The 70,529-nt window shown below is 37.4% G+C and overlaps 1 protein-coding gene across 2 annotated transcripts; it reads right to left on the bottom strand.

The window, feature by feature from the left end:
- Positions 1-16,563: 16,563 nt before the first annotated feature.
- On the bottom strand, positions 16,564-70,249 carry CGNL1 (cingulin like 1). 2 transcript variants are annotated; one of them, XM_030457401.1, is made up of 19 exons: positions 70,093-70,249; positions 53,897-55,487; positions 53,374-53,468; positions 52,396-52,489; positions 51,323-51,424; positions 50,889-51,037; positions 50,233-50,368; positions 48,589-48,801; positions 34,477-34,683; positions 33,503-33,607; positions 28,768-28,920; positions 27,964-28,134; positions 25,566-25,727; positions 24,708-24,797; positions 20,682-20,765; positions 19,341-19,465; positions 18,686-18,794; positions 17,575-17,738; positions 16,564-16,926 (listed from the first exon to the last, which is right to left on the bottom strand). In XM_030457401.1, the coding sequence occupies exons 2-19, from the start codon at positions 55,466-55,468 to the stop codon at positions 16,788-16,790; spliced, it is 3,870 nt and encodes a 1,289-aa protein (XP_030313261.1). In that variant the 5' UTR covers positions 55,469-55,487; positions 70,093-70,249; the 3' UTR covers positions 16,564-16,787. The 2 variants fall into 2 exon arrangements, with proteins under 2 accessions (XP_030313261.1, XP_030313262.1); XM_030457402.1 differs by lacking the exon at positions 70,093-70,249 and adding an exon at positions 69,748-69,839.
- Positions 70,250-70,529: the final 280 nt, after the last annotated feature.

The following is a 70,529-nucleotide window of genomic DNA, read 5'->3' as shown; positions in this document are numbered from 1 at the left end:
GGTGTTGAGGGTGCAGCATAGGGAGGGGGAACTTTGAGAGGAGATCCACAGCCAGGTCCATGCGTCACTCAGCCACCTCGCAGCGGTGGGAATTGCGGGTTAAGGCTCGAAGGAGACCACGTCCACATGGCCATGGAGACCACGTCGCGTTCTACGGGACCCACCTCTGAGTGCTCCAAGCAGAGAGTGCCATGTGAGAGCTGAACAGTCCTCCCCAGCTTCCCACAGCTGCAATTCGCGTGAGCCACTCAGGGCTGTCAGGAAGCCGTGCTCCAGGAATGGGTACCAGACCGATGGGGAAGCACGGAGATGCCAGCCACGGGCGAGAGGCACAAAGCCGGCGCAGCTCCGTGCATGGGTGACAGTGTAAGCCCGAGTGCCAAAGGTCCAACAAGGAGATGATCCTGGTGCGCTGGAATGAGTTGGCCCTGGGCCAGATTGCAGGTGTGGACTTCAGCATTTCAGATGCTCAGCTTTTCCGGGATCTGGGCTCCGGTAACACCGAAACCCAACACCTCTGTCCCTAGGCCTGGGCGCACACATAACTTCAGCTGCAGCTTTGTGCAGCTGTCAGGAGCAGTCTGCTCCTCGGTAATCAAAGGAATTACAACCAGAGGAGATGTTTTGTTTGAAACAAATTGCAGAACAAATACCGATAACAGCATTTTTGTAACATTATCCTCCCTCTCCATGTAATTATCTTGAAAAAATTAAGACCACAAGAAGACATAGTTATGGGGATGCAATGTCCTTGCCCATTAAGATGTTAACGATCATGCTGCTATGGCTATATGGCTATACTGGAGAATGCTGGGGAGGGCAGTAATTTGCATTGGAAAAATAAAAACTGCACTGAATTAGAAGTGCTTTGCTCATGGTGTTCAATATATCTCCTCCATTCTGCCTCAGTTTCCTGTCCCCAGGGCAAGATACTGAACTATCAACATGTCAAGGACCTGATGGGGAGAGAAAGAAAGCATTGCCCAGGCCCAGATGAATCAATGAATGCTCTGCATTTAGCATTCAGCTTCTTCTCTGTTGCTTTCTCAGCTACTATTCTCTTCTCCTCCTGAAGAAGGTAATGCAGCCCAAGGCAAATGAGATGGAACAACGACTTGTACTTGGAATTCTCTCAACTCAGGATAGGCTGCATGTTGCATGATGTCTTTTGTGTGAAGGTATCTTGTGCCTAGAAACAATTGTGTTTCCATATGAATCACCCACTGTCTTAACTCTGGTTGTAATGCTGCTTTCAGAATTAGTTTGCAGGTTTATCTTCAACAAGAGGAACATGTTCCTTCATGTGCGTGTCACCTACTGGCTGGGCTGTCCCTTAGCTGTGATCATTACTTGTTCCTGGTCATTCTGGTGAACAGAAATGTCTCTATTTAAGCTTTGTTATGCATCCAGCTGCTGGCCTTTGTGGCTTCAGCTGGGAAGGAGTTCACATACCTGTGAGATTCTCTGGAAGTGAGAAGTTGTGCCTTCTGGGCTTCATTCCCCTCTGGGAGAAGGTGTGCACAGAAGGCTTTTTATAGTCACTGCAAGGCACTGCTTTTCTAAGAATAGGCACAGAGACTAAACTTCTGCCACACTATAGGAAAAGACATTTCTTCCTACATAATATAGCCTGAGAGCAAGGCAAAATTATCAGTTCTGTGGGAAAATTTGCAAGGTCTGCATCAACTTTGAGAATTTTGGTAATTTTTATGGAAATCTCGTTGCTGCAAATGAGGAAAATACTTCCTCAAGAATAATACAAAGACCGACAATACAGATATATTTTCTCCATTTTGTCTACATTCCCAGCAGCTCTCTTTGAAAATAGCAGCAGGCCACGTCTACCGGATTTACCAGTATCTTTGAACAGGTGTATCTTCAATTTTTGGGCACATTCTCAATGTAAAATCCTCCAAGACAGAAAAACTTGCATGCACAGTAATTTGCTTCATTTTTTGGGAAACTTTATGAATCATTTCCTTCCCTCCAGTCAGCAAGCTGCACAAGTGTAGTGAGGAGCCTAATTTTTTTGCTGCCTTGCTATTTGTCTGTGTATCCCAAGCACCCACCAGCAGTCTCTTTGCAGCCTTGGTGTCCATGTGGTCCTATGTGAACAGTAAACATTTGGAAAGACCTTAAAATGCCTAGTTCTGTCAAGGTTGAAATGAACATGTAGAAGAGGGACTCAAAAAGAAAAAAAGACAAAAACCATCAACAAATAACTCTCTTTGAATTAAAGTAACATTGGGAATCACTTTTTCTCTATCCTTAAAGCTCTGACACACCACAGGGATTACAGAGCCAGTCACTAGCATTGGGAGAACACCTGGTACCCCCCAAGATGGAAAAAGAAAGCTCAAGAGAATATGGGACATACATAGAAGAGATACAAAAACACTCAGTTACAGAATTCTGCTTGGATGCAGACAGGATAAACAGATTTGGAATCTTCAGCTTGGACAAAAGTCAGCAGTGGGAAATGAGCAACAGAGGTGTTTAAGATCATAACAGGTATGCATAAGTGAATGGTGCATAATGGCTATTCATTATTTCCAGCCCTCAGGGAACAACAGATTTGAAGTAAACCAGGCACCACCACATCTTTGTGTGGAATTAAACTATGGCACAGGATACTTTGATCATTAGAAGTATAAATGATCTCAAAAAGCAGTTGGATTTCAACAGTCCATAGAGTCACTCCCTTTTTCATTCCTTCAGAGATCAAGGAGAAATGTCTGCTTGGTTTCAGCTTGTCCCTGCTTGCCACAACCCATGACCTTACCTCCCTGGTCCTGATACAACCTGAAGTAGATTTGCCACAGTTTACAGCTCTTTCTCCCTGCAAGGGTCATAGTATGCTGCTGCAAGAATTCAAATCATGCTTTCTGGGGTTCAAACATGGCACTAGCTTACAGAAAGAGGATGGGGGAGTGGGAAGTAAGTCACTACTTTGGAATTAGCTTGATTTAAACAACAGCATTCTACTGATTTTTACAGTTGGACAGACTGCACAAAAGGTGTACACAGTCATGAGGACTGCTCATAGACAATATATGATGTGGTGGCATAACATGATCTGACCAGGATGCTGAGCTTTCTGTTCAAAACCTGCCAGTGCTTTGTGAATGCAATGATCCAAAGGCACAGCAGGTTAACTACAAGACAACACTACAGTATGAATACCTAGAGCAATTGTGTAATATAATTACACAAAAGCTGCAAGAAATTTAAAGTGTAGTCACCTTCTTCATTTTTTTTGCTGACTACCTTGTTACACACCACCAGCATTAGTGAAATAATTTTTTCCCAGGAGGCCCAAATATCATTATTCTATGGGGAAAATGAAACAGCTTGTCACAGAATCAGCAGGCCTTTCTATGAAACAGCCTTGGTCACTAGATAGGCAACAGAGCATACAATACACAGAGTAGAAAGTAGATCTGTTCTCCCAGAATAGCGTATCATAAAAGGGGTAGCCTGGTCTTACCTGAACAAATTACCTAAATGTGGGTACAATAAAAGGCTGATTTTTTCTGGGATTTTTTCCATCAAAATATGTTTTCAGGGTAACTGCTGTCAGAGTCCAGAGGATGATGAAAAGTTCCAATAACACTGGGAATATTAATCCTGTGGGATTTGGGAATAATTGCAGAGTTACAAATTGAACAAGAACTCACACCTGTGGTCATTAAGGTTATAAAGTCCCATTTGTATTGCTACAAAAATGAGGTGTTATAATTAACTTCTAATAGCCTTCACTTTCCAGGGGGATTAAAGTCTATTCTGTCTTCATCATCCCTAAGGCATGAAACCCATTTACAGCAGACATTATCAAATGGACAGTTACAAATAAAATATTTCGGAACCAGACTCAGAAAGACCCATGGGCCTGATCACCTATTTTTCCTCAGAACTATTTCTTTTTTTCTGCTAGCTTTCACCCTTGTGGTCTAGAGACACACACTTAGCTCAGCATCATAGAACTCATAAGGTCTTTTTGAGCATTATAGTTAGCATGAAAATATTAACCTGCTATACAGTCATAAAACAACTTGTTAGGAGATGCATAACAAAAACCAAACCCCCATATTTCATAGTCATAGGTCTCCTTTCCTACAGCATACAAACCAATATATAATACTGTCCAGTTCTTGTCTTGAGAAATATTTTGTCTTTCACTGGCAAATAGATCTTTGCTGCATTTAGAGCTACTCTGGTTTATAGTTACCCTTTTGAAGCAATGTAACACATACAGATACCTGAATGTCCAGTTAGGTGTAGCTACATGCATCATATCACTGCTCAAACCTATGGCTGTATCTGTTTGCTGCCACTTAACACCTTTAGTATATGGCTAATACAAATTACTACACAAACTCAGAGCCTCACCTGGTGATCTCACATATACAAAGCTATAATTAGGAATTCCTGCACCAGGAGTTTGAAATGCAGAATATAAATTTTATCTTGCAAGGCCATCAGCACCCATTTTATGTGATTATTTCAGTTATAGTTAAATTGAAATTAAAAAAAGAAATTCCTGGAGTCACCTGCCATAACAGCTGGATTCCACCTTCACTGATAACCGAGAGTCACAGACTGTAAGTGCAATAAATGTTTCTTTTAATTGTTTTCTGCTTTTAATTGTTGTCCTAATGTCTACATTAACTCCATCTTCCTGTTGATGTTCTCAAAGTACTGTGTAACTTCAATTAGTCACAAAATACTAGATAGATTAATAAATAATAAAAAGCTATCATTTCCTCTGGAAGAGACAGAAAGGACATAAGAGAATGGGTTAGTCACTTGCAGGTGTATCTGGGCAAGAACATAGAGTAAGTCCATTGAAGCCAAACAGGTTATTATATCAAGATACAGCAACAGGATTCTGCCAGGTACTTTCATCCATATGCATGTAAGTCAGTGCATTTCACAGTTTGTGGACCTAGCAGTAAGAAAAATTAGTATTATACCTGGTAGCTATGATTTATAGATTGTTAAGAAGAAATTAATAGTGAAATTAAAACTACTGTTAAGATTTTTTAGGAGGACTGGAAAGCCCTAGAAGAGCTTTTTTTTCATGAAAGAGATATTTTTAGGTTTATTTGGAATGGCTTTTGATTGAGCATGTCTTGGAGTAATAATATTTACACAGCATTAGTCATGGCTTATATTTTATTAAACAAAAAATAAAAGCTTGAGCTTTATCAATGGATATATAAAATTCATATTAATATTGATATGAAATTCATATTAGTATGACTAGGACATAGGACAGTTTAATTTATCATTAATATGTGGCTGCATATGAATGAAAATATAGCACTGTAATTTTTCAGTCACAAATTCTTAGGGATGTAGATAGCAACTCTTCAGATTTTGCTGAAGCATGTAGGGCATCAATCCAGTTCTGATTCAGCAGAACAAGTACCACCCCCTGATTTATCTTCACCATTTCCTCCTTCATGTAGGTCTCGTACAATTAACAACTGGGTCACAGCACACAGCAATGTGGCCCAAGACAAACGTGCAGTGCCAGAAGCCTGTCATTCTTCCTTCAGCAGTAGCTTTTGGTTTAGTCAGTCCATGAAAGCAGGAGAGTTCAGCATGAATGTCATGTAAAAATAATGCAGCACAGGAGTGGCAGCATTGTTCAGCCAGGGGTGTGACTTGGCCAGGTCACATAATTGAACTGCTTAAGCAGCAGAGTAGAAAACAGGCACACCCCATCATTAGCACCACAGTTATATTGTTAGGTAGCTGCATTTAAAACCATATTCCTCTCCCTGCAGATAGTATCAAAGGATAGATCTCTTCCAAGATACTGATTTCAGTATTGTCTTCATGGCAGGAAATGAAGACAATTTAGAGAAAGAATTAATTTTGGAGTGCAAGTTCTTCTTAAGTGTAAGGAGTGGGAGCATTAAGGACAGGAAATCACTACATGTATTTTCCTGAGTACTTTTAGCTTAGAGAGGGGAAGGTAAGACACATTTTACCTTTATTTCTCCACAAATAGAAGATGAAGAAGGAGAAATAAGATTCTGCTTCATCTCTATTTTATGATGGGAGGCCAGAATAGTAAGTGGTGGACTTCAGCCCTGCTTCTAGGCAGAAGATGATGGAACATTTTCTAACCAACAAAGGAACCAGGTATTTGTCTGGAACATTGCTACACAAGTTCTTTGTTGCCTGGCTTCCCCCTGGGTTTTAAAGCTGGGCCTCCATGTTCCCAGTCTCAGAATGATGCTCAGGGGAATTTAGCATTTCTTAATGATTCTCCCAGCCCAGTGCCTGTTCACACAGATAGCTAGGACAGGAAGCTGTGCATCTAAGTTGTAAAGTACAAGTGGAAGATCTGGTTCTATTTTTTGTTTTCTTTCTACATTCTAGAGAAAAGTTTATTAGAACTTATTTAAAAGGAAAATAAGGTGGAAGGGGAGCTTTTTAAACCTAAAATATCAGGTCATGACTCAGGGGATTTTAATTGGGAAAACGATGGTCCCCCAACTCCAGAAAACATCTTACCTATCTGTATACACAGAATAAGGAAATTTTCTTACCCTGTCCCTATGAATTATATAATTTCATAGAATCATAGAATTGGCTGGGTTGGAAGGGACCTCAGAGATCATTGAGTCCAACCCTTGACCCACCGTTGTGGTTGCTAGACCATGGCACTGAGTGCCACATCCAGTCTCTTTTGAAATATCTCCAGGGACGGAGATATTTCCTCTGTGCATAAATTGTTACAAGAATATAAGAAGCAAAGTAAAAATCGATACAAAAGATACTCTTGGACTAACTGAAGCAAAGTTATCAGGAGGGAGTGTAGGGAGGACTGAATAGTTACAGGTACTTGCAAATAGCTCAGCCATAATGAGTGAGTATTACTGAGGGAAATGCCCCTCTAACAACAGACCCAGTCCCAGGAAGGAAATGGATTCACACACCTAAACACTTATATATTTGGTGACAAGCTATATCTGTGAATCCGGATGGCCACTCCCCAGATTTCCAGTGTCTCACCTTTCAGGCTGCTCAGCTCAGAAGGAGGTGTATGCTTTTCTTTCACCTGCATATGGTGTATCATCCAGTTAGCAACAATGCAGCTGGGAGTAGCAAGGTTCTGGGTCCTGATCACAGAACAAGAGATTTGTACTATTATAGGAAGACACTTTCAAGAAACATTGAAGACTTTGATATAGATCAAACTGGTATCAGACTTGGACCACTAGAACAGGATTTCCTGACATTCTGCCTGCTTGACAGTAATGTGAAATCTAAATACAGCTATGGCTTTTCAGTGACAAAGACTGGTCTAGAAAAGGAAATAAAACACTTTAAGACAACTCAGAATTCAGAAACAAAAGTTTCTGAATTAGAAACTTTGAAACTTTGAAATTAGAAACTTTGAATTAGAAACATTTTCTACTATGAAATTTAATTGTTTCTGCAATGGAACTAATCCCGTCGGGTTTCTCTCTCCAGAGAAAACCACAGCAAAAAGTAGTGAGTACTTAATCAAAAAACCTTTGAAATTATTTGGAAGACCCATCCATTTCTATTAGGCTTTGATTTATTCTGTAAATTTATTCCAATCAGAATATTTGGAGGGCAGAAGTCTCCATAAAATTCTGCTGCCCCTGCATTTCAGAGTGTGCTTAAAATACACTCTGCCTAATGTAACTACTTGAATCTAAAGGAAGTGCAGGAAAAAACCACACGGAAATCCCTGCACAGTGACTGTATTATGACAAATTCTTTGCAGGTTCTGGGGAAGGCCCATCCTCTTTCATATCATTCAACTCCAGTTTATCTTACTCTTTCTATTCAGATGCTGGCACTGTCTCTAGTACTACTGACAAGCATTTGTAAAATTGTTTTATGTGAATGAAGTCTTTATTTGCCAAGCTAATTTTAATAATACATATTTAATTTTGTAGATACAGGTTTCTAATAGGTGTCATTAGCATGAACCTGAAAATTGAACTATTCTGAATAATTAATTGCTCTTCTTTCTCATAAATTTGCTAAGCTTAGGCCTTTTGTTGCACTTCCAGCCCACCCAAATTACTTCTCCAAGAAGTTTATTTATTATAGGTTAACAGAGCACCATTCCCACCTCTGGAAATCTTTGAGAGGAGTTACCTTAAAGCTTGAAACCTACTGGACTGGCTGGACTGAGTAAGTCATGGATTCTATTAGGCCTCCTTCAGCTGGCCTAACAGGACACATATCAGATAGTTTGCTTGGGCAGAATCTGATCTTCCCCTGACAGAAGGAAACCAATGGAATGTCTGATGACACAGATTTAAATTGTTCTCTGTTGCAGGTTTATTTTTTTTCCTACAAGCATTCCAGCAAGGAAAGCAAACACTATAGGACTGCTGTATTCATTCCATGATTCTGCTCCTACATTTTCCCACTAGCTTTGTCTAAGTGTAACTCACAATGCTTTTTTAAATGCACACATGTAGTGTAATGACAGTTAATTAACAATATCTTTTTAGTAAGATATCTTGCTGATTTTTAGAGCTGCAGTATTCTAATCTAAGCAGAGAAAGAAGAGAAGCAGGGTACAGATAGTAAGGAATGCTTAGAACAGACCTGTCTGGAACACCTATTCTCTCTGCTGCAAAACAAGCACACACAACAGAAAAAAAAAAGAAAAAAAAAGACAATTGCCCTACTTTTGCTCTCATTTTTACTAGCATCTGTCTGATAATGACAGAGAAGTGAACATATCCAGTGCTCTGGATATTAATGTGTGTTAATAGAATTAAAGTAGTCCAAGGGAAATATCTTACTTCTTTTTATAATTAACCTGGAGATCCATTGCTTCCACAGGTCACTGAGCAAAGTTACTGGCACTGAAGGAAGAGATACAAACAGATCTGTGAACAGGATCAGGTTTGGGTCAGATAAAATGGGAAGCTAGCATGAGATCATCCAGAACTATCAATCAGGTTTACCAGATGGCAGTGATCAGAGAGAGACTGACAGTGGGGTCCTGGGACACAAGTGACATGGGGGGAAGGAAAGGAGGGGAAATGCCTTCCTATGGGGCCCTGGGAACTGGCCACTGTAGAAAACAGGATGCTGGACCATCAATGCCCCTGGAAATTTCTATATTCCTACCATTTAGATAAATATTTACCAGATTACTTATATAGTAACACAAAGCCCAGCCCTCTTTCCCTCTGAAAACAGTGGATTTCCCAGTTTTTCTACAGATGCTGCAGAGGCAATATCTTAATACATTAACACTATGCACTGGATACCTTGAAAGTGTCTGATGGTTAATTTTCTAGCTTATTTTAACTGAGTAAATCATATGGGGTAGTAGCAAACACTTAAAACACTCCTGTTTCATCAGTTTAAAACACTACGGTCCCCTAATGAAAGCATGAACATACCTGCTTATACTTTCATTACACTGCAAACATCTTCCTATGTCAGTGCCTGAAGTTAGGTGGTAAGAACCCAGGTATAAAGCAATATTGAAAATCATTTGTTTGAGAATACATTTACATTTGAAGCAAAAGACAACTTGGTTTCTGATAAATTGTTTCTGTTGAGTCATTCGTTGTCCAACCATAGTAATGAACTACCTTGTAATGCCTCCCAGATCATCACTCAGTGTTATGCAGTGCAGTGTGCCCAGACTACACCAGGGCTGCTTTCTATCTTGCCTCTCAGCAGCCAGGATTTCCTGTTTCAAAAAGATACACAAGAACTTCACAGAAGATAGATATTAATTATCCTCCCACTCCCTCCAAATATCTCTCTGGATTTCTAATCATCACAGACTGGTCACTTCCTGAGCAGGTGTTTAGTAACACCTGCTGACACATTTTCTTGATTAATGGTTATTCTTACCAGCTATGAACTTCTGTTTCTTGCTAAACTATCACCATCAGCACCAGCATGTCTAATTATGCTATATAAAAAAGAACCAATTTTGATTCTCCTTTCTTCATTCTGATGATCTTCTTGTTACAGTGTTATCTATGCTCTTTCTCTCCTTCATAAATTCATTTTTCCAGGCTCAGGACCACTCAGTTTTCTGTCCTTCTAAGAGTCACAGAGTAGTATCTGAGCACTGCTTACAGCAGCAGCACTTTCATGCTGTAAATGCTTTTTATGGGAAAGCACCACACCCCTTCTCACATTAGTCATTTCATGTACCTTAACATCTTGAATGCTATTTTTACTGTGGTTCTAAACTGAAAAAGATCTTTATTGAGCATCAGGCCACTGCCTTTACCAAATAATTCTTGAATGGCATCCTAGCTGTTCTGTATTGGTTTTTGATTGCTGGAGAACTGATATCCAAGGAGGAATAAATAATTTGTCTCATCTTGCAAAAATCTGTGCTCTGGTGGTAGCTCAGTCTCAAGATTCCAAAGCTCTGATATAGCCTTTAGCTTTCCAATCTCTCTGTTAGGTTGGTTGATACATGAACCCTGTTTGCAGAGAGGGAATTGCAATTGGCTCCACACCAGCTGCTGCCCAAGAAAACACAAAAGACAAAAGCTCCACCATTAGGATGTACCTTACACAAGCCAAGAGGGAGGGTGCAGTACCTCAGCTGCTCAGAATGGCTTGACACCATATAAAACAGATCCAGGCAGGTTCCCTGCCCCACTGAGCTTTTAAGTTTCCGATTCTTTCCTGCCATCTGCAATGCCCTTCAGATGCACCTGCTAATTTGGTGGCACATGGATATGGGTGTTGCAGTTTATAGACAAGGCTCCTGAGGCTTCTGTCATCCCATTTTGCATCATAAGCACCTACCTTTCCTGGAAACAGCACTGTGAAGCTTTGCAGTAAAAACCCTCTGAGTGAATACAAACACATTGCAGCAAGAAGCTAGGTAATTGCACAAGTACAAAAAGCTCATTATTTTTCTCAAATAAGCTGAAAGACAGGTGCTTAATATCATGCTCCCTGTGCGTCATGACATTTCCTGTATTACCAGCCTGGCAATGTCACCATAGCAGACTGCAGACACTGCCTGCCTCTCACTTCACTTGTGGACACAAAGCAAGCTTCAAGCAGAACTAAAATAAAATCCCATAGTCAAGATTTCACCCACAAGAGAGAGAGGGCCCAACAGATATCTAGAAAACAAAACCAGGAAAGAAACCTCTCCAGTTTTTGTTTGTTTTTTTCCTCTCAATAAAACAAGTAAAACAAGACCCTCTGAAACTCCAAATGTAATCAAAACAAGAAAAATGTCCCAACAGCCACCTATGAAAGAGCCAGAACTTTCTGTCATCACCTGGGAATCTGTGTTTGCTGTGAACAACCTAACATTACTGCTACATTTTCCAAACATCTGGTGGCCAAGACTCCTCACTTCCTCTTTGCCCTGGTGCATCTAATGCCATGCCAAGACTCCAAGAGATTCTGCATTTGTCACTGATGAAGGATGGACCATATCTGGGAAGTGCAAGAGAGATAATCAGCCAAGATACCATGTTAGAAAGCACACCATAGCATAACACAAATTGGTACTGAGATACTTACCTGCACCTTTGTAGGTCATGCAAGTACCTGGCCTAGCAGGGATGGTACTGGGTCTTCTTCTCATGGTAGTTGCCATAGGCTGACAGGCCTGATGAAAATCCAATTTTGTCTTGAAAAAATACTTTCATGGGATATACTTGTTAGCATATACTTGTCAACACAAGTTTGCTTTTAAATTGAACCTGTTTTATTTTAAAAACAAATACTCAAGTTTGTGAGCATTTTGAGTTGGTTTGTTTTGTATGTAAAAACTTAGAGCTACCTTTCTCCTGCAGAGAATATGAAGGACTAGCTTACTGATTAGGGGTTTCCCAATAGCACTGTAGCTCAGATGTGTGGCAGGAAAAATGGCTTCCCACTTGGGAAGCATTGCAACATTTCACAGACTGCAGAGCAAAGGGGTAAAACACCTTCAGCAGAGAAAGAAGATATTAAAAAAAACCCAACAAAATCAAACCTACTAAAAAAATCCAATCATTGGCATTTCCTCCTAACATTTTTATCCATGAAGTTCCAGTGCAGACATGGTATCAAATTTTTGAAGTTTTCAAAGCCAGCCAGCTCTGTGGGTGTGAGAGGTGAACTTCTAGTTAACAGCTCAGCTCTTTTATGTGCTGGAACTGCTTTCTAGAAATGTAAATTTCTTTTCTGGCACAGAGTGAGTTTTCCCAGGGACGAGTCCCACAGTCTCATGTCTCTTTCCACTCCAAGGGCAGCAGTGTTTTTTTTCTCTCTCACAAAAATCACAGAAGTAGACACACCTTTGACAAAAAGCCAAACCCAAGGGAAAACACAGAACAAGGGAAAAAAGGTAGGATAAAATATGAGTCATGCAATATAGATGCTTCTGATACTGGCAGGCACTTGGGTGTCCAAGGCTTGAAGATGCTCTAAGTATTTCTGCAAAACAGAACTACATGTGCTACACAAGAGTATGCAGATAATCAATGTTCATTAACAGTGCATCCACAGAAATATCAGAACAATATGCTGCCCCTTTATCAGCCTATCATTTACCACAGCTGGACTCTCTTGAGAATCTTTGCTGCAAATGCATTCAGGAAATAGGCATTTCCTAGCACTACTTCTGTGTGTGTGCTGTGTCCCTACCATCCTAATCTTGAACCTTACAGTCCTTCCCTGGGAATAAAAGCTTACATCTATTCCAGCCCAAGTCAGGTACCCGTAGGTTCAGTCAGTGCCAGGCTCTCTTAAGACGAGTGAAGGTCCAAATAAAAGTAATCACTGTTTTGATCTTTTTTACTGTCCATATTTTCTCCCTCACTTTACATTTCGCTGTCAGTAGGATTCATCCTCGCCAGACTGCATGCAACAAAAGTAAAAGAACAGCTTGAAACTAGTGAAAAAACTTTGTAACATAATATACAAAGCATAGTTCAGAAAGCCCACTATGTTGAAGAGGCAGTGCAGAGAAAGCATAGAAAAGCTGAAGTTACCTGCAATGAGTTCCTACTCTGCACTCACACAGAAGTGTTTCTACAGTTTTCCTACTGGCAACTTGGAGAGCTTAAATTTTCATCAACCACCTGAGCTCAGAATTTAAGATTTTTTTATTGCATGTTCTTCTGCTAATGTCATGATGCCTCAGGTTCTGAATAAGACAGCAAACTGTTATTAGAAGTGGAGAAAAGATCAAATGTTCCCTCTCACACAAATCATCCAGTCTCTGCTGACCTCACGTGAGGTTCACTGGTACATTGAGGTTCACTGGCCATTAAAGGGCTGTCACACTTCAGGTGAGCTCAATTCATTACTGTACTTCACCTCAGCCAATACACTTTATCCCCCTTTCTTACTATTATGTCTTGCATTTTCTCCATGTTAGAAGAAAAACCCGGATAAAACCAAATATAAACGTTTTCTATATTACCTTTTCTCAGTAGTCCCATTCCTGTGAATAAATTTCAAGATAACAATGAAATTTTCCCCACTGTAACACAGTAGGGTCATGGCATTAAATATGTGACCTAATCAGCACATTATGCAAAAAGAACAAGTTATATGTATTTATAAAAGCCCTGTCAATCTTTAAAAATGTTGCTCTTTCAGAAAAGTCTGAATATTTTGCAGTGTTACTTGATTAACTGCAGTTGATAGGAATTGAGCAGCTGAGATGTGTAGCTCTACTCACAGGGCAGGAAGCTTCAGTTAACTAAAAGCATCAACACTTCCTTACTGAAATATGCTGTGTGATCCAGAAAAGAAGTCTCAAACCCAGGAATTACAATGCCCTTTTAAGTCCTTCTAAGGCACGAGTTGTCAGGGATTGAACATGGCAATATGAACCTTGCATAGCTGTTTGAAGAATGTATATTTAGGCAGAATAGAATTTTAATGGGATGAAATACTGGTTTTGTAGAAAAACTCTCATCACATAAAAATGGTCAAAATCTCAGTGAGGCAAATAATCCCAAAGATAATAAAAATTCATTGTTCATCATAGATCACTTACACTGAGAGAAGAATCCACTGTAAAAGTCACCAAGTTAGGTTTATGTCAGAAATTATTTAGCTTGTTTAGCTTGTCTTTTTGTTTATGATACTAAGGTATGGAAAAAAGTGGAAGGTCTCTACAGCTCAGAACTGAAGCTATGTCTCTGCAATACAGAAGAAACTCTGGTGTTTGTACAAACTTCCATGGACAGAATGTCTCACAACCACGTTTCTTCACTCATTCTCCCTCTTGCTTCCTTTTAATGGTCATGAGCTGCTTCTGAAATTCATTAAAAAGGACAGATTACAGGGAGATATCAGGAAAATTTTTCTAACCTAAACTTTGACTTAGAATGAGTTTTGATCAAAAACTGCCATGAGATGGAGTGGACAAATCAGATGTCCTCAACCATTATCAATAGTTTCTTGGGGGGCAGTCAAGATCTAGACCCTACCCCCCACCAAGTACCAGAGCCACAGCCTGTTTTGTGAATGAGTTGAAATACCCTTTTCAACATCTTAAGATCTGCTTTTATTTTAGTCATATCATTTGAGGACTCTAAAGAGGAAATGCCATTTTCAAATCTAAATTAACAAACTAAAGACCAGTTCTTCAGACACTCAGGTGCAAAGGAGGGAGGTCTAATAAGCAGGATCTGTCCCAGTAGGAATCCACAAAAATGCATAACTTTCCTTCTAGCCTACAATAACTTGAATGAGAGAAGAAGTCTTCTAGATGTTACATCTGCCACCTGCTTCAGAAGTAACAAAGAAATAGCTATCCAAAAAGAAGAAAATACATAAAATTTACACTAACATATAACAAGAAAATAAATATCTGGGAAACATATGCATTGTATGTGCATGTAGCTTGATATGACAATTGAATTTCAATGGAAGATGCATATGTTGGAGAACTGAAACAGATGACTGTTTATTTGAAGTGAACTTGTCTTGTACAGTTTAGTGTAACTGGAGGTAGATGCAATATTAAGTTGTTTTCTTCCAGTGGTTTGAAATAACAGTCATCTATGAACATTAGGACAAAGTACTGGAGATTGGAAGCAGTTGTTTAAAGTTAAGCCTACACAAACATGCAAATGAAACAACAAAAAAGTAGTTCTCCACAGGTTATATGATGATTGTCAGCACAGTATAATGCAGACTTTGGAGGAAAGGCTTTTTTCTGTGTTGTCAAAATAGTTAAGCCAGTACTGCAATAAAATCATAACGTATGGTAACTGAAAGGATACAAGATAGACAAGATTCAGAGTATTACAACTGCGTTGTTCATATTATTTTCCATTTATCTCAAACCATCAAAATCAATTGGAATTCCATGCCAAAAGAGTCAGTAATGTACTATGCATGAACCACTCCTGCAGGCCAGAATTTCATTTCATAGAACCATATGAAAATGGATGCTGCTGTTGCTAAGACTTCTGCCTTAACTAACTATATCAGCCTCACTTTCAGAACTGATGAATTTGTCCTCTTCATTATATGCCTTTGTGGGAATAATGGAAGCTCTGAAAAACTTCAGTTGAAAGTATTTTTCACAGTTACATTACACTACTATTGGATGAAGAAGTGCCCACTAACCTGTAGCTGGAGACAAATACTAATAATCAGAGAGGATTTAGCTATGGTTAATTAGCAAAGTTATGTAGTAGTGCCCTTTTCTTAAAATTCTAGAGTTGCATAGAAGCAAAAAACGGTGCAATGTAAGTTGAAAAAAAAAAAGCAATAACATAGAAAATGGTTTTAAAATAAAACCTCCAATACTTTTTTTTCTTCTAAATTTCCTGTAGTTTGTTAACAGATCGATCACCTCATATGCAGATACTTCTGTAAAATGAAATACTAATATATATCTGCACATATAACCACACACTGCAACCTATCACAAATAGTTGCTCAAGAATGGTTTAGAAAGAAAAATTAGATAACATGGTTTGTGTTTTCTTGGTGCAATTTCTTGCCAGATAATGAAAAGATGCCATGTAATAACTGACTTCATTTTCACCCTTCCCCACTAAGAACAGAAAGTGTCCCAAACAAAGTTTACAAGAAAGCTGTAGGCAAACCTCACTGATCATTCAGCTGTGATGGTCTCTTTCAGGTCAACAGGCAGTATTAACATTTGATCTCTAATATATACAATTCACACAATGAAACTGGTTTTAAAATGGGAACATACTTCCTGGCTCAGGCACTGTGAATCTGCTCTGTAATGCACAAAATGTATTAATTTTAATTTGTGTTCGTAGTCAAAACCCAAATGTAGCATTCAGTATAAATTTAAGTACATATGAAACTGATTTATATAATATTTGAAACTTTACAAAATAGTATTGAAGTAGTCAATAAAAATATAAGGTTTAAAATATTTACAACATTTTATACATAATTTCCCCCTAATTACATTTATTAAATAATATTTTGTAGTTTCCTTAATTTTAGGGAAAAGCTTTTAATAATTACAAACTAATTCTGAATTACTTTCAAATGGCTTTTTACTTAATCAGAGTTTTAACAAAATAACATTTCCCATGTGAAATATTGCCCCTGGGTTTTAGTTGCAGATATATATCTATATATATATATCCATGTTTTATAGCTTTTTTTATAACGCAACCAGATTTTATATAATAAACAGTGGAAATCTAAGAAAGAAAATGGCACAGTATGGACGGAAACGCTGTATTTCCAACTCTTAAATCCCTTTATGTCATTTGGCTTCTAGATTATCCAGTTTCTTGATAATTTATGTTATTCAACACAGATTCAATACTTATTTACATTTTCGTGTCATCGTCTTTTGAAAAATTATTTCCTGCAGGTGCTTCACAGAAACTATCACCATCCGTGCTGAAATCATCATCATCGTCATCATCATCAGAATCAGCCAACACTTTACTTGGTGACTTCTTCAGTCTAATGAAACAAAAATACAAAACTTTGCCATTAAAACTGTCTATCTGCATGCAGAACATTTATGCAAAACAACTTAAAGCACTGACAGGTAGGATTTAGATTTTTCAAGGATGTCAAAGAAACTTGTGCTCCAGTAGGGGTAGTTTATCACAGATCACATCTGACATGAAAGTAACACGGAAGAGAATGAAGATCAGTCAATAATTTCAAGGACTTCTAACTCAAGTTGCAGAGAAGGGAAACTAAACTTTGCACACTGAGATATTCAAAGATGGCTAAGGAAAATTAATATGGAACAGCTGTACCTCTCAGTCATTACCAGGAAAATTTTATTACTACAAATGGCAGGAGTGTCGAGTTTCAACTCGTTTTCCATTTCTTTATTCCCTTCCTTAATGACTTTATTCAGCAGGCAGATCTTGGAAAGAAACTTTGGGCACCTAAAGCACCCTGGAAAGAGGTGGAAAACATTTGTGGAGAAAGAAAATGCAGAAGAATTTCACACCCCTGTCTCTTAAACTCTGTCTTCTTACGACAAACTTTAAATTTTTTAGAGGAAGCCTTCAGTTTATGGACTAAAGCAGCAATAGATCAATCTTGTGACTGGTGGTGTGAAATGTATTTGTAAGGTCTGGTAACTCATCCTACCTTAATTCCTTCTTTGCAGCATTAAGTTTCCCTTGCAATTCTTCATTCATGTCTTGTTGCTCTTCCAGTTCTCTCTGGAGTTTCTTTTTAGCACTTTCCAGTCTGTCAATTTCTTCTTCAGCTTCTTGAACCTGACGTTTCATTGCTTTCAAACGTAAACTCAGCTGAAATATTTACAAGTTAGCTGATTAAAGGTCTATTCTAATACAGGAATTTTATTCTTCCAGCATCTATGAGAGAGACAACTGTTCCAGCATAGTGACACTATAATCATAAGCTACAGATATACTCAACAGTCAGAATTAGACTTTTCTCAAAGTGATGGGATACAAATTAAAAAAAACCCCACAAAACAGCAACAAGTAAATGTAACTTCAGTTGAGTTTGACAGTGTTATGTGATAGTAAGAGGTGGTAATGAGTAAGGGAACACTTGAGCTGTTAGTGTGTCTAAGTTAAGCATATATATATATGTATGTATATATATATATATACACACACACACACACACACACACATATATACACATATTACACTACACACAGATACTTTAAAACACCTCTTAAACCCCGGAGTTTTTTAAAAGATTGTTCCCTTAGCAGATGTCTGCAGTTTGAAACACACTGTTCTTTGACTCATGTACTTAAACACACCATGTCTTCAGCAAGGAATCAACAAAGACCCCAGGAATAGTAAAGCACATTGCTATTAGGATATCAATGCATGCCTCATACTTGTTGCCTATACTTAACGATTAATAGCTCCTTTCTTTTAACAAAATTTTATGGTGGCAAACTAAAATAAATTATGTGCTGGTGTGCGTGTTGATAGGATCACATGTTGGTGCATATATTTAAAGGATCATATTATGTCTGTTACTGGCTTTATTTCTTAAAATAATTTTAACATTGCTTTTCATAAGGGCTTCCTGTACAGAATTCTAGAAATGAGTAGCAATTTAGCACCAGATAAAAGAATGTGAAGACAATCTCACTAAATGGGGGTTAATAAAGACCAGGGTAACCAGTATCCATTTATATTCTTCTTGCATCTTTTATAGGTGATTTATGCATGTAGAATTTAATATCACACATTTGCATATTAATCTTTACCTGGTCCTTCTGATCAGTCAATGAGAGATGTTCATCATCTACTTGCAACATTAACTCTTTCACTTTTCTTTCAAGCCTGCGGTTACTTAGTTGGAAATTAGCTCTATCCCTAGAAGAAACAAAACAAACAAAAGAGAAGCTTGTGGAAAAAGGAACTAAAAATACTTCCAATCCTGTTGATATGATTCCGTAGCACTCTTCTAAGAATTAAATAAATACTAAGAGCTCCTGCTTTGATTTACTGATTTCATACAACTTCTTAAGAAATCTGTTCAAAAGCATTAACCCCTAAGGGGAATTTCTTTTGTCCCCAGAGCAACAATTAAAATAAACACATTCCTCCAGGATTAAACAATGAAATGAACATGAAAATGGAAGTATTAATTTCCAAGCCTGTTACTGATATCTGACATTGACAAAATAATAGATGGAATCATGTTAGCAATGTGCTCAGATTTAAATTTATATGGCACCTCCTAGGGTGCCTTCAGTTAAAAAAAAATTTGCAATACTTGTATGAAAGAGCAACCATTTTAATTTGGTGTTTGTGAGAAAAAAAAAAATCAATTAACTGTATTAGAGACTTAATATTAGCAACAGGTCATGTTAAGAAACATAAATGTGCTTGTTTTGATCTTATCACAACTAGTTTCACCTCTCTTCATTCTCCAGTCGTGCCTCTAGCTCGGTTATCCGTGCTTCCATCTGAGCAACCAGTCCCTCTTTACTGGATCGGTAAGAACCCTCCAAGTGAAGGATTCGACTCTTCAGGTCTTTGTTCTGCAGTTGGAACATACTTGATTACTACACACATGCTCATATTAACAAATGTCACCTTGACAGCAAAGATATTTCTCCAAGCAGACACATGGTGAGGAGTAGAATTTTATTTATGAAATATGGAAAAAGAGTCACTGTAATTTTACTGTTTAATACAAATGATCTGCTATTACTATGCTTTATTAAAAAGAAATCAGTGTTAAGCTTGAGTTATAGTTTTAGGCTTAAATGGGTCCTTGGACTTCAGATGATTGCAAGCCCCTCCCAACAGCATCTTTAAATATGCCAATTTTTTTCAAATAGCACTGGCTACTATTATTCTCATTCTCTGCACAATTATTTTGTCAAATTCTGTATTCTTCCCCTTTAACTTACTGATATATGGCTAAAACAAGTAGACAAAGAAATTATCAGTATCCAATGTCCCTTTACTCTATCAAAGCTTCTACTGTGGAATTCTGCCCCCTTTCCTAACTCTGCAATACTACTCCTACTACATAAATGGTCTGAAAAACTTGGCAAGCTGCACAATTTGTAAAAGCAGACTTTGTGCTCAGATTTACACTTTTATTTTTATGAGGGTAGGTAATTTAGGTTTTCAATGGGGACTAGTTGATAAAGTTGCCAGAAAAAAAAGTTACACGAGGAACAGAAAATAAAGCTCTTTCTTACAGAACTTCAAACAAATCTCTCACAGATCTCAAACACCAAAATTCAGTGACAGAAAAGTGAAAATATAAGGATGTACATGGGGTATACCAGTAGATGGCATTCTTTTTTTTCTCAGACAGTTCAGATAGGAATAATTTCACTTGTTTCACTAATGAATTTCATTAATTTAAGGCACCAAATTGTGTCCAATATAAAGTTTTCTCTAAATTCACATTACAGACTGGTTTATGTTCTAGAGACTGTCAATAACATTATGAGTTGCTAGGATAGCTCTTCTCTGGATCTCAGCTAGGGCCTCTGATGGTAGTCCTGCTTTCAAAGACCACTGAGCTGCAGAATAACAGGTTGCAAAAAGCTGGGAAGTATTTTTAATGTACTGTTTTTTAAACTATTCTTACTAACATGTACTTCCAGTAGCACACTATGGTGGGATAGTGGCAGCTACCACATACTGCATTCCTTAAAGGTTTATTTAAATTTCCTAATGAAGGCAGGTACCCAGCTGCTATCTTGCTAGAGTGATGATAATGCCAGCCATAATTACCTGTCTTTCCAATGAAATTTTGTCACACTCCAAATCTTGTTTTATAGCTCTTTCCTGAAGAAGCTCTGTCCTCATTTGCTCAATCTATTACAGAAAAAAAGGTCAAAAATTTTAACATATTTTACATTTATCTATATGATACTGAATGTTTGAGTATATACACATGGACATAAACTATGTATACCTACACTATGAGGAAAGCATTGCTCTTTATTAGAACTCAAGAAACATCATTTCAGATGAATTTTAGAATTACATTATCAGACAAAATTTTCCACTTCAGGAAGCCCACGTTACTCCAATTGCTTATTCAAGGCATTTTCCAGCCACATTGAGTATTGCTGATATTCAGTATAGCAGGGAACTGAAGTCTAAAACTGTGCTTGAGAGACACAATGTGGCAGGGAACCAAATTCCAGAATATCACATAAATCTTCAAACATTTTCTACAGTTGTTTTCCTCATACTCAGCTCTGAAACTCTGAAATGGCATCTTACCTTTAAGCTGCTAGCTAGGCTACTTTAAAGTTTCACCTAATTAAATACAAACTGCTAACTGCAGAGAAGTGCCTAGAGCTCAGTGAGCCACTCGTACTGACAATTACCTTTTCCTGTGCTTGTGAGACCAATAAAAGCTCTTTCTCAACAGAGTGATGCATACTGGATACGAACACTGCTCCACTCCTCCAGTCAATTTTATGTCTGTCAGACCAGGAGAGCACAGACTTCTAGATTTGGGGAGCTTTGTTTGTTTTCTTAGAACACAGCTTTTGCTACAATTTATGTAAATATTTCAGTTACGTATTCAGTAACCAAAACAAAAGCATGTTCTCTGCATCTCTCATGCAAGACCTTAAACATAATCGAGATAAGAACACAGCATTAGTTTGTTTTATCTCACTGTTGGACTTGACTGGGAAAAAAATAATAATCCTGAGGATCAGAGAGAAACTCTGAACTGCCAACAGCTGCTGATGAAACTTCAGGGCTAAAGGAAAAAAGTCTATAGTGCCCAAATACTTTTTTTCCCCTCTCATTGCTGATGAGACAGCCCTCAAGCCTTTGCAAATGCCTTTGAAAGCAGAGCTAAGGTTACCCCAGCATTTGTGCTGTTCTCTGCATGATGATGAGTATCACCTGGGGAACATCTCTGCCAGGTACTTTATCTGAAAAAGACTGGACAAAGGCTTCAGTGGCCACAGCATTCTTCTCTGCTCTGCAACAGTTACATGTGAATTTGCAAAAACACAGCAACACAGTCAAGCAGCTCAAAGTTACAGATTTATCTGACTAAAGGTCTTTCAGAAGCCACTGGGAGTTCTTGCATAAAGAAATCCAAAAGCAATGCTTAGAATGTGAAGGTTAAACAAAAGTACAGTACATTAAATTTCACCTTGGGTCTTCTTTTTTTACCACATAATATTAAGAGATATATTTTTAGTTAGTCACATGTTTAAAAGAAGTTTTTGTAGCTTTGAAACAAGTATATGAATACAAACAGTGGTAACAAGGCATGCAGCTGCATATGTTATGTCACAGTATGATTCCAGAAAGCACTTCTGAAAACTAAGGTTGTAACAGTTCCTGGGCTACAAATGTTGGCATGTGGCTCTATTCTCAACAGCTGGATAATTTCCTAAAAGCTCTCACTGATGCACAGAAGCATAATAATAATAATAATAATAAATACATTGTATAGCAAAACACTACTTTATGTATTAAAATACTGATTTACAGATAGAATTAAAATCACTTGCATACAACAGGAGCACTTATTCATGAAATACACAGGAAAATGATATAATGTGAGGGGTTGCACAGAATTTAACCCATTGTAATTGCTTTAGCCATGAACACAGACACAGTAAAATTAACACAAAATTTCTAGGAAAATGAATGACTAATTATAAATGCAACTGTTGAGAGGAGAAAGGGTTTTTGTTTTGTGTAGGAACGTGCTTAATGGACCACTCTGAAGCTCTACTGTGCTCTTACTGTGCTCATAGGCTGTGACAAATTTGTGCAACCTTCATAAGATCCAAATAAAGGAATTATTTAGAGGACAATTATTATGTTTCTAAGATGACTGCTACTGTTGGTGGACACCACATGGTAAAAGTAGCCTCAAAGAAAATCAGTGTGAGAGAAAAAATGTGCTATATCTGATTAAGATCAAGAAGCTATTTGAATATATTTACAAGAGCTTGTAAGAAGAGTAGAGCAGTAAGACAATTCTTGCTGGAGGAGGTGGGAACTGTTTTCACTGATTCCTTACACTTCTTGTTATTAAACACATAATAAATACACACAAAGGAAAAAAAAGCAGTTGTCTGACAAAATATGCTCAAGCTTTTCACTAATTTAACATAATTTAAAATAGGTTTGTGGTACGTACCATGTGGAGCTTTATGCTTCATATTTTACCTTTCCCTTATCTAATATATTTCAATTACTTTAAAAGAATAAACTATTTCTGCAGCTTAAGGCAAAAGTACAGCTGGATTTGAACAATACTAAAAACAAAGAATTGAGGAAAGTAACAGCATCAGATTTTACAAAGCTCTATTAGACAAAACAGAATTTTGTGCTAGCTTTAGGCTTAGGAGCAGATGTTGAGTTTATTGTTAGTGAAAGCAATTTGATTTCTAATGATATGTTAGAGATCATTTACCATCTCACACTAGGTTCATGGCCTAGGTTTCAAGTTAATACCTAAGTGGAGAAAAACAATAAGAAATGTCTTGACCTACATACACAATTCTGAAGTATGTGACCAAAAAAAAGGTGTTTTACAAATAAGCTGAAGCCAAACCAACCCTTTTGATCTAACAGAATTGAAAAGCAACCTTCCCATCCCCATTTTTATTGGATTGCTTCCCACACCTCGTGCCAGATAAATAGCAGGTATATATATTTATAGATATATAGATAAGTATATATAGATATTGAGCCATCCACTGGGAACAATTAACCAAAAAGAAGTGAATGATGCAGCCAGTGCAATTTTATCATTCTGAGTTTATTCTGAAATTGTCACAGAAACTAACTAGTCCATTTTTCATGCTTACTAGGAACAACTGTTGAAGTTAGTCTCCTATTTGCTTTTTCAGAGAGTACAAGAATTGGTGAGGATTGTCTGATTTTTCAGCCATCAGGCCACAGCCTCTTCTTTTCTGGTTTATTATAAATCTTTGTTAGAGGACCTCAAATTTCATATGTAAATTCTTTCAGAAATTTTAAGTAATATCACTATGGCCTCTTTATTCAGAACAATGAACCCTTACATCTCCTAGATTTAGCAATTTCCAGCTTAATGGACTCATTTCCATTAGCTCTCTCCACTTCCCACTACCACTTACTGAAATCAAAGACAGAATATTCCTTTATGTGAGGATCTCTACCTAAATTACTTTTTATCTTGACTGATACCTCATCATACAGTTCTCACAATCTTTACAACTTTTTTCTACTTTTACAGTCAATAATCTTTTTGTTAATTGTTTGAATTACTATAATAGGTTTCACTTACCTAGGCAAACCTGACTTAACCTTTACATTTTTTTCTGCCCCGTGAGACACAGCCTTGTTAATAAATTCTACTCCCTGAGCTATTTATTTATATAACACTTCTGAAACTAATGACAGATGCTTTTATGTAGAATATGCTTTCCAACTGCCTTATCTTTAATATACCTTCATCAGTTTTTACACAAGTGTTGAAAAACAAAGTTTGCTCTCTGTTGAAACTGGCCAGCACTGTCAGTTCAGCTGACTTCACTAATTAATTCCACAGTTTCCTAAGCTACTACTCCTCTGAAATCAAGACTCTATAACATGGAGGAGTGAATTTAATCATGTTTGTGGACCGTGGTTTTATTTAATATTCTGCTTAAGTATAGTACAGTATTCAGCTTAAATATAGTATATAAACCTTATTGCTAATAATTATTTAATCAATATTTTTTATGACCCTAATACCACATTTTCATCATCATTACAAAACAGTTGGAAAAATCATTCAAGTACCTGTTCTCTGCATCTACTGATCCTCTCAGATAACAAATCTGAATTAGTCTTTTCTTCATCAAGCTCAAGTTCCAGGTGAGATAACTTGTCCTAAGTGGATGAAAGAAAACTCATTTTAACATAGAACTTTCCCATCCTCTTCAGATTGCTTACCAGGACATTCTTCCTTAAACTTTAAGGGCTCAAACTGGCTGAAGGACCAGGCTTGAAAAGTGAAACGCCTCTGAATCCACATGCAGAGTCTAGAAAAAGCCTTGACAGATGTAAAATAGAAGTTTAATTTCATTTTTTGATCACTCCGACAAATTTCAAGAAATTGGGAGAAAGTCTGTAGTGTTTTTGGAGACTGTGTTAAGAATGTCTAAATTACACATTTGGAAGACAAATTTCTTTTCATACAACGGTATAAAAGTGTTTGCTAATGAAAGTCAAAAGGGCAGCTCCATTGAACTGAACAGTTCTGAAGCTAAACCTATAAAAACAGAACAATGATGCCTTTAGACTCCTGAAATGAATTGGAATTAGACTTTAAATATAATTTACATTTCTATATACTTTTGAAGTTCTGAGTGATAGGCCTGTGAACTAAAATCATACTATTTTGTCTGATAAATTCTTGTTATAACTCAAGTTATCTAAAATTATGAAAGAATAATAGCAATTTGGAACACATCACACTGGAACAGGTATAACAGATAACAGATCACCTGTAGAATATACCAGGATAATCCCTGCAGTAGCACCACATGGGTTTTCAACAAAATCAATTTCTTTTGTTTCTTCCCAGGAAGAAACATGTGAAATACCAAAGTTAAAATCAAATCTAGTAAGACACTTAACCCTAAAAACATCTTTTACCTCCATTATTTTGATTTGTCTTGCCCGATCATCTTTTAAGTGGTTTTTGGCTTCCAGTTCATACTCCAAGCCTTTTACAGTCTGTTCTAGCAGCTGAGTTTTTGTTATTGCTTCATCCTGAGCTCTCTGATGGTCCCTCAAGTTTTCTTCCATGAGACGCATCTGAAACAATAAGATTATGGTAATACACTTAATAATGTACTTGCTATAAGTATGTAGAGTCAGTAAAGGGAACCGACTACAAACATGTCAGATCCAGAAGGCTGACAGGAATCCCATGCAGTTATTTGCTTTTCAGAGTAATTTTTCTTTCTATCCACAAGATGGCACCAAGAAAATAAACTTGGATTAAATATCAGCTCTAAAGAGATGCTTCACCCTAGAGATTTTAGGGTGACAATCATTCATAGTGAAGTTTTAAAAATTGATTTCTTTCCAGAATGTTTGCAATTTTCTAAAAAAGTGTATCTTTGGAACTTTTGCAATATTATTACTTTCCTTCTCAGACTAGATTACCAATACTTCAACTCTTAATAATTCTGTTGTTTACATGTCTGGGGCACTTCGATGACAGCATTTTACAAATGGCATAATTGCCAACACATATGTGTGTATTTGTATGACTTTTAGATACAGTAGGATGATCTGTGATCATCCCCTATGCTTGTAACTTAATTTGACATTTATATAATATATGATGAGGTGTTTTTTTCTTCAGCATTCAGTCTTCCCTAGTCTTCCTCTGTTCAGTCAAGTTCTTATTCTAGTGATGAAGCTAAAATAATGTATTAGCAAATGTTTACAGAGTTTGCTATCTATTGCTAAGTCCTGACAACAAAACACTGGATGTCTGCATGACTTGGGAAACACCTAATTAAGTGCAGAGACCTGTGTATTAATAACATTACATATGCATATAATGTCTCAGAATAACATTGGATTGACTGCTTTCAAGATATTTTATGTATCCATAGAGAATTTACAAGAGTCACAGCAATTAAAAACTTCCATACTGCCTTATAAGACTGTTTCATATTTTCTATGCTAGAACAAGAGAATGCTACTCATGTTACCAGCATTGCAATTCGTGCCTTTTAATGAGACTCCTAGAAAAAAAAAGTTTTGTGCAGTATGACACCTACCCAAGAGGATTTTTAGACAATAGACTCTTTCATGTTGAATGGAGGAGTATCTATTTGTACTTCTTGTTAAACACAAGAGAGGAAGAGACAATAAAGACTTTCAATTGTCCTGTCTCTTTATAAAGTCTGCTGTTTAACCTGCCAATCCTATATTTTTCAGATTTTGTTTCCTATTTTGTAGCTGACTGCCATACTGCATTTTTAAAGCCCTAAGATTTTAAATATTGCCTCATGGGGATGCAGAATTCCATGAGTCTTCCATCTTTTTGTCAAATAATGAAGGTTTATTATTTTTGTTTTGTAGTTGTAATAGATAATACTAAAAATATTTTTGTAATAATTGTAAACACTGTGTATAGATAGTTACATACACACACACATAATTTATTTAAGCCTTCTGTTCTCATTTAGTCAACTTAAAAGCCATATTCTCAATTCCCTGGTTTTATCTTACACATTTCAAGTCTTCATCCCTTTACAAAGTTTCTTCATCTCTGAATGGAATATAAAAGGAAGATAGAATAATATACTTCCTTATATTGCTGTTCTTTTAAAACGAATTTAAAGTAAGTTTGTTGAGGGAAGAAGGCAACATTAAAAAAGCTCTGAACTGGAAAAATAATAAACTATTAAGGTATTCTATATATGGAAAACACTGGTGACCTGTGTGTTCTCATAGTTGTTCCAATTGCAGAACAAGTATTTGCAGATCTTTAAAAGACTGGATTAGCTTTATCACAAAATTTAAACATTCAGAGGCAGACACATCAACACTGTGGTTGATTCTTGGTTGCACAGACACCTTTGAACTTGGCTCAAATGAAGGAAGAGTGTATGTCAACTCCTTTAGAGCCAGAATTTTGTTTAGTTTTGTTCCTTTGTTTGGTTGGTTTTCTAAATAATGGCTATGTTGTTTTTTTAACTGATTCAATAATATTTCCACGCTCTCAGTTCCTTCACTAGAAGGCATGAAAAGAGCAGCAGATCATCAATGGAATCCTTGCCATATCACTTAAGATACATTCACTTGTCAAACACCACATTTATCTGTCATGAACAGGAAGCCTCATTTCCCTGGCAGAAGGAACATGATGATCATCAAAATGAAGAATGAAACTCAAAAGCATTTTGATTGAGATCAGTCTCTCATGATGAAGTACACATAAGTCTGAGAGCAAACATTCATTGTCTTGAAAACTATGAGCTGAATTCTAGGTCAAAGGTCAGAATTTGTCACTGAGTTTATGAGTCATTACCTCATCTTGCATCCTCATGGCTGTCAGGCGTGATTTTTCTACCTCAAGGTTTTTCTCTCTTAGCTGCCTTTGCAGATCTGCAAGTTCCTTGCGATGTTTCTCCTTGTATTCATCAAGTTGGCTCTGGAGCTCCAGAGCTGATGTTTGTGAGATTTCTACCATTTCAGACATCTGGGAAAAAAAGTGCATGCTAAAAATAGTGCTACAAAAGTTTCTACCATGCTTAATACACCAAAATTCCTTTTTTTTCTCCAGGTTCAATATTCAGCTCTGTATTTTTAAATGAAAAATTTATTGATTAATGTTGCCCAATTAATTTCTATGCAGAAGTGTGAAAACCCAACACACTAACATTATTTTCTAATAATATGCTGGCAAGACTATTCTGTTTTATCTGCCTGCAGTTCTTCTAGCTGACTGATGTAACAAACTCTACACGATACTTCAGTATATCGAGTTGCACAGTTTACACACAGCTGGCAAAATAAGTGTAATTCAGTAGCATTTTGAGAATCAGCTGAAAACTCTGACATATCACTGCAGCATAGGGAACTGAACTCAAATCTGCCATCTTGTTTAAACAAAACAGAATGGCTCCACAACATTATTTTGAAATGGCAGTGTGCCAACCACTGTTCAAGCCCTGAAAGCTTTTACTGATAATCTGTAGGTTAAAGAGACTAATACTAAAGTTTACATTTCGCTTTCACTTTTACACATTAAGAAAGAAAAAACCAATCTTTACAATTTGGAAGCTCATTTAGATATTTAGATTCTTTCAGTCCCTTTGGCATGAACTCATACCTTCTCCTGTAACTTTTCAACAGTCTTGTTCAGTTCCCTTTGTTCATTCTCCATCTCATTCTTTATCTGCTTTAAATGTTCCTTCTGGTGAATTTCATCTTTTAACTGCTGAGTTAACTGCTGCCGCTCCTGGGAGATGCAACGGATGTTCTCCTACAGTAGATTAAAAAAATATATACAATGAAATGTAGACTTCTTTTTCTAAGGCCTTAAAGGAATGTTCTATAGCACTCACTATGCCACAGCTCTTGCAACATTAAACAAATAAATAAATAGTTTACTGAGTTAATAATTTGCTAGCCTGTATTTTAGCAACACAGTGGCTTCATCTTTTCTATAAACTCCTAAAATACTGTTCCGACATTCACAGGACCAAACATAGACCCTTTTCTTTATTCTGCTACATGCAAAGCTAACAATCCTCTGCAGTTACACACTTGTCAGCACAACGTTCAGTATCTATTTCAGCTTTCACATTTTCCATGTTTTCTTTAATGCTCCCTTAAATGTTTCCTCAACAAAACCATTTTCCCCAACTTAAAACAAAACAAACCCAACCAACCTACAACAACAAGAAAAAAACAACCACAAGCTTTTCCTACAATGAGTGAGAAGTAACTATTGGGGACTTTTCTTTCCTGTTGCTGTGGTTCTGTAGCACCCAGAAGCCTTAAGCAAGATGATGTCTCATTGTGACAGATGCTGTGCAAACAGAACCTTGCAACTCCTGGCTGGATTACATTCTGAATGAACTGCAGAGCTATGATTATGCTCATCTGTGATGAGCTCCAAATGTTTCTCTTATCATACTTAGGATGCTCAAGAACCTACCCTAAATTCTATCCATCAGCAGAGGAACTGACTGTCACTAGTTCATTCCAATAGAAGGAAAGCAGTTTAGTCTTTCATCTGCAAGGGGGACTCACTTCTTCTTTCTCCCTCCATAATAAAATATCTTAATGGTCCAACTCTAAATGCACTGCAAGACTAGAAGAAGAGAGTTGCTGTTTATGCAGTCTGAGAGGCACTGCTAAATTGATTTCAACCAGATTATAGAAAGTTTACATTCCAACAGAAGATTGTAAATAATTAAATAAACATATATTGTAAAAAGCATTCCAAGACATTGCTTTACACTTTAATATTGGAAATACAAAGTTTTATTGAATGTCTGATACTTATGATGCTTATTTTATTGTACTTCAAAAATGTCAAAACACAGTAGTAAATCTGTAGGCAATATAAATCAGAATCTTGAAAAATAATTGTTCTAAGAGGAAAGAAAGAACACCACCAAATGTTACAAGTTTAAGACTTCTTCAGAACTGTTGTCTCACTTGCTTTTGTATATAACTTGTCAACAAAAGGCATCTCTGATAAAAACAGAAGTTATGATGGATGACTAAGAAGTGTATACATAACCTTAAAACATGCTGGTGGCATGATATGTTGCAAAATCTAATTCTACACCAAAATTGGTTTAGCTGACACCAAAATACTTTGAACCTTTTCAAGGTTCTTAATTTTAGCACCTCAGTTCTAGAAGCTGCTTAAGCCTTGGGACCCTGATAATGTTCCATACTTGAACAGATGAATAATAGTGCCAGCAGGATGCTATTCTGCACTTCCAGTGTGCTGAAAAGCAAAGTAAACATCAGAACAAATCTGGTGACTGTCTTCAGGATTATAAGCAACATCAAAAAACAAAATAACAACCAAGTAAATAAAATCAGCCACTAATATGTGAAGAAATTTATTCTACTACTCCACCAAATTGCAAAATTAAGTATGAATAATAACAATTTTAAAAGAAATTAATAGTATGGGGCTTGATGCAAGCATTGGATTACTTCAGTTTTCATCAGGTCTTGCTAACTTTTGCTTGATTGTCAGATATGTAAAATAATTAAATGCCCGAAACTGAAATTTAGCTTTTTCTCCTTTGAGTTATATCCTGGTATCCTGAAAAGCCAAATCTGTATTTACGTGTATCACATCTCCCCATTTTCATAACTATATTTTTACTGTTTGTTACCAAGAAGGATGAAAAAGAAATACTAAATGCATCACTAAAAATTGGAAAGTGTTCTGCAGTTGTATTCACTATTGCTTTAATAGAAAATGCAATAACTGACTTGTTGCAAAGAGAAATTTGAGTTGTGTTGAATTTGGTTTTAGTTATTTCAACAACAAAATGACAGCAGCAATGCTGCTACAGAATATTATGGGAACTGAATTTCAGGTGCTTCATGTTCTCATTACCACACATCTCTTAAAGTCTTTCATGCCCCATGAGAATCACAGGGCTGTAGTGAGACAGGACCAGGTGCCCTGAGTTATTGATGAGTGGGTGTGGGTTCACCTGTGTCTGGCCTCCCTCCTGAGCATGTGCAGGAGCAGGGGGCCAATAAGAGAGCAGCTGACACCCACGGAGAGAGCTCTCACTCTTCAGTGAGGATGGAGAAGTCCACAGCTCGAGGAGCTCCAGGAGCAGGCAAGAAGGGGTAGATCCCGGAGCCCCAGGAACAGCCCTAGGACATCGTCCAGGAATGGGCTAAACCCTGAGGCCTCAGGATCAGCCCTAGGAGCAAGAAGCTACACAGGGCTAAGCATTTTCTGCACCCAGCAAAGTTCCTATCGATTTCCAGCCTTCCCTTCTGGTAAATTACATTTATTAGTGACAGGGGAAAGGAAAGGCTTCTTTGAGTACACACATAATACAAGACTGAAAAGAAATTTACATCAGTGCTGTTTCTTACCAAACAGACAAGTTTTACTGCACAATTAGATGGATCACGTTCACAACCATTGTCTTTGGAAAAGTTTATAATAGCTGATTGTTCTCTGGCCTTGACAAATTCTACTTGGCTGGAAAAAGCAGTTCCCTTACTCCACTATTCTGCAGATTTTATTTTTCAAAATCTATTAGCATATGTCCATACTATAATCTGTGTTATTTAGGTAGCAACAATGCTTTAGAATCATTGATTCTTCAAATAGTGAAAGCACCAGTAAAGCATAATTGTGTTTTTTCTCATATGTTGCCAGTAGGAAACTTGAAAAAAGAGGTATAGGTTGAAACGCTCACGAAAACTGAGCACTGCAAGAGATACTACTTCATTCTTGCAGTATTATTCAGGGGCAATAATATGCCATATGTGGACTGCTCTAAAACAGAAGTTATAAAACATCATGAGACACTAAAAAAAGACTACTTGCTTGACTAGCCATAAATAAAATTTCAATATAAACTGAGGCTGATTTTAGTCAAAAGCATTAAATCAACTTGTCTATAATAATTAGGTGTATGCCAGATTTAGCTTTTACAGGTAGAAATATGGGATGGAGGAGGAATAGATTTTGCTATGTTTACAGTAACTCTTACAATTCTATTCATATTTTCATTGTCATTCTTATCCCAGTCCTCCATTAAAAGTAGTTTGTACCATGTAAAAAAGCACGACGAGCCAGTCAAGAATTAACTTTCCACTGTGATAAGGGTTGTTACTGTGCCAGTGTTTGTCATCTAAATTGTCAAAGTCAAAGCAGCCTACTGCACAACATTATTGTTAAAAACAAGCAAAAATCTAAAGACAGAAATGCTGAACTGTTCTAAAAAAAAGGGACCACTGAAGTCCATTAGTGCTCACATTTGGTGGACAAGAAGAGTGTAGAATCAGAAAGAGGATCACATTTAATGTGCCAGAAATTAGTCATAAATTGTGAATAAAAAGGCAAGACAGACTCTTCTTTCTGTCACCTTTTCTAGATTTTTTTTTATTTGGAGAGCAGCCTGGAGACAGCATTACTTGGCCTTATGCCCTGAAGGATGCATAAACAGAAAAGAAAGAGCACACTTTTGAAGCATCTTGAGCCAAAGCTAATCAAGATTCAGGAGATGCATATGGTGCACTGATTCATGTTGTGCAGGAAGGTCAAACCAGACTGTGACAGAAGAGAGCTCCTGGCAAGCAGCACTCATTGTATGCCAGTGAGGAACAAGGGGCCAGCTATGGTGATGATACAGACTATCAGTAATACATACAAGCAAATCTGGAGGTTCAGTGAGGTAGAACAGATAAACAGAGAAAAAAAAAAAAAACAAAACCAACTGACAAAAAGCCAAGTATGAAACACTTACTCATGTCATTACAAGGAACATCAACTTAAAAACATTCTGTAGAAACAAAATTTATATTCCTCTAGCTCATCTCACTTTAAAGACAAAGTAGAATTTTCTTCTTGGTTTGTTGGTTTGGTTGTTTGTTTTCTTTTCCTTTTTACCACAATTAACTGCACCATAAGAACATGCTGGTTAACACAACTGACCCTTGGTTTATAACCCACTTGCAGATAATCTGGGAGAAAGTATATCCTTTCCTTGATACTGAGTAGAATAAGGAGCAGGGTGGAAAAAGGACTTTACACAGAGTTTAAGAGGCTGCAAGTCCTAGTGATATGTGTTAAATTTCTCTGGTTTTGTGATGAAATATACCAGTTCCATGAAGCATTTGCAATTAAGACACACTGCTAAAAATAAGTTAATAAATTATTAAAAATACAACACAGTAGTGTGATACTATGTTTACAGGAAACATTTGAACACTGCATTGAGATCTCGACTGTAAAACACAGTGTACTTCAGAAAAGAATGAGATGTTACACTGTAGAAAGCAGTGGTGACTCACATAAACAAGAAAGAAATTTAAATAATCCAAATGGCTCTTGTTCTTACCTGCATATCTTCTAGTTGGCTTTCCAAAGACTTCTTTAATACTACCAGTTCTTTCACTTCCTTTTCAGCATGTTTCAAAGCTTCTTCTAATTGCTGTTTCTCTTCCTGCAATGATGTGATTTGATACACTTAGAAATAGCAGTAAACAAGTAAACAGTGCTATAAAATATGTTTACTCTGGCCTCCCTCTAACCTCCCCAGCTCCAAGCTGTGACTTGCTTTTACACTGGTTTTCACTGGCAAAATCTTTCTTATACATCTCAACAGACTGTATCCTGCTTCTTGACAACCTGCTGTTTTGCTTAGCCTAGTAGGTCAAGAGAGGTTCTCCTCCCCCTCTATTCTGCATTGGTGAGGCCGCACCTGGAGTATTGTGTCCAGTTCTGGGCCCCTCAGTTCAAGAAGGACAGGGAAGTGCTTGAAAGAGTCCAGCGCAGAGCTACTAAGATGATTAAGGGAGTGGAACATCTCCCTTATGAGGAAAGGCTGAGGGAGCTGGGTCTCTTTAGTTTGGAGAAAAGGAGACTGAGGGGTGACCTCATCAGTGTGTTCAAATATGTAAGGGGTGAGTGTCAGGGAGATGGAGTTAGGCTCTTCTCAGTGGTGACCAGTGATAGGACAAGGGGTAATGGGTGTAAATTGGAGCACAGGAGGTTCAAGTTGAATATCCGGAAAATTTTTTTCCTGTAAGGGTGACAGAGCCCTGGAACAGGCTGCCCAGGGGGGTCGTGGAGTCTCCTTCACTGGAGACATTCAAAACCCGCCTGGACACGTTCCTATGCGAAGTGCTCTAGGTGGCCCTGCTCTGGCAGGGAGGGTTGGACTAGATGATCTTTCGAGGTCCCTTCCAACCCCAAGGATTCTATGATTCTATGATTCTATCGCCTGTCCTCCTCTTCCTCACTATTTGTTCTACAATGCAACCTTTGCAAACAGGAAGGAGACTACTTAAGGAGCTTGTGTTCTTAACTTACCTCATATTTCTTTGCTTTTTCCTCCACTGAATTTTCTTTTCCTTTCATATTATCAATTTCTTTGTGCAGCTCTTCAATTTTACTCTTTAACTCATCAATTGTTCTCTTCAACTGTTCATTTTCCTCGTTCAGCCCTCTGACTTGATTTTCTATACTACTTCGCACCTCTTGTGCAGCATTTCTTTCACTGGCAAGGACAGCAGCACTCTAGTGAAAACACATTATATAATATTTAAAAAAATAATAATAACTCATGCTGTTCTCCAATAGAAGTTTCCTATGGCACCACAGCAAATGTAGCTAGCATATAACTTTGAAATGTCAAAGAAGTATGCGTGCATTACAAAAGTATTTTTTAATTCATATTAATGTGTGAAAACACACAAGAATTTTTTTCCTCAGGCATGCCCTTGTGCTAGCTAAAGTAACATACAGCATTTGAACAGTCTCATGCCTTTCATCACATTTTCACCTTAACATAGTTTTTTATTTCCCTAAAATATTTTCATTACCAAATCTCATAGTGAGATAATTCCAACAAACCTAAAAAAACCTCCACAAACATCAAAAGCCATATGGATCTTTAGGGAAAAACATACTGATGAAGTGTCTTCCACAGTCACACAAAACTTAGACAGTCTGACCCCACTGCTTCTTCCAAGCACTAACATACTACACTCTACATCTATGAAACTCTGTGCATGTGCAGAATAATTCAACCTAGGGAACAGAATCAACAGGATCAGCCCCACACTGTTTTAAAACAGTCAAAGTGCTCTGCCAGCACAGAAGAGCAGATGGTGAGCAGGCATGAACAAGCTATAGAGACTGGAAGTACCTTACAATGGTATTGGTGCAGCTCTACCTGCATATCATACAGCCCACACTTGGGCTTGCTTGGTTTTCAGCAACTTGTATTCAAAAAGACACACTGGTTTTGTTGATTTTTTTTTCCAGACACTCAAATTAATATATAACAAAGACAAATTACAACAAGCTACTCATCACGATTTATCACGTGATAGATTTTTTTTTTTTTTTTTTGGCCTGGCCACTTGCTGCATCATGGAGCTTTTCAGAGCTCATCTTCACACCTTAGTCTCACCACTTACCCTCTTGAAAACACCCTACCATTTATCATGGAAACCTTGAGTGGAAGCATATCTGTCTATATTGTTATAGTATACAGTTATACTATAACACAGACAAGGTAAGTACTCATAAACATTTAATTCAGTGGGGTAAAGAGCTGGAAAGATTTAATCTTTGCCCTTCATTGTACTGGCAGTCAGGATTCCCTCCAAAGAACATAAAAGAATTTGAGATATAATTTGTGGTTCTTGCTCTTGGGCATTCAGGGCCTGATACAAATCAAGACTCTGCACAAAGGTGCAGTTCTCATGTACAGGCCCATTGCCTTCTAAATTAAGGCCTTAAACAACAGTAAGAACACTGGAGCAGACATATGAGTCAATCTAGACCAATATTCTCTGCAGTGGCCATAGCTGATATTTATGGAAAAGAACAGGAAGAACTACAGGGTGAGCCTTTCCCCTTTACACACTGCCCAGTCTCAACATTTTTTCCTTCATGAATGTATCATCTATTAATTTCTCTAATACTTTTGGAATCTATTTAATCCTTTAACCTCTACATCATCTGGTAACAATAGGCAATTAATTACCAGAGCATAACATTTTTGCACGTGAAATTGCATTTATGTGGGTGAAACCATAAGAAATCCTACAAAGTGGTTTGGTAAGGCACTATTTTGTTAAACATTTTATGAAAGCATGAAAATCACTCCAGCTATGCTGCTTTTGATTGCAGCTCCTGATTTTGGTCTCCCCACTCCCAAAAGGAATAAGCAAAAAGTTATATAAAAGAGTGTTTACAAAGTGCACCCTCTCTAGATTGTTTCCTAGCAAGCAACAGCTTTAAAATCATGCAAATTAGTTTGATAAAGCGGGAATTCAGAAAACACTCAGACTGTCTACGAGGTCAATGAACTTATTATACAAAAACTGGCAGCATAAGCAGGCTGACAAGTTCTGGTCTTTTGAAAATACTGAAAAAACTTGTTCTTCTCAGTACACAACCTGCTAAAAGCTCTGAAATAAATCCCTGCTCATGCTTTCAGTTCTCACAAACTAAAATTTCAATAGCATTTATATATTCCTTTAATTTTTTCTTTTTGCATAAAGCAAAGTTGTACTAATTAGCAAGCACTCCACCAGCAACTCCTTTTTTGTCTCATTTCCCCTTTCTGGAGCTGAGTGAAAGCAGCTGATGCATTCTGGGGAGCTGAGAGAAAGGAATGTTGATTTGTCTGTTCTTTTTCATCCAACTGCCTACCCGGGGCTGCACAGTACAAGAGGGCTGCAGCAGACCCACACTGTACCTGAAGATTCCGGGTACTACCTCACCATCTCACCTCCATGGTTTCCTCTACACAGGAAGCATTATTTAATTTACAGTACATGCACACACAAAAGTAAACAACAAAACAAACCCCCCATATCCACATACATAAACATACACAAGAGATACACATATATATTTGTATTTAACCTAACAGCTTTACAATTAAGTTCTACCTACTCTAATGAAGTCATAGCTAGAGGTCTACCCCAGCCTGCCCTTTGCTGTATCTTGGGATCCTGTTCCAGCCACAAAAATTAAACTAAACTGGTATTCTCTCTCCTTTTCCACTATGTATTTCACTAGGTTAGCAAGAAGCTAGCTGAATATTTACGAAAAAGGCAGGGAAGTATCAAGTGCAAGTATTATCTTTATTAACCTAATTTAAAATCTTGGAAATAAATTTGGTATATAAGTAAACCTGCCCAAAGTTCTAGCTGCCTGAGTGACCAACACTAAGCCAGCAGATCTTCACAGGTCTCCAACAACCTCAGCAACCTTCACATAACTTAACTATTCACAGAAAATTGCTTTCTTTCCCCCAAAAGGTGTATGTCTTTAAAGAAATACAAACAATACATACATACACTGACATCTTTTTTTTTTCCAAGATGGCAGAAGAACTCTCAGTATATATGGGCAGCTTTACTGTGTTGTAGTTGGAGCATGGACATTTTTCTTACAAATCTTCTGTGGACAATAGGAGAAATGTTCTTCACAACGCACATTTCACTGAACACTACTGTTTCAACAGCTTTTCAACTTGTTTCAGATAAGACTAAAAAGAAGCCCTTTTTCTATTCTTCACTTCTAGTCTTATGTGGCACCCTGTGTCACCATATACTTCCCCACCAGGTCCTTTCTTGAGAAGGCAGGTGATGGGGCAGAATAGAGCCCAGATATCATTAGAATTTATGTGCAAAGGAAACAAGATGTAGTTCTAACAGATCTTTTAGCAGCACCACTAGGGAAGAACCCAGTGGAGAGAGTGAGGAGTTCCTTATCCATAGGTATTGAACAATTACATAAGATTCAGGCTAGCAGCTATCAAATCATACATGGACACTGCTGAAGCAGAAATAGATTGAGTTCTTTGACTATGGAACCCTACAACACAAGCAGGGTACTCACCAGCCCCAAGCAACTAGAAGGCAGTATTACTCATGTGAGACCATACACTAAATTTACCACTTGATTGTTAGACATGGCCCATTATATTCTGCATTAATTTCCCCTAATAAAACATGGCAGTAGATGATACGAAAAACACTGCACTGAAATTACAGAGAAAGTACTGTGTACACTGGTGAATTTTGAATGCCAATTATTGCACTTCATAGGCTAAAACTGAAAGTGGCAACAGCATAAATGGTTTAAACTGTACAACAGATGGTACTTGCCATCAGCCAGTAGTAATCCTTTTCTTTTTGGGCTTGTCTACATGAGCAAAAAGGCACAGATTTCATTTAAAATTCAGTGACTGCCTCACACATTCAAAAAAGGAGTTGACAGCTGTTTGCAAAAGCATTGAATTAGAGAATTAGAATGATGAGGATGAAATAAGAAGGAAAACTGAACTCTACAAGCAAAGAAGAACTGCAGACAGGGAGAGTCACATACACAAACTGTGCTGTGGCTCCATATCCTTCAGTCCACACCACTTATTTTGTAATAGTGCTGTAGATAAACAGTGTGAGTTGACAAAAGGTTCTTAAGTCTTAATGACACCACACTAATTAATGACTCCTGTTGGTACCCACTCAATAAATCTTTTACATTGCTACATTTAGTATTTGGGTCATTGGGAAGAGGGTAATAGGGTTAGAACAAGGCTGGACTCAGTGATCTTGAAGGTCTTTTGCAGCCTGAGCAATTCTATGATTCTGTGAGGCGATGGCAGTAAAGTTTTGGCAATTCTTTTAACTAAGTTTATGTAAGTTTAACCCATCATAACAGAACAGGGTAAAGATCACAAAGTAAATACTTAAGTTGAATATGAAACATTAACAACCATGTTTTAATATAAAATGATCTTTAGTTCACAGAATTGTGGATCAGCTGCTTCAAGCAAGCTGAAATGGGATTATGTACATAAACACACAGAGAGCACATTAAGGCAGAACTGGTTAAACAAGATACCTGAAGACAAAAACTGGAATTAAGTACTGTATACTCAGATCTATTTGCCATACACAAATGACAGACCAACCAAACAAAACCCAGTATTCCAAAAACAAGGGAAAGCGGAATTGAATCAAGCATTGAAGGGGGCTCTTAGGATCTTAAAATTAGCAAAATCTCAAAGCCAAGACTGGAGTTTCTTCCCTATGAGAAATAAAGCATGCTTATTTCTTTTTACTCCCACTTGACAGTGGTGGCAGTATGCTTCAGTAAACTACGTTTTTACTAAATTTTATTTTGGAATTATATTTATGTGAGCCAAAAATCCTACAGCATTTTCCTTGCTATGTTTGTTTGCTGGCATTTGCTTCGCCTTTCCTTTCAATCTGCCTGTCCTGACTCTGTCTTCCAGGGCATTCAGTGCTTTCAATTCTCTACATTAAGCCTGTTTCACAATCTGATTTCCATCTCTTTAACCTCTGCAGAGATAATACCTTCCTCTTAATACCCATGTCCTTGTAGACTTCTTAAACACAATCATATCTATTTCTCTTCTATTACATTTAAATACATGAAATATTTTACTATGCTTTCTCAAAAGTTATGTTTAAACTCATGATTTAAGACTGAGCAAGCCTTATCAGCAGACTCAAGATAGAGGTTGGGTTAAAAAATGCTCGATTTTTAAAAAAACTGGAAGAAAGAAAGGAAAAAAAAAACCTGTCTGGAAGAAAGAAAACATAGCTCTGATCATGAAGTTCTACACTACAAAGTCCTTTGGGACTGCTTGAAGATAAGCTTCTGCCTCCTGACATTGTCAATATACCATACTGAACATGCAGTAGCTTTACTTACTAGGCCAACAGTAGACTCAAACCAGTATAAGTAAAACAATTTATCTAATCCTAAAAGAAAGGTTCATGGCAAAAACCAGTTTCTGATTACAAAAAAAGAACACACATGGAGGAAAGTAACCCATGGTGGCCTATAACCACTGAATTTTTTAATAGTTCTCATACATTTTAATTCCAAAGGATTAGTCAATAAGCTTGAGAACAAGTCAAGAGTTTACAGTGGAAGAGGCTGTTGCTGCAGAAATAAAGGAGTGAGGCAGTAAGAGAAAGAATATTTTCACAGCTGAGGTACCCAAATACAGCCCTAGACAATCTGGAATCTATTCTTTCTTCTCCTGAAGAGCTCCTGAGGCAAGCTGCTCAACCAAAGCTTTCCAGAGGGGATCAATAACTGCATACTCCTTAATTTTTTTGGTGCTTGATTTGTGACTCTACAGCTTAGTTTCCAAAGTCTCAAGTGCACAGCTGCAACTGAAGTCAGCAAACATTGTACCCTGAATATATCAAGGACTTTATAATGGTTAACAATGTGTTAACCTAGGGACCTACATTTGAATGTGCACAACTAATGGATCCTTTTAACAGTAACCTCTCTCTTTCACAGGGAATAACATTACTTACGAGTTTGCAGCTATGCTGAGAAAATGAGTTTCTTAAACAGTCGATATCATTCTTCAGAAGAATGCATGCAAACATACATATGTGTGTGTACTCTTTGATTTGGTATGGACACCTCACTTATAAAGCTTTAGCTAGCGTAGATCTGCCCATCTCAGTCCACATTGTCAAAGGTGCTGGAGTTTATATGCGTGTAGCATTTAGCTTTCAGCTTTGGGCCTGAGGAAACTACTCTTTACAAGGGAGCTTCAGCAATGAAGTTCAGTTCCTTCACTTCTCATCTTGGTTCTCTCAGGTGTTTTGCCTAATGAGAAACTAATCTATTTTAGCCCGTGTTTCTGTCTGTGTACATAGTTGTATATGTGTCCATAAATATTCTAAAGTATAATAAAATTAGTCAAGGCCAAACTTAAGTCAAGTGTTAAATATTGTTAAAACTACTCTGTTATAGGAATCTCAGGTAAGCAAATTCGTTTACAAATCACTCTAATCTCAGCTTCAGTTAAAACAGTGAAAAGATGAGAGATGAAGCTCAGTTTAGTACATAAGGCATAAGAATCCGTCCTACCACTCATTATTGGGTAAACCCAAATAAACTGGACAGAAGACGCATACAGGGTCCCTTCAAGCTATCAATGAAGTATCCTATTTCACCCTGAATACAGCAAAAAGCCTCTCGGATAAGAATGCAGAAAATGTTCTGTGGCTCCACACCTTTTTTACCACGCCCTCAACAATGGCAAAGACATGAGAGTGGTTGCATAACTGATAATTTAAAAGCTGTTTTGGCTGACTTCAGTGTTTCAGCTGGTGAAATTCCCCTTTGGCAGTGACAGCACAATACAGGACCTTTAGAGTTCTTTTACAAAATAAAGGAAGAGCTCAAGTGAAGGGAAGCTCAGTATCTTACTCATATCTTCTTAGAATTGTTAAATTTTGGCTAGATTTCAATGTTTATCACCACAACTCAGAGGGAGGGAGAGGGAGGGAGAGGGAGGGAGAGGGAGGGAGAGGGAGGGAGAGGGAAGGAGAGGGAGGGAGAGGGAGGGAGAGGGAGGGAGAGGGAGGGAGAAAGAATAAGAAAAAGAAAAAACCACAAACAAGCAAACAAAAAAACCCCAAAAAACAACCTACACCCAAAGACTGACACCCAAGCAAAACGACCAATACAGTGAGTCTCAAGACAGGTATAGCCCTTTAATTGTAATCCTTATTAGCTCTTCAGTAAAGAGAGCTTCTGAAATCAGTATTATTCAGGTATAGTCATCTAGTTTTTAAGGCTCATGAATGCAAATAACAGGTCTTTATTTCTGTTTGTAGTTCTGGTATTTTTGTCACTGTGCACCTTTAGGCAATTCTTCTAACCTTAGACACTATTTCTTAAAGCAGTTGGAAGCCCTGGGATGAATAACATGGTGACACTGAATAGCATGGATAATAACATCTGTGTCTCTCAGGCTACCAACCCCCCCAAAAAAACAAACTCCAAAAAAACAACCAACCAACCAAAACCAAAAAAACAAACAAAACACAAAAAATCAACCAAAAACCAAACAAACAAAAAACAAAAAAACCCCTCAACAAACAAAGAAAAAAAGCAAACAAACCCAAAATAAACAAACAAACAAAACAAAACCCAAGCTTCTGGAAAAGAGACTAAATGACTAAGCAGCTTTACTTAATTGCTTTTCAACCTTACACTGATCATATTAATTCTTCCCAAATCTCAAAATGAGGCCTCCCCTACTTTAACATGTGGCTCTGGCTCTGTGCCTTTGGAAGTTAATTATTACTGGTTACCTATTAAAAGGGTCAGTTATCTCTTAGTGAGGTATGCTGCAACCAACTTGAATGCTCAGCTGTACTTCAAGAGATTATTCAGTAAGTGCATAAATTTACAAGCAAGCCAAACTGTTTTTCCTTCTAGTTCAGCTAAAGCAGTTCTATTTACTGGTTAATAATTATTCACTTGTGATGGTTTTGAGATAAGTCTTGTTTTCTTGCAAGGCCATTTTCACTGATGTAATATGTATCACATCCTTAATATTATTTCAAAAACTACTTAGCTCTTCATTTTTGAAATGTAATGACAGATTTAAATGCCCACATTTTAAAATAGAGAATGCACCCCTTTTTTTACCGTGAGCATATTAAACAAGATTTCCCAATATAAGCATGACCTAACATTTATACAGTTATAAAATCCAGAGCCAGAAAAGTATTAACCTCTCAACCAGTAGCTGTATCAATGTCATATTATCCTCCCAGCTATGTAACCTGACATACTCAGACTGGCTTAAATTAATAGCTTTTTCAAGGTCAGACATTCTTGCAAAGACTAGAGTAAAATATTAACTAGTCCTGTGTTCACACTGTACTCTACTGAATGGACTTAGACAGTCTAACACTTCACACACATACACAAACACATGCTTTAACAGGACAAACCACCTGAACATACAGAATCTGTCTTCTGACAGTAAGGATCAGAGATCCTCCTGATGGTATTAAAGAAGTATCCGACTGCAAAGGCTCCTGACAACTTTCAGAAAAAAACAAAAAAACCAAACAGCCAAACACCACAAAGAACCCCCCTTCCCAATCCAGACTAACTGAAATAGTCTTGGCCAAATAAGGTTCACAATGGTGAAGTGACTTTATTAAACAGATTTCATTTGGGGGGGGGTGGGGGTGGGAGGGGGATCTTGTTTAAATGTGGTTCAGGCCAACTCAAACAAAAATCTGCAGACAGTTTTGCTCAGAAGCTTTCTTGACTTTCTATACAGTACAAAAATCACTCAAATTGTAGTTTCATGGTACTGTCAGCATCCAAACACGTCCCCACTAAATAAATGAAGGAGTAAACTGCATGGAAATGGAAGGCCAGAGAACCTGGAATTTTAAAATTTTGTTTTAGCACCAAAGACAAAGTCACCAAGTTACACCTTCAGTGCACTTTAGAGGCATGTTTCTTTTTCTTGTAGACAACACAGGTAATATTCCATAATTGGTTTAGTATTTAGTTTAATGGGTGCTTAAAAAAAATGCATGAGGTTATTACCAAACAACTTCCTTTCCACACACAGAACAGACTTACAGCAAAACCAAACAAATCTGTCTCCCAGATTTACCATATACAGTTGTAAAATGTGTTTCCAGTAACAATGTGTACTTAAGTCCTGCCTGCAGCCTTTCTTCCACCACCAAGTTTCTGTCTCTGCACTCTCTCTTTCCCCCATTCCATCTGTGTTTGAAGGACCACACTGAAACCCAAAAACATACCAGGCTTTTAGAGGTATGGTAAAGGAAGGAGGAAAACTAAAGAGGAGGGGGAGAGGTGTCAGGTCATGAAAGAGTAAGCATTGGCTTGGACCAGTCACTCCACTATTCTTTGGCTCTGAATAGAGTTTAAACCAGTTACCAACCAGGGGTGAGCTTCTACCCCTCACAACAACAACAAAACAACAAAAACAAAGTGTTATTTCAAGATGACAAAGGCTGTCTCAGGCAAGCGAAGAGAAAAAAACCACAACCAGTGGCATTTGAAAGCCTGCTTTATCTTCTCCAAATCTTTTCCAGTTGTTGCATATGGTGTTTCAGGTCAATGGACTAAACTCAGACACAGCATTCAGGATGCAGATTCAGATGAGTTATAGATGTATGCATATACACAGGCATAAAGATGTCCTTATGCCCAAGTAATTCCTATCACATTGTTTCTTTCACTGCTATCAAGATGATTTTTTTTATAGAGCTATTCATTTTAACCAAGTTATCACCTTAGAAGTGACACAAGTTAGCTGGGATCCATACATATAAATTTACAGATACATATATTAAATCTATCACTTTATGTATCAAAGTGTCTCTGAGTTGCTCAGCAAGCAGTTATGTCTTTAGTTTATATGCCAAGTCATTTCTACAAGAAAGGCATACACAGTATATATCAGTATCACTTACAGTGCTCAAGCTAGTTTTTGTTAAGCTTCTGCTTTTATGTGGGAGATTTTTAATAGCTTAGAGGAAGAAATACATTATCAGGTTAAGTGAAAAAGATGTGAGGAGGATACAGATGTGTTGCAAATTAACTTTAAAGCCTACAGCATAAGACAGTACAGAGAAGCCACTTTCATTCAAAGCTTTGTGCTAGATTGACCTAAAATCACAATCACTTCATACAGATGTGCTAAAAAACAATAAGACAAAAGCTTCTCATCTACAATGGTAACAATTTTATATTATTTTCTTATTTTAAAGGAGTACACTTTTCATCTGTCACATGTGCAGAAGACCATGGGCTTTTGCTGTTCCTACCAGATGCTCTGGTAAAATTCTTTCTTAATAATACCACGTCTTAACACATACATGTTAAAGCTCCACAAGCTTCATTGCATTCTTAAATGTGTTGATAAGTGAATCAGCTTCTACACCCTCAGTGCTTGTTTTATCATTTTGTGGACAAGGTCAGAAACACAATAAACCCTAAATGAAAAAGTCAAGGTCAAACTCAGACAAGCCTCTTCATAATGTGATGATTACAGATTTTTTCTGAACAACTGAATTTGTGCAGACTGCTTCTCAAAACAGACACAAATTACAGTGCTGTGCAGCTTGCAACTGCACTCCTGAGCTGGTACAATTTCGGTGGAATTTGAACAGTACCAGTTGCAACAACATCTGCAGCACCTAGTTTGCTACAACCTTTTACCTACAGAATTACATTCCAAAAGCTATTTCCAAATTTTACTGAAAAAGGGGCACTTTGTCTACAGCAACAGAGCCTTCATGTTCAAGTAGTACAATTCTGGCCTGTTGTGTTGTAGGGTCAAATTAAATAACACACGTTTTTGTACTACATTGTAACTGGGAGAGGATTCATATTCCTGCTCTAGCACTGGCAAGTCTGGAGAAATAAATTTTTAATGAGAAAGACATTAATCTTTCTAGATTTATAATTGAATTAAAGGCAATTATTATTCAGATTTATAATTGAATTAAAGGCAATTATTATTCTACAGAGGTACATTATAGAAGAGAAACTTACTATTGTTAAACATAAATAGTATGGTCTGAGTCTTAATAAAGAAGCAATGAAGTTAGGAACCACAGCCATCTCAAGATGACCACAAGCAAAAGGCATAACACAAAAAATTAGTTAAGACATGGGCTGTAGAAAAAAAAAAAAAAAAGAAGAAGAAAAAAAAAAAAGAAAAAGGAAAAAAAAGAAAAAGATTAATACTTGTAGCTTTATACAAAACCTTATATTTTAAAAAAACAGACAAAAAAAATCCTCCAAAAAACAACCTACCACCACAACAGTGAGCATGAGAACACAATCACACATGACAAACTCACTCTATTCTCTTTTCAGACAACCTTGAGTATGTTTCTAACATGATTTCAAAACTACGTGGCATTCTACTCACACAGGCCAGAGTGCACGGTACCTCACTTGCCAACCTATCTGACATCTCCAGCAGCTGAAATGTTCTGTTGATTTAACACTGGCACAAAAATTACTTCCTTTCTCTCTGCAAAAATTTCTTTTTCAGCTCAATACATTTCAAAGAACACCTTTAATCAGTGTAGCAATTTGGATTATACTGAAGGATCATAAGAACTGGCAACCTTGTACATACAGACTCCCATATACCATGATCTATCAAATATCAGTATCCATACTTTCTGTATGACAAGCAGATATTACTGCATTTACACACTCATTAAAACAACAGAATGGCCCTTTCCACTAATCTTTGATGTCAATTTCTTCTGTCTCACCATCTACCAGCTTGCAATTATATGAAAAAACAGTTTAACAGGTCAAGCAGCTTAAATTGTATAAAACATGAATTTCATACACCTTGTTGGGTATTTTAGATTAATTATCAAAACAATAATTAACATCATGTGTAAGATCACAGCAGATCACTCATCTACCTCCATGCAGAGACTGGTTATACTTTCCTGACAGATGATATTATCAAACTCAGCAACTAATCTCAGCCAACAGGCATATAGATAATGCTGGGCTTCAAAAAAATCATTAAAGTACAGAAAAAAAGAAAAAAAGGAAAAAAGAAAAAAGCCACATTCCTATTAAGCATGATAAAACTTTTACTTAAAATAAAAACAACAAAAAACACAATGTAAAATCAGAAAAGCAGAACTGGTGCTTAGAGCGACATTAATTAATTAAATTTCACTTCTGAACATCTTATTAAATTTACTACTGGACAGACTGTGTCATGCAAGTAAATAAATGCTATTTATAACTATCTCTAAGCCATAGCAACCCAGTCATAGAGCCATTTCCCAGACTGTGTTATTGTTATGCCAAACAGAATACTCTTTCATTTCTTGTCAGTCGTAATTACAGTTCCCTAATTGAAATACAGTAAATTACTATGCAGTAACTTTGAAAAATGGTTCACTGAGGTTAAGCTGTCACTACAATTACTGTATAATAAAAACCATGGTAATTTAAATGTTCTACTTTTCTCTCAAAGAAAAAAAAATTCATTCAATTCAATCAGCTCAGATGAGTCAAACATCTTCATGATGATATAAACAAAAAGAAACAACACATTTAAGCAAAGCCAATCAATCTAAAGTAAAAGTCCTGGGCTGCCTAAACTAATCACTGTATATAAACCTTTCCAGCCACTGAAGAAAAAGGCTTAATTAAAAACAATCCTTTATATACCAAGAATGTTCTTTATCAGAATTCAGTCATAATACAGATCCAGCATCTTCTGTGTAGTGCTCCTATTTTTTTCATAAAGCATATAAAGCTTTGGAAACATCTTTCGAGACTCAAGATTAGTTTTAATTCAGCTCTACACCATGTTTTTGTCCATGGCCAGTAGGGTAACTGCAACTCACCTAACACCAATGAAGTCTAGGTAAAAGGTATAAATTAGCATGGATATTGCTAAGCATAAAATTGGTCCTACAGTTTTGACTTATACTGGTCAAGCACAGCTTGCCTGTGAAGCTTTCTCATATATTTGAAAGAGACAAAATGAGAGAAGGGGATATGGGGAGAAAAACCACAAATAATTGTGAAAATGCTCAAAATTTTGAGAACTGTCCCTTTACAAAAAACAGCTTTCAATCAATTCCTAGCTGCTGTCTCTGCAAAGATAACATTACAAAGGCCATCCTTTGGAAAATGGCAACAGATACCAGCACTTAAAAACCATTCCTGTTTTCCCCCTCACAAAGTCTTCCTGCCAGTTCTGGAAGTTCTGTTTTCCTCCTGTCTGCTTCCAGGCACCCAATCCCTGCTGGGTTTTGGGTTTTTTTGTTTTTTTTTTCATTTGTGCTCATTTGCTTGTATTCATTTGACCATTCAGTAAACAGGATAAGCTCAATAAATGAAAAGGATAGAAAATAAACAAAAGGCATCTCAGGCATTGGAATGGGCTGCCCAGAGAGGTGGTAGATTCTCCATCCCTGGAAGTTTTTAAGAAGAAACTGGATATGGCACTCAGTGCCATGGGCTAGTGACCACAGTAGTAGAGGATCAAGGGTTGGACTTGATGATCTCAGAGGTCCTTTCCAATCCACCTGATTCTATAGTTCTATGATTAAAAAACCCTGATAGTAAGTAGCTGAAGGGACAAGGTTCAATACTGTAACCTGGAACAAAACATGACACCAGGAGCTGAAGAAAGGAATAATGGGCTGCAAAGAACTGCTGAAGCTCCAGACTTGGTCTTTCAACAGCATTACTTGCAAACCACACTGGCACTTCTCAGGTATCCTCAAGGTTTCAGTGATTCTATTTAACCTAAGACAAGCAAATGGTCCTCTGTACTGTACTCCAATCTATTCTCTCTAAAGGTTTGCAACAAGCAAACATAGTAAATAACGGCTTGAAGAAAGGGCCACAACTTCAGCTGTGACAAACAATCAAAAGTTTATATAAATGCATGAAACAGAACTTACTCTCAGCTGCAAAGAATCTCCCAGCCCAAATCTTTACCTGTTTATTTTTCTAAGAAAATAGTAGTATCTGAAAGCATGTAGTACACAGCATCTATGAGAGGTACAATTTTTCGCTGTAGAGATTAATTGTAATCACTTATTTCACCTCTGTTGCTTTCTCCAGGCTCTCCTGTAGACTGAGCAATTCTTTACTGTGTTGTTCCTTAAGTTTATCCATCTCCATGTCATGGCTAGATACTTCTTCCTTTAGTGCTCCTTTTAAAGCTGTAAGCTCTCTCTCTCTTTTCCTCAAAATCTCTTCTTGTTGATCTTTTGCTATTAATACTTCCTGCAGATCCTGCTTCATTTGCATCAGCTCCTAAAGAACAAAATTAACACAACTGCATGACAAATACCTCCAATGGATGCTCTTTGATTTTGTAAGACTGATGTATTTTTTGCAGTTCTTATAACAAGCTAAACATTTACTAGGCCCTAAGATAACTAAAGATAGCATACAGGTGATGGTTTTTATAATGTGTCAACATATATGGTGCTGGAAAACTATAAAAATATTTTGAAAGTGTATATTAGGCTATCTAATAATGCAGGAGTAAATAATGTAAATAATCTTATGTAAATAATACAGGAGTCAAACTAAAGTTGGCATTAAGCAATACCAAAAAAAAAGTCAAAGAACAAGTAGGTAAGAACAAATGAAAGCCTTTTCTTCCCCCCACTGGTAGAGACGCAAACCCAGTGATAATTCCTTGTTGTCTTTTCTGCTGCGAAGAATCAAGTAAGTTGCTTCTGCAAGTGCTGAAGACAAAACAAGTGCTTCCCAACTGAAGCCATGCATGCCTTTACAACCTTCCTCCTCCCCATCACATTCACCCGAGAGCCCATTTCCCCTCTTCAAATTGCTGGGAAGCAAGGTAGTCAGTGAATCGGACGAAAAAATATACACCTCCAAATATACAAACCCAGAATAAAATAACAGCAAGAATCAAAAGTGTACAGCTTCAAGAACTATCTCCCGTGGTATTTCTCAAGCTGTGAATAACTTCAGTTTCAAACAGCATGTAAACTTTCCCTGAACTGAAGCAGGATCAGTACATCTAAGCCATTCCTGACCACCATCATCTGTTCTGTTCTTAAAAGCCTACAATTAAAGGGATTCAACTACTTTTTCCTATAGCCATGTTTCACTGATTAACTACCCATATTGATGAAAAAATATTTTCCAGCACATATTTTAAATCACTGAAGGTGAGTGCCTCATTTGTCACTCTATCCCCACACAGTTTTGAAAAATCCATCACTATCTCCCTTACAGCAACATTGTATAAGATGTCCTTTTGACTCATTCATCACTCCTCCAATTCAGATCAATCCTCCCGCAGAGGTAACATTTTTCAATACTATCACCATCACTCCAGATATTCTCCTACTTAATATACAACTTTCAACTGAGTGTCTGAGATTTAAGACAGTAATTTAAGAGTAAGAAGTCCTATCTAGTTGTTAAAATTGACTGATTATCTGGTAACAGTGGATAACTCATCAGTTGGTCAACCATTATGTTATTTGTTCTCCTATTCTACAAAACAATGGCACTTATACTTTGTGTTCCTTTTAGTGTTGTTGTAGTTATTATACCATGCTTTCTTAGGTCATCTAAAATGGTACATTGTTATAGATTGATAGAATGCAAAAAACTAAGGCATGTCATTCTCCTACATGTATCTTAGTTCCTATTTTGTATGAAATTCTGATGTTTTCATCCTTCTTTTGGTACTTTATAACTAACCTCAAGCAGAACCTCTTTTTCCCCTTCATCAATGTGTTTTGCAGTATCCAGTTCATCGTGCATCTCAGAGAGCTGGTCTTGAAGATCTCTGATCTCAGTCTGGTGTTGTTCCTGCTCCATCTTCACTTGAAAAAGCCTCAATGGAGGGGGAGGGAACAAACAAAAAAATGGACAGGATTTTTTAATTTGTAGAAACACTAACTTATTATTTCTGGTACTAAAAAGACATAAGTACTTATTCCCATGTTTCCCACAAAGGAATGGAATATAATGAAGAAGAAAACTTGAAAGTCAGAGGGCTGAAAATGAGAACTTAAGTAGATAAATAAGCAGAACTTAGTGCTCTACTTTAAACCTGTTACTGTCTTCTTGACTAATGCATCCAAAGTGCTTCCATGTTTTAAAGACTTGAACTACATATTATGACAATGAAACATTAAAAGCAAATCACACTAAGAAGATGATAAATTCAGCAATCTCTCTTTCCCTTCTAGATATTCTGAAAACATGGCTCATTTAAATGGTAGAAACATTTCCTACAATAACAGATGCCACGCTGCCTGATTCCATTAAGATTAAGACCTAGGTACTTTTAATCTAAAAGGCTTAAGAAATGGTACCAATTCCAATACATGACTTTTCTAGTATTAACTTACTCCTCTAGATTTTCCCTGAGTTCCTTCTCATTTTCTTCCAGCTGCTTTTTTAAGTCTTCTTTTTCACGTATGGTTTCATCAAGCTGCAACTGAAGATCTTTCAGGCTTGCCTGTGTAGCCTCTCTCTCTTCTTTGGAATTCTGCTGATTCTGAATTTTGTACACCAAAAATAGGAAAATAGACTAAGCAGAAATAAATTAAAAGCTCTGGTTTATTCTACAAAAAGTTATTTCCAGACTGAAATTTTTCACTTGTAGAAGTGCTTATTAATGTATGCATACTAAAAGATTGGAACATTTATTGAAACACACAAAGCACTTCTTTCTGATTTTTATTAGAAATGTGAGAAGTCTACTCAGCAGTGTATTGATTCTTACTACTTAGAAAAGTATATTTGAAATAGTCAAAATTTTTCTAACAATGAAGTGCCGTACCTTAATTTCTAGATCCAGTTTTTTCTCCAATTCTTCCACTTTCCTTTCAAGTTCTGCCTTTTGTTCCACCAATGCTTTTATTTCAGCAGAAGAATCTGAAACCTACAATTAAACAGAGATGTTTTTTCCCATGAGGTCAAGATGTTCTTTGACAACTGTTTTATGAAAATCTAAAGTACTGTTGCAAGCAAAGCTAAAAAAGTACAGCAACAACCAGTGAACTGACCAATGATTTTTCATATGTGTCAATCCATGCTATATTTTCAAAGGAATTGTAATTTGATTTTCATAGCTCTTGGTAAATGCTCAAGGCATGTTGTCAGTAATATAGAAAATACGCACATTGGGCAATGTATGCATTAAAGAGTTCTTGTGTCAAATTAGACTGGGATATCAACAACTGCATAAAATGGATCTCAAAGGAATTCATGTTCATATGTTAAAACAGATTTTGAAACACTGTTTTTTGATATTTTAAGATGTATTTTATATTTTCATTTTGACTAATTATAGCCCAAGATAAAAATATTCATCAGAAGTAGTAGTATTCATCATTTGGTCCTTCCTATGCCATCACTGCAACAACTGGGCATTTCTACAATTTGCTTTAGAACTGAAAAAAAAGTGCAGCATGTAGCAGGAAATAAAAACTTTTCAGTAGACAGATTGCCAACTGCTGTTATTGTAATATGGCTTTTAAACAAGATTGTAGATTACTGCTTTTCTAAATTACAAATACTCTCTCCACTTAGGTATCTTTTTACATCACCATGAGAAGATGCTCCGATATTATTTTTTAAAGCTGTCTGTTAGCTTTTTCTTCAATTCAGCATTTTGATATTAGTGTTAAGTCAGTGTCTCTCTCCTTCTAAAATGTAGCTCTCACAGTAGAGTCCTCTATGTTATTTTTAATTCTTAACAAATCCATTTCCCATAAGTCACCTCAGTGCATGATTAAAATTAATCTATGCTACAGAGGACAAGAATAGGCAAAATTGAAGCCACTTTTTAAAGGCCTGTTTGAACACTATATTACTACGAAATAAGCCAAAACAACCTAAAAAATTGTTTACCTGTGTCTTTCCAGCAGCTCTTGACTTCAAAGTCTGAATTTTCTCAAAAACTAAGTTGACTTTCCTCTTTGTTGCATCGTCATTATCAGCACTTCTAAAACACAGACAGTACAAGTAAGCAACGACATGATCAAAGGTACTGTTTTGTAAATGTTAAACAAATTCAGTGTCCAAACTACTGAAAATCACCACCATAAAAAGACCCTAATGTGAACCAGTCAGAAATTATCTTAACCATTATTTCATTAAACCCTTTAAAGGGAGGCTGTAAAAAATTATATTTATATAAATTTATATTGAAAATGTTTTATAAAAAAAAATTTAAACAAAATAATGACTGAACTCTTTAATTGCAACTCTTTTCTACAAGACTATAGCTATGGAAAGATGGTAATTAATATGTGCACTATTCAAATATACTCAAACTAGCAGCAATTAGTACTAGGTTTTTCAAGTCCCGACTACTGCACAATAACACTGACAGCTCCCAGAACCTGCTACATCAGGAATGCAAAGAAATTTAACTGCATTAAGTCTTTTAATAAGCTACCCTTAAAAAATAACAACCAAGAGAGCTACAGGTGGACAAAGGATTAAATGTATAGCAACAAAAGAACTTATTTCTTAAGAAATGAAACTTTTTTGCTGCTAAAACATTCACAAGCTTAAACTCCCATGAGGTATGGTTTGAATTTTTCATGAACCTCCAAATCACATGACATTTAACTTCAGAAGTACTTAAAACACAAAACATTCTGATTCACAAATTTCAAGTACATTTAAACAAAACCTGTAAAATACCTAGGGAATCAAGACTTACATAAGGTTTTTTGAGATCCAATTATACTTTAACGAACACAGGTAAGATAGACATTTAATTTAATTATAGTTGTTTTTACAATTTCACATTTTGAATGTAATGGAAAATTAAGACCGAAAATATAGTCTCCTCTCCAAAAGTTAACTGTGTTTACTAACCCTTCCTTAAGGTAATTGTAAAGTATTTGTTTAGCAGTCTCTTCATTTGTTTGCTGTGCAAGATCTTGCTGGCCTTTTAAGAGATCAGGAGTTGCCTAAAAGGATAAGATAAAATGTCAAAAATATAATCTGGAGGTTTGTAAATACAACTTGTGCAACAGAAGTTCTCCATTCAATTCTATTATGAAAAAACACATGTATTGTAGACCTAAAGTTCATAAAGATTAATTGCAGCTTTGGCTTACTACAAGAAAGCATACACCATACAAAAATAAGGAAAAATAATTTTACATGAAGTTACATATGTTTCCACACTCTACTTTCATGTATTTCTGTTTAAGAATCATCATAAATTTAATTATAATAACTACAGGAAAAAATTTTCTATTTACATTTCTCCAGAAAAATTCTGCTCTCCCATTTGTTTGGTGGGAGTTTGTTCAAATGAAAAGCAGAAAAGTATGTATTTAATACATGACAGTTTTAGTATTCAAGAGTGCAATTCAAAATAATTGAAAATTACCTGTATACTTGGGACAGATGAAAATGTTTTTACAGAAATCTTCTTAGCTTCTGAATCAGGTGGAATTGTCATTCGGTTTGGTAACAACAAAGTAGAAGTTACTGTTTTAACTTCCTCTCTCTTATTCTGTCCTGGGAGCGTTGAAGACCTAAACAGCAAGTTCTCTTTATCAGCTCCGTTTTGTTTATGATACTGCAAAGAACTGAAATTGCTGTTCTGAGTGTCTTTTTCAGGCACCTGCAGTTTTCCAATACTTCGAGCAGAAATCTTCATATCTTTGGAAGGTGGCTTTTGATCTCTGGATAACTGCTTGTGAAGGCAAACTTTAGATGGTCTCAGCAAGCGCTCAGTTGACTTACCCAAGGTTTTACTGAATTCACCTAAATAATCTGTATTTACATCAGGCCCTAAAGACAAGGCACTATCAACACTTCTTGATCTTTTACGATCATCTGGATGAATTCTATTCCTTTTCCCAGACCTACCTCTTCTGTGAGGATCAACTTTCTTGTCAAACTTTTCAATTAGCTGATCTACTCCTGGAAGTGAACCAGTGTCAATATCACGACCAGTTCCAGGCAAAAATGGGATATATCTTCTGTTTTCATGCCGATTAACATTGTCTGCATAGATGGCATACTCTTGGTCATCCAGTAAAAATCTGTACAAGGAATTTGCAGATGTGGGAGTAGCTGAGGAGGACGATGATCTTCGTGAGCCATCCAGTACTGCCCCAGCTGAATCCTGTCTGCGAAAGGGAAGCACATCTGGTCTGGGTTTTCTTGTCTCTGGGTAAGCAGTGGGACTGATACATGGGGATCCTCCTGCAGATGAAAATGATTCTGAAACACACATTTTGTTGGAGCTGATCATACTACTGGGACAATACTGCTTATTTTGGTCTTCTACTGGCCTGTTCATCTGTATCTTTCTTGAGTTTGAATTTGCTTTGGCTGACTCTGCAAGATATGTATTTGTTTTCTGTAAGGACACTACTTTAGATGAGGTAATCCAAGGCTTTGCTTCATTTTTTTCACCTGTAAAAGATTTAGATTTACTGCACTCAGAAGATGGGTGATGATTCAAGTTAATTTTTTCAGGATCATAAGGCTGCAGAAGTTCAGGATGTCTTTGAAAATTCAACAAGTTGGAGGATTTCATTGTTCCATCTTTAAAATCTGATAATCCTCTTTCCTTTTCATCCAGATTGGTTATCTTTAGGCTTTCAAGCATACAGAGTTGCACATGCTGCATTCCAGGAAACTTTGTGTGTTCACTGTTTTTGTTCTCCAAATTAAAAGAAGCATTGGAGTCTATGGCTGGTTTGCTTACAGTCTGAGAAATGACCTGCTCTTCATTTACAGGAGGAGGATTTTCTGACAAACATCCTTCTGTATTGTTTAGTACTATGTAAGGATGTCCATCAATTCCTTGGACTCTAATGCTGACACCATAGGACCCTGTCCTAGAATTTTGTGCATTGATAGGTTTTTGAGACTCTTCACTTTCAAGTTCAAGAGTGGCTTCATAGTCTTGCTGAACGTGCTTAAAACCAGCAAAATATGGGTCCATGATTAGCAGAGGATTAGAGCTGAAGAGAGAAAAATTACAAACACGTCATTGCTTTCAATACTTTAGATTCTTTTATTATTTTCTTCCACTGTTCAATATGAACTTCAAATGGACATTCATTGTGGCTTTCTCCCAGGAAACTACAGTTGCTATTTTAAAAGAGATACTTCACTGAGCAACAGAGGTGGAAAAACACTGCTAGTACTTCCAAAGCTGATAGTACCTTTTTCAGAAGCAATAGGAATGCTATCCAGCCTATGTGCACCACAACAGTTTTAGAAAACTGGAAGCCCAATCTGTGCTTTTAATGTTAAATGCCATTCTTTCCTTCTGTAAAAATAGGTTTTATGGGTAATTTTACTTTTCTGTCTGTTGTAAATTGAGCCAGCTATCTAGTAGCAGAGGCAACGTAGTGACAGTAAGAACTGTCTATGAAAGAATGGAACACAAGGCTCTGAATACTTCTGCAAAACTTGGAGGAAACAAACTTTTTAACTGAGCTGTAGAGTTGAGTCACCACTGAAGCCTGACTAAATGAAGATCACTAAGCAATGGTAAATAATCATCAGGAGGAAAGAGAAACAACAGGATATCTCATGGAAAAGCAAACTTCTGCAGCTAGTTTCACTTTCCTGTGAATCTCAGCATAAACCACCTCGCTCAGATACCCTGATCAACAGCAGAATTACATTTTTTTCCTCATGTTAATTTAAGAAGTTAGGCTCAATATTCATCATGTTTATTTTCCCTCAATTCTTCCTTCTATCAGGACACCTCTCCACAGAAATCTTTTCCTCTCTCAAAAAAGCAACTCCTGCTCCCCAACTCCTTACTTACTTCATCTGCAGGAATCAGCATAGGCTAATTCAGGGGCTAAATTACACTTAGTAAACGGAAGCAAATAGACACTATGATTCCATTTAAGAATTCCTGGAGTAGGAAGAGAAAGAGCACAAGGGAAAAGCAAAGATGAGCCAGAGAAGGCTAAGGAAAGTGGAAAAACTAAGAAGGGAAGGAAACAGCAAGGACCAATACACTTCCATTATTTTGAGCCTCCATTTTACGTATTTCTCCACACTTCTTTACCTCTTTTCTGAATATTCATACTATTCATAATATCTCACACAACATTTTGATGCATAGGCTGATATAAAAATGTCAAAGTCAAAATAGCAGAAGCTGATTATTATCACCTACAGTCAATTAAGAGAGCTCCATTGATACAGTGGGCTTACAAAGTTGAAGCTTAGACTATACACTATGAAGTAATCAGACCACACGACATTGCTGGAGATAGGAAAAGCAGGAAACCAGGCTCCCCACTTTGATCTTTAAACTGCTGAGTGGGTCCAGCTACATTCCTCAATGGCTTGAAACTGTTCTTTATTTACTCAAGGCAACAAAAGGGAAGAATTTTAGGTTCAAAAGTTGCTTTCAAATAAAGTAAGCATTTTGAAGCTTTTAGGCTTCCCATTTTTATATTACTGTTATATTAGACAATGATGATCTGTAGTTAATACTATAGGTATGTAATGAAATTATGAACATAGAAATAATTTCAAGTTTTAGCAAAATTAAAAGTATGAAACAGTTTTCTAGACTTCAAAATCAAATCTGCACGATTATTTAGGGAAAAAGTGCTAGGAAGACATTATTTTTATTGTTAATACTAGACAGTATTAACAAAGAGACACAGCCCATGAAAAAAAGTAAAAGAATCCTTTATCTTCAAGAGTGATTAAGTGTTTAAAGTGTCTCAGTGTTTACAGAAAGAACAAATTGCTCAGAAAGCTACATCTATAAAAAGAAATCTTGTTTTCAGAATACAGTGTGCTGATACTACTCTAACTTAAAATCACTCATGACATAAAATAACTCAGTCACCATTTTCAGGTGACTATGTAAGTGAAAAAACCTCCTACAATTTATACATAGTTGGAGGCACACATCTGCATTAGGCAAATATGTGAAAATTCTTGAAAAGGCTTTCCACTTAGCAATTCTAGCAAGATTAGAAATGCCACCAGTAAATTTAGGCAGATTGCTTAGCATATGAGCATTTACACTACACTTTAAAGTTGTATGTATTAAAAGACCTATAAAAACAGTAAAGTTCATCTGATCTTGCTAGCAGTGCTAACAATTAACAAACACAAGAAAAAGAGGTTAATAAAAATGAACCTAAAACTTAAGAATTCAAATCAATCCATACAAAGAACAGATAAGCAGTAACTTACAATATGTGAAATTCAGGGTGACTGCAAAAGCTGTACTTTCAGTATTGTTACAAAGCTGCTAAAAATATCCAGGGAAAAACAAACAACCAAATTGCCTGAAAAACAACCACAAAACCCCCTAGTGTATAGTGGAAACAGTATTTAGTTTCATAATCTACCTTAAATTAACCATTAATATATTTAATTTGTCTCTGAAACTATAAGGAAATAAAAGTGTATTTGTCTTCTCCTTCTGCATTATAGTAATAAACTATTTTTTCTATACAAAATGATTCAACCTTGTAGAAACTGAAGTGCTAAATAGACAGTTCTTTAAATAAAACATTTTATTTTCTGGAACTGTTAAAAAATATATAAATCCCCATTACACCTACAAGAAAATAAGACAGCTCACTTTCCTGCTCAAACATTTGAAAGCTTTACTTATAGTTCCTATTTCATAGGATGTGAAGCCACAGTGGATAACACTCACTGAACTACAAAATATCAAAATGTTATTTTACAATACACAAAACGATCGGGTATGTCACATTTTAAACATTTTTTAATTTTAAAAAGTATTGCTGTCTTTCCTCCCACATAGCCTTCCTGACGAAAACCTAAAATGTCTGATGAGGCTAATTGTTGAATTATAGTTACACTCATATTTCTACACACACATTTTACACTCGTCAGCCCAAGCGCTGGCAGTTTTACAGCAATGGATTAAGATGAGCTGACCCAAGCTCCTGCTCTTCCATCTGCCTGCCCTACTCTCTGAGGGACATCACCGTGACAGAAATGAGAACATCTGAGCACTGATGGCTGAGCACACACCTCAGCCACAAAGATTCGCATACTGGCATACTCAGGGAAATGCAGTCAGCTTTGTATTCCATATTGCTCATGACTGAAATTCTAACATCTGATACAGTGGAGAAGGTGACAGCTGGAGGCACTGGAAGCTGTAACTGTTCAGTTTTAATCTTCTTTCAGTCTGCTGATGCCCTCAAACACTGTGACAGAACAGTGTACCCCTAGGCTTACAAAGAGGTTTCCTGTTTGTAGGGCTGCTTTTTGTTTCCTCGTAGTTACTTAGGGAAAAAAAAATGCTTTTTTCTTTAATAGAGGGTTATTTAACTTCTAATTCCAGCTTTTCTGCCAAAGCAATAATTTTAATTTTGAATAATAGTTTTCTCAGAAGTTTTATTTGCTATTTCCTAGTTTAAAAATAAAGTTTTCAGAAATCAAAGCAAGGATTCTGCATAAATTACTAATTAGGTAGAAGACTGTCATTCTATTATTTTTTAAAATCAGTTATTTCCTATTGTGAAGCAAATATCACAACGACACAAGCAAATTCATCAGGGTATAAGAAATAACTTCTTCAATAGCTTATTTTATTTTAAAAGTATTTACTTGCTAAAACAACAGATAACATAGTCAAGAACACACAAGAACCATCAATATCTTTCAGAGGTAAAAAGTTCAGCTTCAGTTTACAGCAATGGAAGTACATTGACATCTCCTGACTGGTAACTTCATCTGCTGTTCTTACCAAGCCACATTTTATTAAGCAGGAAAGTTTCACCTGAAAACTTGCAAGCAGTCCACAAAAGAGAGGACTTTCTACAGTAACATCATATAAACCCAAGCAGCTGGGTATACAGATCAACAAGTTCTCTAAACCCTGTCATCATCTGGAGCAAGTCCAACAGAATAGGACCAAGTTCTTTAGAAAGGTCCAAATATGTTGGTTTGAAAGATGCTTACTTCACTTCAATGTTTTAAGTTACCAAGTGACTTAAACAAATGTAGGTCATAACACACTTTCCACAACCAACAGTTCTAGAGTGTTGTTTTTTAAGCTTGTACAATCCTCCCTGTTCCTTTTGTGAGGCAGAAACCCTGTAACCACTTTATTGATCCAGCAAAAAAACTGAGCAGTTGTCTATCACATCAGCAAGTAAGGCATGAGGGAATGAGGGGTCACTTATTTTGGCACCCACATGGCCTGGGTCTTCTTGAGCCAGTCACAAAGTTCCAAACTGAATTTTTGAACTATAAATCTTTGATAAATAAACTTTTGAAAACACTGCAAACAAATTTGGCACTCAAACTGTTTAGGACTTTCAGTTTTGGGATTTCTTTTTAAAATAAGCCTTCATAAAGGTGTTTAAACACTAATTTTTAAACACTAGCCTCCAGGGGGTATGAAGGTCTCATATTTTATTGTTATTCAGAAGTGGTTTAGTTTTTCAGAACAACTTATTTTTGCCAAAAATAGAAACTATGACATTTATGTTTACAAAGAAAACTTGTCAGCAGAGGTTCTTGTGTCTGAAAATCCAATACTCTGCATGTTTTTTCTGTAACAGTTTGTTCTTCAGTGGTGATATGATACTTTACAAAGAACCACAGGAGCGAATACTGAAGGTTCAACAGGTCAAAAACATTTTTGTAAATTTTCCTCCAAAATATATCCTTTCAGTTATTCTAAAGCTAACTACCAGGAGTTACGTGAGACCCACCTACAAAAAAATAAAATCCCTGTAATTTGCAGTCCCAACTACATTTCCTGTCAACATGAGCAGAAAAAAAGCACCTTTGGGAAACACTCCTGTGCCAGACGTGGCTGTTCCCTTCAGCAGCTCTGCAGCCCTCCTAACATTACAGCACCATAAAGGCTGGGAATTGTGTCCACTCATCCATTTCAGTGCTTCTCTAGCCAAATCCACAAGACAGATTTCTCAAAAAACAAAATAAAACCAACCAATAAACCTGTTAAATGCCCCACTCTGCATACAAGAAGCAAGAAGCTTGCTCTTCTGCATCCTGCCCCAACACACCCACTACTGAGAGTGCCTTTAACACATCTGCCACAGAACTCCTCACACTTTCTGCTTCCAGTACAAGAACTAAGAAGCTGCCCTCAACAGCCAGGACTCCTGGAACAGCAGAGATGATGAACAGCACAGGGGGGACACAAAATCCCACCCGTGGATATGTTCCTTGGCCTCCTTGAAGGGGCACAAATCCTTCACAGTTATTTCCTCACTTTACAGGTACTCTCCTTTTGGGTAAACCTAGTGAAGGAATGCAAAAGAATAAAAAGGATCAGACTTTTCCACTTCTCCTGTCACACTAGGGCTCCTCCTTGGCTTCCTTGGTGATAAAAAAACCCAGGAACTCCCTCATATCCAATATCACAGTCCTGAGACTCCAAAGACTGTATCAGCCAAATATTTTTCATTAAAGGAAGATTAGGGCATACCACACTATCTTCTCTTCAGAGGAGTGAACGTTTAGAATTCTGAAAGTTTCAAGCTACTAAAGGCTAGATTATCATATTACATTTTGTTCCATGAAATTTATTTCCAAATTTTCTTAAACAAAAAAGGAGTCATATTATTTAATCGGTGCCTTTTTTAAAAACAAGAGAGAAAACATCTGGATGTTGACTCCAGATTTTTCACACATGCACAGCAAAATGGCAGGAAGGAACTATAAAATTTGTCCTCCAACTTTACACAGCACTGAACTTGCTCTCCAAGCTAAATAATAGATTCCCTGGGCAGCTGACTATTCAGAAAGTACCAGCAATATCACACAAAAACAAAGTGGGTTTTAGGTCACTAATAAATGACAGTGCTATGGGAAAAGGACAGGAAATCACTTCAGGAGAGAAAAAGGAAGGAAAACTTGCATAATGTAAAGGTAAAGAAAAGGAAGCAGACGGGGTGATTAATGGAAAGGCTGAAACTGTAATGTTTTACACTTGTTGCAACACAATCTCTCACACACGCCTTGGAAGCATGAAGGGAAACTTCATCACTGTCAACCCCACCTATAATCTGAAGCTTCTGAAAAAAGAATATGGGCCTGGGTTGCATTCCCTTTTAGTCTGTAAGAAAGATAGCTCAGGAGTAGCTGAATTTACTTGATCTCCTGCTTACAGGAGAGCAGAAAGGAGAAAAGCAAAATGTTTGGTAAGTACACAAGCTATTTCTAAACTTAGCACCAAATCCCATCAACCTTAGATATAGTCTGTCCTCGTGCAGTCACAACATGCAGCTCTGTCACTAACTGGTGCTGTGCAAAGGGAAAAGGGTCAGGTTTTGACCTGCTGCATTCATTCCATTATGGTCCCAGAACTGCACACTCAACACTGCATTGTTACTTGCAATGAAATCCATACCCATTGCCATGCTGAAGTGTGTGTAATGCCCATGTAGAGAAGTAAATGCTGGAGATTCACACACCCACAGTGCAAATGGGTCACTCAAGTTTTCCTTTAAAAGCAATTAATAATTCCAGCTTCTTTACCAGCGACCTCCTTCCACGAATACAATATTCTTTTATTTTTTTTCTTTCAGCTTTGACCAGGTTGTGATTAAATGTGGTAGTCATATGGGTTTGGGTGCATAATGAAAAATGAAGTCCATCCAGGAACACTGACCTATAGAGACGTTTGGGGACAGAAGGGAGTGTGTCATCACTGTAATACATTTCAGCAGTGTGTATTTCAACACTTCTGAATCAACTACTTTAATTAGTTAAATTTCTATCCTGTGTATATCATTCTCTGTTCTGACTTCAGATGGCTGCCTAGGAATGAAAAGTTAGAATTTCCTGCAGGATGAAAATTCCAGCTAATACTTTTCTTCCATAGCTGTTAGAAGTAAACAGCCATGCTTAAGGTAGCATGGATTACACATTATTTTATTAATTTCTTCTGAAATGCAGAATAGCAAAGTGGATGAGTTTTGGATTTGCTACCTTAGAGATGAGGATTTTCAGTTGCAGTTCTGCCCAAATCCAATTCAGATGTTCAACCAATAAAACACACTATTAATAGCCCAGCCACCCTTCCAAGAACACGAAGAGAACTGTATTTGATAAAGACTGTCAGTAGAAAAAACTATTAACAGCAGTAAGAGCAAAAGATACTGTTCATTTGCTTACAGCTTGGTTCATACTCCTTCTGGCTGAAAAATGTGTGTGAAGAAGTCTCAGTGTCTCAAATGTAAAACATCTTGTTAGTCCTATGAAAGTATGTGTATGAAAGTATGTGATAGATCAGCCAAATGTTTGAGCTGTGTGACAACTAGCAGGTTTTGCCTTTTTTTTTTTTTTTTAATTGGTTTTGTTGGTTTTAGTTTTTTTTTTTTTCAAGAGGAAAATCTGCTTCAATGGCTATGAGTCAATAACAAGATATTTTGGCAGTTTCTCTGGTCTCATAAATTGTGAAAGTTTGATTGAAGATGGACATAATATATACCACATTTTCTTAACCTGTTGTGTATGAACTCATATAGTCATACTTTCCCAGGATTTATCCCCTAAGGAAATATAGCATGGCCTTCTAACATTCCTTACTGAGTAGAAATTAAAGCCTTATTTTTTGTCAATGATAAAAAAATATTAAGTTAAGTTCAAATTTCTCATGCAATGTTCTAAACTGTACTGAATATTTTGTATCACTATTTAAAACCAGTTTCCAGATTTTTCCATATCATAAACAAAAGGGAACCAAAACCAAAAAGCACCTGAAAAGCATACTAAAACTGAAGTCAACCTGTATCAGAAGGAGAGTTCCACAAAACTAATTCATGTAACCTTCCTTAACTAGTCCCAGGTCCTGTTCACTCTGATTCTAGTTAAGTCACTGGAGGAAGATGGAGACTTGTATTTGTTGATTAATAGTTACATTGGTACAAGCTCTACATGGACATGAATGAGTGCAAAGTGTACTTACACTAATATATTGTTCCATCTCTCATGCAGGCTCATATACATCTGTACAAGCCCTTTTTTCCAGTAACAAAGAATCTAATCTACTGGGGTTATCTATTTGCACTTGAAGTGTGCTGACACCACAGTATAATTAAGATTTACAAACTTCAAATACAAAAAGCAAGCAAACAACAAAACCTTATAAACACTTATCCCAGAGTTAATTATACACACCGTGGTATGACCACAGGCAATTTTTACTCACTTTATTGACAAAAATGCAAAGGAGAAGGTTAAGAAAAAAAAAAGGTAATAAAGAAATCCTATTTTATATACTCTTCTAGTTTATCAAATTCTAAGTGTTCATATCTGTTCAATTACTGACAGAAACAACAGCCAAGTGACACAAGGATACTTACAGATTCTAAAAGCAGTTTGTGATTTCAAATACAATAGTTGCTTTGTATCCAAACATCTGATACGACTACACTCACTCCGCAAGAGATTCTATGTTGTTTCACTACATTTTCCTCCAATTGTCAGTGTTAGAAACTTTGTATTTTGTTCCAAAGGAAGTTATCTTAATACATCCCAATGATATCACTATTGTTTAAACAGAAGAGAGTATCCTGCTCACATCTTTAGAGGTTCAGGCAAAAATCTCAAGCTAGGTAAAATACAATTTATTAGAGAGCCATTCTCCAAGAATGGAAACAGACTTAGGGCAACCTCTGTTAAAAAGTTTTGTCAATACTTCAAGAACACAAATTTATATTATTATCTAAAGTAAACAAAAAGGTTTCCCAACTCCAAAAATTACTCTTTGGCTTTAGATGTGACATATTACTGGACCTTCTTCTCAATATTCTCACTCAAAAAATATTATCCAGTCTACTGAAATCACAGTTACAGCAACACAACAGATACAAGTAGCATAACCTTGATTACATAGGTATAGCTTACTCCTAAACAAAATTAAGGATGAGCTATATGAGTACAACTATATGTAAAGACTCACATATATGAAGACATACAGAAAAGGGTTAATTTCTATGGAGATACAAAGACTGCACATAAAATAGACTTCAGGAGTTATTTACACAGCCAACATAAGGCCACAGTTTCATGTGTATTCAAGCTCCCATTTTTCTATTGTTAAACTTTGTCTTAATTACATTGTATCCTTTAAACACTTGGCTTCACACTCATCTAATTTCTTTCAACCAGTTCCACTATGCATTTTAAAATTTAAATATGCAGTCAGAAATGCAGGCCCTGAGCCCAGCCACTACCAGACAAGAAGATGGTATCATCACATTCATCCTGCAAGACAGAGCTGAGTAGAGGAGAGAGAAGCTGAGTAATTCCCCACAGAGAAAAGGAGCTTTTATAAGTGTGCTGCAGAGCTCCACCAGGAGATGCATCACTTTGAAGAGTCTATGAAGCCCTGTGCAGCCAAAGCTGACTGGTGTGGGCCTTGCTTGTACACTGAGCACAGGTTTAACCAGCTCCCACAGTCCAGGAATCTTCTCACCTCACACTGGAACAGCCTAATTACTGGGGGGAAATGAGAGAGGTAGGGCTGCTTCTTCATGAGGCTTGAAGTGTCTGTGGAATTACAATGTAACATTACACATCAATTGTTCTTGTAAATAAAGACTACAACTGCAGAACGTCTGTTCCCTGCATTTAACAGCTTATGGTGTGCAAATGACTGTATGAAGGCATAGGCCAACCCAGTAGTAGTTTCAACAAGGCCTAACAAAATATTCTGAACTTGATTCACATCACTGAAAACATTACTGCATCTCAATAAAAAAGCCCAAATTTTACCCACTACTTTTGCATTATGCTTTATATTGAAAGAGATCACAAATCACTAGCCACTTTTGAGTACTTTTATATACAAAAAATACATCTTCCATTCTAACAAACTTTAACAGCTCTTGGAGATGTCTTTCAACAGAATTTAAAATAAGGCTGAAACACCCCTAATGTCTGATAATTGCTTCTGCAAGTGCCTGTGAGAGTTTGTGTATACACACACAGAGAAATACTCAGGTGCATATGAATAAGTAAGCACGGGCATCTAGGCCAATAAGCCTCCTTTTCATAGCATATGTATATGGTTGACATCAACATTTTAGATACATTAAAATATTGTGTAATGTACATAGAACTAAAGAATTATGAACGTCTGAAAATCCTGGAGTTAAGCTCCTATCATGCTGAGACTACTGAGAGTTATGTAGCTATCTGAATGGCAATGACTCCTAGCAGAACAGGACCCTCACAGAAATGGGCTGCTGTGGTAATAATTGGGGCATCTTCCAGTCATACTGATTTCTCTGATGTTTTTTTAAAAGTTTTTTCCAGCCATCTTTATTCCTCATTGCTCTGTCTTTACCAAAATTAAGTAGAATGTCCAAAGATTATTATAGAATATTAATTTTAAATCTGTTACTGTGAATCTGGTTGATGCATCTCAGAAATACAAAAGATGAATATGGTTAAAAATTTAGAGGCACTCCTGGAAAAACTATGTACTTAAAATGCTAGGCTATTGATTTTGCCATCCACTATATTTCACATAAAGTTGTAAGCCTACGTTCAGATAAACTCCCTCAAGGACACTGCCAGCTTTGTTGGCAGAGATGCTGCAAGGTCACAGCAAACACAACGAGCTCTAATCCCAAGGAGTGTTGACTCCATGACTACCACTCCACTAAATCTTTACCAAATGCATTCCTAACACGTTCATTTCTCAGGTTTAAACATTAAATTTTTATACTTCTATTCTGAGAAACACTACCATTTAGATTTAACTTCACTCAGAGAGCCTAGTCCAAAGCAGTTTCTGAAACGTGTTTTTGTTTCCAGATAAACATGCCTGGAATAAGCAGTCCATGAACATGTGAGGTACCTTTCCTTACATATATTACCACAGTAACCTGGTGATATAGCATTCTCACTAGGAAGATTCTCCTTTCTTTTGTCAAGTAAGAACAGAAACTACAAAACAAACTTTGGGGGTTTTTTCTACATCCTACCAACACAACATTCAATATGTATTAAAAACCACTGTAAACTGCCATTAAGTTATACTTTATATATAAAGTATATATATTTAAATATATAAATATATTATATATAGATAAAGATTATATATTATATATTATATATATATAAATATATATTTATACATACACTTTACTATATATACTTTATAGTTATACTATACTGCATACTTTCCTCAGTATGCAGTTTGGTGAGAGCTAGCAGCAAAACTGGACAAAATTCTGACTTCTTCACCTCATCCTGGCACTTCATCAAGACACAGTTTTTAATCTCTATATATTAAAGACATAGGTCTTCATAAACCCTGGCTCTGCATCACATAACAACTTACTGGGTTGAAGATAACCTCCTTCTACCCCTAAAAAGAAGAAGAAATGGAACAGGCAGAAGAAACACAATTTTCTTTCATCTGCTTCATCTAAACACATAGGCAGTAGGTAGCTCTATCATTTCTGTTGCTGTTCAGAGTTGCACAGAGAGGGGAAAAGTGGCTGGTTATGTCAGGGTTCATGGCCATCTCTCAGAAATCTATTAGCATCAGTGATGTTCACCAGGTTCTTGTTAGTTCCCCTCAATCAACACAGGTAGACACTGCCATAGGCTGAACGCTGTTCTGCATAATCAGGGTCACCCACTTGATATCATTACAAACATTTTCAGGTTATCAAGACAGTAAAAAGGGCAGATAATAATGACATCACCATCCTTACTATGACTGTGGCTTCATGAGGCAGAAATGGTAAAACACCAGGCTGCAGAATTAGACCACTGCTAGTCAACTTTTGTTTAATATCTGCCATCAGCAGAATTATTTGGCCTCAAAATACTTAAATAGCTATTTTTAAATAATATCCTGCCCACTATGGTCTAGGCTGAAGAAACTCTTTGCATATATCTTTATGTCACAGCACTACATGACAAATTATTTAAAAATCAAGTTTGAGGTCATGTCATTTCACTTAAATTTCAGATGACACCAAAGATCCCAAACAAACCAGTTCCACCCATACTTCCAGAAAGACAAACTTCGTATTGCACAGGGTAAACCAGAAAAAGGAACTGTCCCAAATCCTTTTTTTCAGCTTTTTTTCTCCTTTTATTGAGGCAAATTGAGGAATTTTACCTCTATTTATTACACAGGATAAACCACAGACCATTTCTGTGGTGAATTAAATTCCACATCCACCATATATATCCTGTCAGGGAACCCAAGTGCATTCTCTGCCATTTTAGTAGTGACAGGGAGATCTAATAATGCAATTAACAGAAATTAAAATAAGAAGACAGTTTGCTTGGAGGTGATTCAGACAGCATAAACAGTCATCCTCCTTACTGGATTTAAAAGCAAAACACAACTCTGTCAGATACTGAGAGTAAAAAGTTGTGTGATGTAGCCATGGAGAAGACAGGCTCTTTGGAATACCACAAATTCTGTAATCAAAGAGGTTAGCAATGAATGGTAAGCCCTCCCTTCCCATTACTGTAATCACACCACTGACATTTGCTAAAATAATCCTTTGTAGTAGGTATTTGCACTGAAGTGGGATTTAGAAAGCTACTGTCAGTTGCAGTTCAAGGTATATGTAAACCAACTAGAGAATTCTTTAATATGTTTAAAAAATGCCCCTAAATTGTAAATACATACATGTAAAAATATCAGTTCCTTTATGAGATAACTTCATTTGAAGCACTGTATTTTGTTTGTTCAGATCATATAATTAAAAATGTATTTATGAGTATTAAGATGAAGTCTTCTAATAACAATTGTCTTATGTGAAAGAGTAGCTTAACATCATAAGAGAATTATTTATAAAGATTAGAAACTCTGCTTTTTAATTTTTGACAGATTTTGTCTTCAAAAAGTACAGCTGACTGTACAAAAAGAATAACATACAATAAAAAGCCTTTCATAACAAACTTCTTCATCCCCTTTGTAAAATATGCTGCTTACTACACTATTAATGGTATATTCCAATACTGTAGGAAAAGGCTCAAGTTTAAACTAACACTCCAACTATGGAAAGAAAAAAAAAAAAAAGAGAGAGACAAATCCATCTTCCATATCTTACATTTCTAAAAAATACAATTGCTAATCAAACAAGTTCTTAAGTTCTTACAAAGCACCTTAAAAGAGTAACCAGTGGTTTGGTTTTGCCATTTTGTTGTACTTTCATACAAATGTTTTACGGTTCTTCTAAAATCACCTCTGTAAAGAGACCTTTAACTATGAGTCGTGACAGTTGTCAGAATAAGCATCAGACACTGATTCTATGAAATTCATACAGGTATACCACAAACCATCATATCCTGGGGAGTTTCTGGTTCATCTACAGTATTCATTGTGCATGAACATGTGCAAGTTAAACACAGTGTAGATGTTCAGATAAATAAAACAGTTTTTAAGGATACGTTTTCACTATTTCTACCACGATAATTACTCAAAACTACATTGCAGTGATTTTCCAAAAACACTCATGTGCCAAAAAAGCTAAAATATTATAAAAAGATAAAAGCTATAACAAATATTCTTCTGTCAACTGCAGATGTTAATCCAAACTCACCACAAGTTTTATCGCAGCAGTGATCTCTGCATAAAGTTGTCATCATATGGGAGGGATATAAATTATTATCAGATGCCAACTTAATTGGGAAGGGTAAATTACTGAACTGCCATTCCAAGCTTTTCCCATGAAAAAGAACACACACAATGCAGACACACCCTTTCGCAAAAATACGCTAATTCGTGAAATAAAAGGAGATGAAGAAGTCAGAGTGCCCTCAGCTCAGGAATGCCAGGAATCCCTGGAGGAATGCGCGCAGGGAGGCAGCCACGGCGCCCCCGACGCACCGCGGGCCTGGCCACCCCCGGGGGGCTCCGCTCTGGCCCGCCCAGCCCTCCCGGCCCGTCCGGTCCTCGGTGCCCCCCGGCCCGGAGAACGCGAGTTCAGCTGAAAGCACAGCCCGGCGGCGGTGCAGCAATCACCGCTCCTGGGCAGCCGCGGCCGATACCGCGCTCGGGGAGAGGAGCCCCCGCTCTTACCAGCCACGAGAGGAAACTCAGCAATACCCACGTCCTACCGGAGTTGGTTCTCCCGGCAACTCCCTCTCCCCTCCGCGGTCCCGTGCCGGCACTCCCCTCGCCGCCCCGGGAGCGGCACAGCCGCCGCTCGCCCGCAGAGCCCTGAGGAGCGCTGAGGGGAAGGCCTGTCCCGGCACGGCCGGCGCTCCGCCAGCCTCCCCGCGCCTTACCAGCTGGTCGTGCAGGGAGCGCCGTGTTGTTCTTTCCTCACGCCCGAGAGAGCTCGGCGTCCTTGGCCTTTTGAAAGGAGCGTGTTTAACGGAGCGAGATGGGAAGGCAGAGACCCAGGGCGCCTCAACGCGGGGAGCCACCTCCGCAGGCAGCCCCTGTGGCACCACACGACCACGTTCCCTGTGCCCGCCGCGCTCCGGTCAGGTCGCGCCACAGTCCCTGTGCCCGCCCGGCCCCCGCCATCTCGGCGGGGAGAAGTGGGCGACGCCGTGCCGTGCCCCCCCATCCCCCTTCCCGCCCTGGTTCTCAGACCTCCCGTCGCAACCGATCGCCACTCTTCTCACCCGTCCCGAGCCGCCTCGTCCTTCGAGGGGAATCGCCGTCAACTTTGTGCCGGTCCTGCCGCCGCCCCACCGGCCGCACTCGCCACCGGAGCTGAGCGCGGACTGCCCGCCCCCTCCAACAGGGGAGGGGGTGCGGGGCCGCACCCGGGCCCTGCCGGGGAGGAGCCAGGCGGGGGGCGCTCCCTCAGGTGAGCGAGGGGCTTCCGCGCGCGCGCGATGCCGTTTCCCGCCCAGCTCAGCCCGCTGAGGGGAGCGCGGCGCGCGGGGTTCTCCTCAGGCTGAGCCCCCCCCGGCCCGCCAAGGGAGGGGAAGAACTCCCGGCTCCTCCTCTGGTCGGGCTGCGGCAAATGGTACCAGGACGAGAGGGGGGTGACCAGAACAATGCTCTGAGGAGGAAACCCAGGCCCAGGTACTGTCAGCTCGAGGCCGCTTGACAG

This window comes from Calypte anna, chromosome 10 (genome assembly GCF_003957555.1).
Source record: "Calypte anna isolate BGI_N300 chromosome 10, bCalAnn1_v1.p, whole genome shotgun sequence".
NCBI lineage: Eukaryota > Metazoa > Chordata > Aves > Apodiformes > Trochilidae > Calypte > Calypte anna.
This window is presented reverse-complemented; position numbering and strand designations above follow the sequence as displayed.

Excerpts from the sequence above, each read along its gene's own strand:
- CGNL1 (XM_030457401.1), bottom strand. The coding sequence starts at position 55,468 with ATGGACCCATATTTTGCTGGTTTTAAGCACGTTCAGCAAGACTATGAA. Across the intron at positions 48,802-50,232 it reads AAAAAGAGGTTCTGCTTGAG|GAGCTGATGCAAATGAAGCA; the intron begins GTTAGTTATAAA and ends TTTGTTCTTTAG. Across the intron at positions 28,921-33,502 it reads GCCAACTAGAAGATATGCAG|GAGAACATCCGTTGCATCTC; the intron begins GTAAGAACAAGA and ends AATCTACTGTAG.